The 71690-nt window shown below is 32.1% G+C and overlaps 8 protein-coding genes across 21 annotated transcripts in view; 6 read left to right on the forward strand and 2 right to left on the reverse strand.

Annotated features, from left to right (window-relative positions):
- Window positions 1-6664: 6664 nt before the first annotated feature.
- On the forward strand, window positions 6665-7911 carry LOC116337550 (regucalcin-like). Of its 2 annotated transcripts, none has more exons than XM_031762207.1 (3): window positions 6665-6721; window positions 6788-7515; window positions 7586-7911. In XM_031762207.1, the coding sequence occupies exons 1-3, from the start codon at window positions 6674-6676 to the stop codon at window positions 7809-7811; spliced, it is 1002 nt and encodes a 333-aa protein (XP_031618067.1). In that variant the 5' UTR covers window positions 6665-6673; the 3' UTR covers window positions 7812-7911. The 2 variants fall into 2 exon arrangements, with proteins under 2 accessions (XP_031618067.1, XP_031618069.1); XM_031762209.1 differs by having other exon boundaries at window positions 7555-7709.
- A 6582-nt stretch (window positions 7912-14493) lies between these two features.
- LOC116337554 lies at window positions 14494-28966 on the forward strand. Of its 2 annotated transcripts, none has more exons than XM_031762216.1 (8): window positions 14494-14878; window positions 25348-25471; window positions 26061-26146; window positions 27212-27307; window positions 27403-27465; window positions 28121-28207; window positions 28286-28412; window positions 28664-28966. In XM_031762216.1, exons 1-8 carry the CDS (start codon window positions 14804-14806, stop codon window positions 28849-28851), a joined length of 846 nt encoding a protein of 281 aa, XP_031618076.1. In that variant the 5' UTR covers window positions 14494-14803; the 3' UTR covers window positions 28852-28966. The 2 variants fall into 2 exon arrangements, with proteins under 2 accessions (XP_031618076.1, XP_031618077.1); XM_031762217.1 differs by lacking the exon at window positions 14494-14878 and adding an exon at window positions 18745-18814.
- Window positions 28967-29843: 877 nt separating this feature from the next.
- LOC116337527 (xenotropic and polytropic retrovirus receptor 1) lies at window positions 29844-33867 on the forward strand. Of its 2 annotated transcripts, XM_031762168.1 has the most exons (8): window positions 29844-30141; window positions 30495-30648; window positions 30727-31359; window positions 31437-31838; window positions 31929-32120; window positions 32223-32383; window positions 33329-33571; window positions 33677-33867. In XM_031762168.1, the coding sequence occupies exons 1-8, from the start codon at window positions 30073-30075 to the stop codon at window positions 33803-33805; spliced, it is 1983 nt and encodes a 660-aa protein (XP_031618028.1). In that variant the 5' UTR covers window positions 29844-30072; the 3' UTR covers window positions 33806-33867. The 2 variants fall into 2 exon arrangements, with proteins under 2 accessions (XP_031618028.1, XP_031618029.1); XM_031762169.1 differs by lacking the exons at window positions 33329-33571; window positions 33677-33867 and adding an exon at window positions 32521-33301.
- A 1000-nt stretch (window positions 33868-34867) lies between these two features.
- Window positions 34868-44166, forward strand: LOC116337531 (motile sperm domain-containing protein 2-like). The gene is made up of 10 exons (XM_031762176.1): window positions 34868-35549; window positions 36959-37105; window positions 37250-37427; window positions 37494-37657; window positions 37717-37979; window positions 42493-42574; window positions 42642-42754; window positions 42824-43024; window positions 43093-43272; window positions 43342-44166. The coding sequence occupies exons 1-10, from the start codon at window positions 35447-35449 to the stop codon at window positions 43522-43524; spliced, it is 1614 nt and encodes a 537-aa protein (XP_031618036.1). The 5' UTR covers window positions 34868-35446; the 3' UTR covers window positions 43525-44166.
- Window positions 44167-44575: 409 nt separating this feature from the next.
- On the forward strand, window positions 44576-48222 carry LOC116337528 (transcriptional repressor CTCF-like). Of its 3 annotated transcripts, none has more exons than XM_031762171.1 (5): window positions 44576-44731; window positions 45479-46652; window positions 46758-46912; window positions 47013-47705; window positions 47785-48222. In XM_031762171.1, exons 2-5 carry the CDS (start codon window positions 45641-45643, stop codon window positions 47851-47853), a joined length of 1929 nt encoding a protein of 642 aa, XP_031618031.1. In that variant the 5' UTR covers window positions 44576-44731; window positions 45479-45640; the 3' UTR covers window positions 47854-48222. The 3 variants fall into 3 exon arrangements, with proteins under 3 accessions (XP_031618031.1, XP_031618033.1, XP_031618032.1); XM_031762173.1 differs by lacking the exon at window positions 44576-44731 and adding an exon at window positions 44821-44839; XM_031762172.1 differs by lacking the exon at window positions 44576-44731 and adding an exon at window positions 45099-45388.
- Window positions 48223-52832: 4610 nt separating this feature from the next.
- Window positions 52833-60813, forward strand: LOC116337549 (alpha-tocopherol transfer protein). Its single transcript, XM_031762206.1, has 3 exons — window positions 52833-53118; window positions 59269-59748; window positions 59844-60813. The coding sequence occupies exons 2-3, from the start codon at window positions 59322-59324 to the stop codon at window positions 60440-60442; spliced, it is 1026 nt and encodes a 341-aa protein (XP_031618066.1). The 5' UTR covers window positions 52833-53118; window positions 59269-59321; the 3' UTR covers window positions 60443-60813.
- Window positions 60814-60858: 45 nt separating this feature from the next.
- LOC116337553 (peptidoglycan-recognition protein 1-like) lies at window positions 60859-63888 on the reverse strand. Of its 4 annotated transcripts, none has more exons than XM_031762213.1 (8): window positions 63701-63888; window positions 63091-63458; window positions 62238-62337; window positions 61833-61996; window positions 61606-61767; window positions 61497-61522; window positions 61265-61412; window positions 60859-61179 (listed from the first exon to the last, which is right to left on the reverse strand). In XM_031762213.1, exons 2-8 carry the CDS (start codon window positions 63155-63157, stop codon window positions 60950-60952), a joined length of 897 nt encoding a protein of 298 aa, XP_031618073.1. In that variant the 5' UTR covers window positions 63158-63458; window positions 63701-63888; the 3' UTR covers window positions 60859-60949. The 4 variants fall into 4 exon arrangements, with proteins under 4 accessions (XP_031618073.1, XP_031618074.1, XP_031618072.1 ...); XM_031762214.1 differs by lacking the exon at window positions 63701-63888 and adding an exon at window positions 63549-63694 and having other exon boundaries at window positions 61833-61969; XM_031762212.1 differs by lacking the exon at window positions 63701-63888 and adding an exon at window positions 63549-63694.
- A 5564-nt stretch (window positions 63889-69452) lies between these two features.
- LOC116337521 (CREB-regulated transcription coactivator 1) overlaps window positions 69453-71690 on the reverse strand; it is an 18856-nt gene continuing 16618 nt past the window's right edge. For all 6 annotated transcript variants that reach the window (XM_031762155.1, XM_031762159.1, XM_031762157.1 and 3 more), the window contains one exon: window positions 69453-71619. In XM_031762155.1, coding sequence (XP_031618015.1) covers window positions 71486-71619 — 134 coding nt within the window. In that variant the 3' untranslated portion in view covers window positions 69453-71485. The remainder of the gene's footprint in view (window positions 71620-71690) is intronic.

Here is a 71690-nt window from a genome sequence, read left to right on the forward strand (position 1 = left end):
ATTTTAATTCAAATACAAAACAAAACGGTGTGATTGTACACATTTTGCAATGAACACATACTGAAGGCATTAAAAGCGCGCGAGGCACAGAGAGTCCCAGAGGGAGAGAGAGAGAGAGAGAGAGAGAGAGAGAGAGAGGAGAAAAAAATGTTACATATCGACAATGATTTGAATATGAATTTAATAATTAACTTCTTTCCGCTAAACAATATTGCATGAGAAAATTGCCAACCGCCATCAATAAACTGACAACCATTTTTCCAAAAAGTCGTTAAATATCTCGCATATATTCAATATGCATTTAAATGCATCAAAACGTGATTTTTGCCTCATGCCATGTAATACATATAATAATAATCAATTGGATTTAAAATGCGTTTCGCGCGAAGGAAATCTCTTTAAAACGCGTTTATGATAAACATATATATTTATATATTCGTCGGATGCCGCGACCATCAATGTCTCAAACAAAAGCGCTGATATATTCCGTCATTACTAATATACAACAGTTTGTAAGTGAAGAGAAATATATATATATTTCTCTCATTCGGCGACGACGACGAGATGTTGACGACGACGACGAACAAATCATAAATTACAAATGCTTCATTGCTCGCAAAAGTCGAGTGTGATGCACAGCAAATCGAATCGTATCCAAGGTGAAGCGCCCATGTAGACAATTCACTTATATTAATTAAGATTGCGGCAATAACAATGTGGGCATGACTTGGAATAAATTAATAAATAAAGTAAAATTATTGGATGAGCTGATTGGCGGTGCTCGCTTTGATAACCATTTCTCCCATTTTTCATTTCAGTTACTCAAACATCGTGTATTTGCTTGAATGTAGTCTCTCTCTCCCTCTTTCTAAATGTGTGTGTGTGGCTCTTTGCACATACTCTGTTGCTATCGCATTTATATTACTGTTGTTGCCGTAAAGTGTGTTGCTTTTTGGATACATACATTGTTGTATGTACCTTTTCACATTTTCATCGCTTCCATTTTCTGGTTGTCGATTTTTAGCCGAAGAGAATTCTTCATTTTTATTTTTATATTTTGTATTTATGATTTACCAATAATTTAATATCGAAATGCCGACTTAAATGCCAGTTCGAAAACTATGGTTTGAAGATCATATATTAAATTACAATGGCCAATAAACACTACGAAGATTATTTCGTTTTTTTTTTCGTTTTTTTTTTTGATAATACATAATTTGATTTTGAGATTCCTCTTCGACGGCATTCCGTCAGCATACATTTTTATTGGCAGTTTGACGAGCGAGAGTGTATGTTGGGTTAATATTATATCGCACAATATTCGGTTGCCTTTCATGTGGAGAATACATAACAGAGAAATAAGAATAAAACGAAACAAAAGTTCGCTGAACAAGCTTCTTTTCATTCTTTTCCCACACTTTTGATTGATTGGTTTGCGTCGAAATAGGTTAAAGAGATGTTTTGCTCAAAATCGTTACAGAAAAGTTCCAATTTTCGATAATCGTGCTTTTGTCAATATATGACATTATGTAAAAAAAACACAATGGACGTCATAAAAATATCATAAGTGTGTGTTTAGGTAATTCTTGTTTATTTCTGTTTGATCATTTGTTATTTTCTCGCGTAGAATATAAATTCGAAACTATGTAATCGTTTACAATGATTTCTTCATTCGATCATTCATTTTATAGGGCAATTCGCCAATTATTTATTCTAGTATTTATTATAGCAAAGCGATGATTTCGATGTATGTTTTTATTTCGATTACTCTCTCTTTCGATCTGTGTCTCTATCTTTTTTTTTAAATTAAAACCAGTTGAACAAATTTGTGCAATTTTCAACTATAATAAAATTTCGATCTATTTTCAAAAATGTACTCTTTGTAGATTGCGAGGAATTGTAAATGCCCTTAAAAATTCATTGCTTTTGTTTCATCATTTGTATGAAATGGATTTTGGTTGAATGTGCACAGGGTGATTAGAAACTCGGCAAACAGCCACATATTCCTCGTTGGGAGAGAAAAGGATGGCGACGAGAAAGTCAAAGTTGTAGCCACCATCGTCCTTACTAACCCCAACAGCAGATAACATGGATAACAGGGGTGAGTAACTTATCACGCCATATGTGAATCCACAGACGATATGAGGTCGAAGTTTGAAACCTTTTAGAAGACTTTATTTAATTATTACTAGCTTTAGGCGGTTTTTTGTGTTTACTCAAATCAAAGTGATTTTTGTCCAACTTTACAAGCTACCATGGCATTGAAAGTGTCAAATAGACAAATTATGTTCGTTTGTAAGTCCAACTTTTAAAGTCGCACATTTGGCAAGTTTATGAACTCTTAAAATATTTATACATTGTTAATAATCACCCGGTGTTTGTCCTATTATCCATGCAAGACATCCGTATGCAGTAGCAAAACCGAAATTTCATTTTGGAAACACGATCAATGTTCGTGTCGTAAAAGCTAAATAAATAAAATAATTAGTTGGTTTTATTGCTGACACAAGCCCAACCATTCCCACGATACAATCGCCAAAATAACGCTTTCGATAAATATGCTACATTGAAATGGTTGTGTGAAATTCAACATAAAACATTTGTTTAGAAATTTGCCAAAATAGCAAAATATCAATGTACTTGTGTATCATGGATTGCCAGTGGAAATCATCTATGTGCCATTAGAATGTGTACATCAATAAGATAACGGTGTGTTATATCTATTAACGTGTAACTATTCAGTACAACTTTTCTTTGGGTCGTAAACATTTCTCATTCGTCTTTGTTATCACAGTCTCCCCTCTCACTCAAAAAAGGAAATCATTCAATACAAATTAGAAATGGTTCAGGGGTTATTATTGTTCGTAAGATTGGGGGAGAATTAATCACTAGCGGTCACACCGAATGCAGCTGAACCATTCAACTAATACGCAAGAAAAAGGCGGACTCAATTGAAAGAAGCATTGAGCAAAAAGACACCACAAACAAATCAATTAAGATACACACAACATTAATTTATTGCCACAACAACGGTGAATTACACACTCATTCGATGACTACTTTTAACGCCTAATTATTGCTATTTTCATCTCGATTAAAATAACACTACCCCTTCTTTGTACACATAGCACAATAAAATTTACTTTTTGAAACGAAATGACTCGACCACCACAGCCCATTTAACGTAACAGCTGCATTTTAATTGGATAAAAACTATCTCAATTATCTATTTAAAGGCAGAGCTCCAAATGTTCTCAGGAACATTTTTTATCAAATTTAGTAGACAAAATACGTATGTATTTTTAAAATACGTACGCATTTATGGAAAAGCTTCATTATTGTAAAAAATATATCGCGCTGCTTTATTCCAAAATAGTTTGGGCTTTTTTTCATATGACCAAGATGTTTGTTTTATTCGGGCGATTCAATCAAATTTATTACCGTTAACTACGAAACCACATGTTTATTTAATATAATTCATAAAAACAGATTGAGAATTGAAATGAGATGAAATCGGATGAAACTCAATGTCGATATTCCGCAATATGGCCTATTGGATCATAGAAGTTTTTTCTTTTTTTTTTTTTCAAATTTGTTTAATTTCTCGTCTTACTGGAAACACATTGTTGGATAGAGTTTTATGCATAGAAGCTTAAAATTTAAGCTGAGTGAGTATATTCTCGTCAAGAGATGGCATCACAAATCGTAATTCTGTTGCTTCTATTTCATTCATTTGTGTTATCGAGATGCAGAAAAATGAAATTAAAAATCTTTCATTATGAGCCAATCTAAATACAAAATCTTGAAATACTATGTCGCAATAAATTGTTTCTTTTTGAATATAAACGTGATAAAGATATGTGACTTTCAAACATCGGTTGCATTATGTATGGATCTGTATCTCGAATAATTTAATCATTGACCATTAAATTTCTGTTCATATATTTCTTTACAAACAAATAAAAATTGCGCATTAAATATTAAGTGAAAGGAAAATAAAATAAATATAAATATGAACTAAAAACAAATGTTGAATGCTTAAAGTCTTTACTTGTTTTTCAAAGCAGTTGATTTGCGAAAGTTTCCGATTTGAGAACTTTTTTCATGAAGCTGACAAAAGATGGCACTTGCTCTGTAAAAGGTCGCTATTAACTTTAAAAAATATAAATGATTCTCTAATAAATCAAATGTTACGGGTTTTAAAAGGGTTCTGACCATTTATTTGTTGAGAAAAAAGAATTACTCTCAGATTTGATGATTTTTTACCGGTTTTATTATTTTATTTGCTGTTAAAATGAAGTAAAGTGGATAACAAATATTGGAAATGCTTATTTTATAGAATATTCATAATTTGGCTGCGTATTCACAATTTTGCAAAATTAATTCTACTGTAGTTTTGTATTTCATTCAGTAGGTTTTAATTAAATGTAGAGAAAGTGTACGTAAGTGTACAACATTTTGTTTGAAAGTGTACCTGCAAAAATGTATTGTTGTTTCGCAAAATTATTAGAATTTTTTTTCAAAATGAATGTTTGTAAATATATGTAAACTATGATGACATAATAATCGAAGTGTCGACTCGAACGCCACACAATTTTCAACTACCAAAAGTACTCAAATTCAGTGATTACTCTACGATGAGTTCATCAAGCTAACTGAGATTATCAGATAATTCGCATGCGTGCTCTATGAGATAATATATCGCTTGTGTTACACGTACCATGTGAGGAAATAGATATTGACAATAAAAAATAATAATAATAATAATATTTATTCACCGCCAAAACTGGTTTGAGTGTGTACATAGTTTTTTATACATGTATGGTGGGAAAAAGGTTTGAATCACATCTGATCACCGTTAAAAACCACATCTTTTCAAAATTTAATAATTAAATATCATTTCCAAATTGAATTTGGAGAGAGTTTGATAAATATATAAATAAATAAATAAATAAATAAATAGTTAAATAGTTGATATTTATATTGCACTGAGTACAATGAGTCAAAAAAAATACGTAAAATATCACATTAAATCGTTTACGAAAACAGTATTATGATTCGACACTAATGACAAGTTAGAAAAGTGTCCATCGCTTAGGGCTACTAGTTGGTTTTTGAATGTTGATCTTTTTGTTTGAGTTGAGAAAAGTTCGTGGACTTTGTTTGACATTTTGCACATTTGATTGAGTGGAACCGATGGATTGATTCTCAATAATTTATCGTTGATTTTGAAAAACTCAACATTTCTCAGGTTACGTTCGTTTTGATTACGTGCAATTTCAGTCTTCAGTGATGGGCAATGGACGTTGTTGTGTAGCAATCGAATATAAATAAAATTGATGCATTTATACGGCGCCTTTGAAGTGACTGCAAATTAAGTTTGTTTAGACGAGTGCTGTATGATGAGATTTTGAAATCGTTTGTAATATTTGGGTATTCTTTGAGTGCGAACATTGTGAATTGACGCAGGCATGATTCAATTTTGTTTTTATGAATACCATGGTACGGAAGCCAAACTAAACTGCCATATTCCAAAATCGATTGTACAAGAGCACAGTAAAGAGATTTAAGCGTACGGACATCAGGGATATCGTAGCAGAATCTTTTCACGAATCCAAGTGCAGATGTCGCTTTGGCCACAATTGAATCGATGTGTTTGACAAAGTTGAGTTTACTGTCAAAGATGATTCCTAAGTCTCTTTGTTCGTTCACTCTTTTAAAAATGTGATTGTCATAAGAGTACGAATTGATAATTTGGTCTCTTTTTTTCGATATTGACATGACTGAGCATTTATCAAGATTCAAATGTAGTTTGTTCGTTTTGCACCAAATTTGTAATTTGTCGATCGCTGATTGTAATTTGATTGTGTCATTGATGTTTCTGATAGATGTTGCCAGTTTTAAGTCGTCAGCAAAGAGAGAGATGAAAAAGTCGTCGTCTTTGATGGCACTTATAATGTCGTTTATGAACAATAGAAATAGCGTGGGGCCCAAATGGCTACCTTGTGGTACTCCAGAGTTAACGACAAACTCACTTGATTCCATATTCCCATACTTGACAACTTGGCTGCGATTTGACAGATAAGACTTGATCCATTCGGTTAAATTCGGTGGGAGATTGAATGTGGTTAATTTTGAAATCAAAAGACCAACTTTTTCCATTAAAAAATCGAAGCAAATATTAATTGTATAATTTGAAAAATCATAATGGATTAAAAACAACAGAAGTGATTATTATAGTGATTGTAACGATAAAAGACGAAAATTCAATTTCATTTGATTTGAAAATGTCTCAAATTTGTTTAAATAAAACGACTACCAAAAGAGGGCACTTCCACGGCAAAATGAAGAGAATTTCTTATAAAAGTGAGCAACGAGTTGCAATCAAGTTTTTTATAAAATGCCACATACTTGATATGAAAACCGTATACTGAGTCAAAGCAAGTATTTTATTTGTGTGTTCCCAGGTGGCCAAAACTAATGCGGTATATGCGTGAATCGTTTTTGATTTTTTAAATACAGTTGTTTTCAATGTTAAAAAAATAAATTTGCAACTGTCCAAACAATATAAAATATTGGTCACGACAAACATAACGAATTGACACACATTTCTTCAAAGTATTTAAAAACATGCACAGCATTTTTGAATTTCATTAAACATCTCGCTACAAAAATGCATAAACCGTTTATCATTTTCATTTTCGTTTTCATAAACTGTGTGGTAAGTTGAAATATAACTTGAAATATATTCGATCCGGGTGCTAGTTTCAATTTAATTCCCATTTAGATTTGCAATGAGATCACTCCAATTTCTCCGAAAAATTGGGCAAAGCCATACTCACCGTTCTATGATGCAGCATGCAATAGACTTCTCATGGTTGATTTTGCAAATGGTACGCTTATCAATTATAATCTTAAGAGTCAAATCATTTACGAAAGTCGAATACCTGGAATATCCAATCCATCATTCATGATACCAATTAAATGTCGAAAAAATAAGTTTTTGGTAAGCAACGGTCTATCAACGGCAATCATTAAATGGAATGGCGTTGAACCAGAAGCTCAAGTAGTCGAAACACTATTTTCAGTTGAAACATCGCAAGAATTTATAAATAATAATTGGAATCAAGCCTCCGTTTCGCCACAATTTCGATTTTATGGTGGAACCTATAGAAGAGGTATGTGCGGAGATATGCCACCAACCACAGGAGCTGTTTATCGTTATGATAAGTGTAAAAGTGTAAAAAAAATCATACCAAATGTAAAAGTTACAGGCGGCATTGAATGGAATGCAAAAGGTGACACCATGTATTTCGTGGATCCATGCCAGAAAGTTATTTGGGCTTATGATTATATTAAAAACACCGGAACCATTAAAAATGGTCGCATTGTGTTTGTTTATCAAGGCGGATTCGGAGATGCAAACACAATTCCGCTTGGATTGGCTATTGATAGAAAAGAATACTTATATGTGACGCTGTATGGCGGTGGTGCTGTTCTGAAGGTTGATCCAAGGTAAATACTATCGATAGACAAAAATTACATTGTTTACAGATATGTTTTTTTGCTTTTTCGTTTCATTCAGAACTGGACAAATAGTTGACGTAATTTATGTTCCAGCTGAAATTGTCAGTGATGTAACTTTTGGCGGCGATAATTACGATATTTTGTTTATTACTACATTTAATAGCGCACGCAACATTCAAACAGGAGAAAATTCCAATAAAACATTTTCACCACACAGTGGTCAAGTGTTCATGAAAATGGGCATGAACGCAAAAGGTATTCGAAGTAGATCTGTTCGACTTTAAATTCTCAGGAAATGATTCATATTAAAATATTTCATTATTAATATTTTTACATTTTTCCTTAATTAAATTTTGTTATCAACAATAAATATCTGAAAAATTTTGTTAAAAGTTTTTTATTTACGTACGATTTCTATGCTGACAGACAAATTTCGAACAGTGTCAAAAAATCAAATTTTTTTTACAGTAAATTCAAGTGATTTCAAATAAGTAATTATCACACCTGGATAAATCCACTATCGTAACTGCATCGTGTTCTACCCTAGGGGCAGAGCAGTACACATGAAACGTCATTACACTGCTGTTAGAAGTTACGTAAGTGTGTATTATGGATTAATATGGATTACTACTCACAACATAGAATTACTTTAAACAAAAATGATGATTGTAGTACTGCTCTGCCCCTAGATTCTACCACAAAATCGATTTCCCCCAGACAACTCTGCTGTAAAGATGACAATGACAAATTTGTCAAAAATACATGCATTATCTATGTTCACAGTGTATTTGAAACATATAAAGATTCAACGATCTCAATACTAGAAGTGGTTTTAGCAAAACATAAGCGCACGAATAAAAAGAAAACCACGACTCAATATATACATGTATCTTTACAGAATTTGTGGTTAACCTTAAATTTAGTACGAGGTTTTCCTTCAGGCAATTTCGCAGTGGTGTAGCATCGCTTTAGGTGCGTGTTCACATTTTCCAAACCTGAAAACTCAATAGTAATTAAATTTAGAAAAATTACTAGATTGTCATGGTTGCTTCGCAGCGATTTAGAAAAATCTTTATTTGCACAAATTTCATTTCTTCACTTTCAATTCTATGTTTCTGAAGCAGAATATTGTGAAAAATATGATTGGAGACATTAACTATATATAACAAACACTTTAGTACATTTATATGGCTTTGAGTTCTTCCTGTCTACATTTCGCGATTATTTGTTCTTTTTCAAAACGTCAAAAGAGTTATAGCAATTGACACAATATCTTTGAATCACATTTCCAATAAATGAATCACATTTTATTTGAACAGAGGAAAGGGAAAATTGATATTGTAAATCTAGCAATTTTGCCACGTTCCATTTTCATTAAATATGTAATGCCTGATTTGTCTTTGACTCGTAGTCATTGGATTTTAGAATTGACAGACTTTAAAGTGGCTCGAAATGAATTTTGGCTTCCGTCATCATGGCGAATGTATATAAACTTAATTCTATGCTCATGTGTGGGTTTGCAACACTCTTGAAAATTGTAACATACGCTTTCATAAAAGTTAATTGAAAAATATTTGATGATTGCATGCGTCATATAGTCGACACATTCGTGTTTTTGCTAGTAAAGTTACATGAAACGAATTGTCGTATTTTCACCCTTATTCCATCTTCTCTGCCAGTCATCCGACTTTTCACATCGTTTCGAAACTACAATGTATGCTACTGTTAAAACTATATTTATGTAAATTGCTCGAAAGCATTCATTTAACAGGTTACTCAATTGTAAGAGAGTAAATAGTAAAGCATTCTCACCAATGTTTACAATCATAAATAAGTCTATTCTACGTACTTTATCAACATACTGAGGTTTCTTGATTTGAGTTGCATTGTTTTGGACTCATGGTAAATTTGTGACAACACCTATTCCCATTTGTTGACTTACTGCAACATTTTATAAAACGGAAACGGCTTAGTGGACGGCTTTAATGATAATCTTCAGTAACATCAAAGGATGAATGTGATTTTATAGTTTATGGTGGTCAAATCAACAATGTTGGTATACATATGTATAAATGTTTTCATTGCAACTATTTTGTTAGCATTGATGCGAAATCGTTCTGATTTTCGTATAGAGTTTACTGCCCTCACAAGTTCAAATGTGGCTAGTATGAATGAATGTCCACTAAGTGGACACAATGTTGATTAAAAACTTCAACCATCGAACGCAAAATAACACAATCCAAAGAGTGTACAAAAAAAGAGTCATACAAAGTGTAACTTTCGCTGTATTGACTCAATGAACCCAACGGAAATTAGATTTTCTTTGTTGTTGTTATTTTGGCCATTCTGGACGTAAGCTAAAACGTTTGAACAACAAAACAATCTCAGACAACATAATATTCAAGTGAACATGCATTGTTATTACAGTCGAAATACTTATTTCGTAACAACAACAAATGCGTATACAACATTTCCGTTTGACACATTCTTATTTATAGCTGACATCGACAATCGAAATCACGATGATTCTCACTCGAAGTTGATCGTCAATGCAAGGACTTTTCGGTAATCTGCAACAAAGTAGATACAAAATAATTGTAATCAATAATGGTATTTGCGACGGAGCGTTAGATTTCTCCTCTTTTTTTTGCATTCATCAAACATGGCATAAATAACAGTAAATCACTTGAATCATTTTCATTCACGATTTTTGGTAATTTTTTGGTTTTGTTGCTGCAGCGAATAGTATCTGATGATACTGTTGACAATGGATTCGTTGGGTATAGTGGCCAAATTACAGGATCACATTTCCAACGGGTTTTCATTTTTCCTCGCATTGCAATTTTCCGCCATTAACAAAATAACGAATCCATTAATTCTGCTCAATCAAGAAGTGATAAAATGATACGATATCCTTTGCTAGACACCGAACTCCCTCATTTAGAAGAAAAAAAAAACGAAACCGAACACACGAAAAAATAAATAAACCACGTCAGAGAAGAGTGCAACGTGACAAATAATCAAAATAGTAAAGAAAAACGGACAATTATGTTGTTTTTGATATTTGTGCAATGTAGCCATTGATGTCGAATTTGATTAGGCAAAATGACCATCACTTGGGATTGAACACATGTTCAACTGCACGGAAATGTTGATAATTGAAACAAATGCAAACGCAACATGTTTGCTACCAAGTTATCTAAAAGCACAATTTGAAGCCAACACAGTCAAGCATACATAAAACAGCGCAATGCCCTTTGGTGCACTTGCACACTCTTTATATGTCATCATTTTTCGTTTTTACAAAGCATAAAGCTAAAAATAAAAAAGAAGTGGATATTAGAAGGGGTGAGAGTGTGAGATATTATAGAGATATAGAGAAATAGAAAGTGAAACGATATAACAACAACAAACGACAAATAAGCTCTTTGTCAGTTTCTTTATAAAATCATTTTGGTTCCTTTTATTTTCTTCGTTTCCATTTAATGTATATAATTTATCTTGTTTCGCAATGCATCTAATGTTTTCTAAGGTTAAAGCCACCGCCAAACTATTTCAAGGATTTTTTCCCCCTGAAATTACATTCTTTATAATTTATAATATCAATCAAGAATAAATGAACAATTTCACGAACTTGGTCGAAATCTTGTATCCACATCGAAAATCTAACATTTAAAAAATGATAAACAAAGTTGCAATGAATCGAAATAGAGGGTGTTCGTAAGAGAGATGAACATACTGACACCAATTCATGGTAAAGAGAAAAAAAACTGAACTAGTTTTATCCATTTGAAATGAGAGTGCAACCGGAATATGTGTGTCATGTCAAATATATTGATAAAATAAAAGTGTACTATACATATATATATATTTCAAACATTTATCTCATCAATTCATACTAATTTCACATCAAAAGTTTGTTATTTAGGTAAAATGCATAGAAATCAACGTCCTGTTCGCATGATTTCAACCAATATTGAGTGAAATGTGCAACAAGCGTAAATGCACTTCTAGTGATGCGAACTGAAAATAAAAACGCAAAACTCGGTTCGCGTTTCTTTTTTTTTTTTGCTTAGCTCGAAGATGGAATTGAAATATGCTAAAGCACAACACTCGTAAAGTGCTCATTCACCTACATACAATGTTGTTTTACATTTTCTAGCACGTGATTTTAGATTTGAATTCTCCGGTGAACATTTTTGTGTCATAAATCCATTAATCCCCCTCATATTTGTACTTGTATTGTGTCCCTGTTCGCAATTCAACAAACATTTCCGAAAAAAATACAAAACTTTGCTCAATTTATCCTTGCGATATAAGCTTGACACATTTTCATCACTTCTACATTATTTTTCGTTTTCTATTCAATACTAGATGATCTTACATTCATTTTTTGTACGAATTTTGTTGTTTCATTTTGGATAATGTGTAACTATCATTTTGTTTACGTGAATTTAATCAATTTGTTTATTGATAAAAAAGAGTAAAATAAAGCTTATACACTTGAAGCGTATCGGAAAGTTTCTGTATCAATTGGTCGTGATCATCTTCAATGAAGCTGTATTTAATTTCTATGATAATATTTGATGATACTTATCGCTTTTGTATAAAGACCTGCATGCAATAAATCCTCTATATTTATTAGTTGTATGTGTTATAATGTTTTGAATGCATAAATTACATATATTACTAATAAGTTATTCGTATCGAAACACAATTGCATTCACTACAATTCAAAATAATAAATCAAATAAAACTCTCGGTTCTTAATTTGCATTTATATTAGATTTTATTATTGGAGCCAGTAACAAAATACCTAAACAGTTGGTACAAGTATTAAAACATAATCAAAATTTTCAATAAAAAAGACCGACAAGTAAAAACGAAATCGGTTCTTGTTGGTATTTTTTCGGTACTTTTTTGAACATTTTATAAATACTTTGATGATTTCTCAAATTCATTATTTCGATAACATTTTAAACGAATAAAAGTGAATTTATTTTGTTAAAAAGTTTTTATAAAATTAAGCAAAATTAAGAAATGCATTTCGATGCAGTTGTTTTTTTTTTTTTTTTTTTTTTGAATTTCATGTCGCTCATAAAAAACACATTTATTTATGATGGTACTTTTATTGTTTGAGTTCTGATTCGTCCATTTTTTGGATGCAAAATAGTTTTTGTTCTAGATTCCACGAACTAAATAATTAAAGGAGCGATAAGATTACTGCCTAAAAAGATAAAGAATAAAATCCACATATAGTTGGCGCCACATTCTATGTAATAAGCGTATACTTTCCACTTAGTCCGTTGCAACGGAAAACAAGTTTGCATAGAATGCAGCGCCAACTATATGTGAATTTTATTTTTTATCGTTTTAGGCAATAAATCTATGGTTTTCTTATGGCTTCTTTGAAGTATTGCATATGCAAAGTGAAAACTTTTCCTGGAAATGAAAAAACCAGGGAAAAAAAACCTTTGTTTTTATTTAAGTAAACATATATTCGAATACAATCAACTCTCGATAGATTGAAGCCGTTGGTAGCACGAGATTCGTTCAAATTACCGAGAGATTCGAATTACCGAAAGTGATTTCGAATTATGCGAGAGTCTGTATTAGCAAAGATGTTACACTTTTATTTATGTTGCATGATAAAAGCATTTTGAGTTGACATTTTTTTTCCTTCAAGTGCAATCACATGAATCATATCAAGTCCTACACATGTTTGTCATTCAGGTGACAAAAGGTGAAATTAATTTAAAAGCCATCAATCGTCACAAAATGTAAACAAGTGCAAAATGTCAACTCATGTGCATGAAGAAAAGAAAATTCCATTCAAAATGTTTTTGTTCATTTGTTCAGTTTGATTTTTTTCTTGGAATTTTTCCCATATAGAATGATTCTCAGTTTCTAGCAACGTAATTTTCTCTCATGATACTCAGTGGCTTGGCTTATGCTCTTTTATGCTCTTTAAAAGTAATTTCGTTTGCACATTACGTTTCACTTGTATTTATTATATATTATATTCTGTTCTAATCAAAGCATTGCATGTGCACAATATGTACTCAACACAACGACTATGGTTTACTTTGAACACTTATCATAAGATGGAACATTTCAAGGAAAGGTGAAAGTTCATTTCAGTATAAAAGTGTGTGGTTGGTTCTTATCATACACAATTCATGCAATCATAAAATTGTTGTAGCATGCATTACTACACCGGAAAAATGTTGATTTTGAATGGTAGTAATAATTAAAAAATTAATAACACAAATAAACTTTAATTAACTGTGAACATTGTATTTTCCTTATTAAATTATAATCTATTGAAAAAAATTCAATTGCTTAGTAGAAAAAATTCATTAGATTCTACATAGGTATTTAAGGAGGTAAATGACGAGAATATGGACAACAACTTGATGTTGAATTTTCACTTCAAGAAATGTGTGAAATATCAAAGAAATTTGATGTGAATATTTGAAAAAGATTTCTTTGAATTAATAAAAGAAGCCGTTTTTATAAATTCCAACGATGTGTTCTTTTTTTTCCGCTGAAAACAAAATCACAAAAAAGCGCTACGCGTGTAAACTCTCATGTTTTTCTCTTCTCTTTAATAGATTAAATAAAGAGGAAAAATAAAAAGTGCTGTACAATACACCTTAAATTTCATTTTTTTTTATAATTTGAAGGTCTGTAGTCATTCCATGGAATATGAGAATCTAAAAAGCAATTGCTGAGTGCGTTTGTAGCGCAACGACTGTTCTGCTAACAATAATACAGAGTGTGAATTGGATGCCGAACATGGATGCGACACAACGTTTTACAAGATGATTCATAAAAGTATATTTTCCATGTGCTGACTTGAATACCGCTCAGTTCCTTGTTGTTATTCAATGCAAGCAGGTCATTCGACGCTCGTTACTCCTACAATATTCTATTATCGTAATACGACTGTGAATACACACAAACCGCATGTAACGTTTTTGAAAAATATTCCTCAATTTCATTCAATTGATGTTCGAATTTATGAGAAAAATTCAAGTGTATCAAAAGTGTGTTTCCGCCATCGCATGGAAAATGGAACGAATTATTCATAAAAAATTTTTTGCAATCTTCAAAATGTCAATTAGTTACCGACTTAATTGAAATTATCAAGTTAAATGTTTAAACAAAGTGACCGCTTGTATTTCAATAAAGACACATCCAGTGAATGTAATAGACGTAAATTTAAAGCAAAATCTATAAGCCGGTTATAAAAAAAAAAAAAACATATTTTCAAATGGCCATACTACAATCGTGCTGTTTCTGGAAATCATTACGAAAAGGAGCGTACGCCAGTGCGATTTATACATTTGTATGTATTTAGTGATTGTTTTTATTTGACGTACAAATAGCACGATATAACTATTTATCTAGAATTAATTAAGCTTTGTTCCGCTTCTGTAATATTACCAATTATCCAATTAAATTGGAAAATAACCAAAGCATAGAGAACAGTTTAGCAAGTGACTGCAACACATTCAATTTGGTTTTTATTCATTTTGATTTCGTTTTATTTGCTGATATTCAATTCGATTGTTTCTTGGGAACATTGCCAAAAAAAATAAATATTTCCATTCATAGACAATATTTCGATTCTTCTATTTGCTGGTAATTTTTTTTTTGTTTCGTTGTTCATGTGTTATCATTGATAGTATGGTATTTTGGTGGAAATTTATTGGTGTTTTTGGAATGTTAAATGTCTGCAGCGCAACAAAATAGTATTATTGCTTCGGTGCATGTACTATCAACCACATAGCTGAATTCACAGACAGCCTTTGTTTTTATTCTTTTTCCATTCCTTTTTTCTTCTCGTTCTTAGCATCCAGACAAATAGATTCAATTTTTGTCAAGTCTGTGACTTGGAAGAATGAACTTCGCCAAAATGAAATCAAATATATATATATATATATGTGTGTGTGTGTGTGTGTGTGTTATACATGCATTCTCCAATAATACAAAAAATATATATTATACCGAAACGACAAAAAAGAGAGAATTACCAAAAAATGTGTTTACATAAATTCAAGCTGGTACATTCGTACTTCCATTTTCGATAAATAATCGATGTTATTCAATTGCATTGCATGTATTTGAGACTTGATCCAATGTAACTGACATTTTATTGGAAAATATTCCATTGATTTTGGGTACTGTTTGGTCACATTCAATCGACCATGCTCACAACTGCTATTTATGACAGTTTTCGAGCTTATGGTGTCGCGTTATCGTCTTGTTATTCCACAATAAACATTGCAACAACTTCTGTTAATGATGTTAATGTGCAATGAATCGCGACGATAAGTTGATTGCATTCTCTAATTGGTTAAAAGAAGAAAAATATTTAATTAGCTACAAACGATGGCATTTGAGATTGAGACTAAATTTATTATATAGATCGGACAAACCAAATACATATGACTTACATGAGATTTCATTTATGAAAAAATGCTTACTTCAAAGTCTGATTGAATAATAAATTGGCGAACACCTTACTATAGCGTGGACTTGAATCATGATATGTTTGTAACTTCGAATATTAGTTTAAAAAATAGGCTTTATACGCTTTTAACCGTTTGTAGTATTCTTTGCATCTTACCTAATTCCATTAATATCAATGAAACGGACCATTCTGTCAAATATCAGAGAAAGCATTATTCATCATTTACAGGGATTGACTATTTTCGTCAAATGTCACACAATCATGCATTATTTGCACGTCACATAGTACTGATGATCTAAAATAATTGATTCCAATAAATTTTCAACCACCAATAATAACCAAATGGGACGTCATCGAAACTATCAAACTCTGTTATTTTTGCATATTTTGTGGTTTTCGATTCCACTCCAAATATTTTCTATCACAAAACAGCCAAAAATCCTCAAATAAGCGAAATAAATTATCACCAACCACTATACATCGAAATTTGTCCAATATCTCTTATTTTCTCATTCATAATTCACGTCCATGAAATCAACCATTTAAATAACTGGTATTCTCCGAACGAATCAATAGAAAAACAAATTCACTGCGATTCTGCTAAAAACAAAAATGTGCATTTTTCAACACATACCACTCGAAATGTACGTAAATCAATCTTATGTTCAATGTGAGCGAAGATATTTTTGCATTATAGCATTTCATAGTCTTGGACATTTTCATAAAAGTCCTCTAGCAAAAATCGCCTACCCAACAACATCAACATCGTTCGAAGTGTATGAAAACGTCTGTAACATTTTGTAATTTATTTAAACCAATTTTGTCCATTTCACAAGCTCGCAAATAAATGCAAACGCTAAGTAAGCTGTTGAAGCCGCTCGTAAAATCAATGTCGCAAAATGATTGGAATTAGAACAATTTCGTCGATTCTCTTTCACACTTGAATGTAGCACAGTTAAAACTTAAAATGCGGTTGGGCGATACATGAGAGAAAATTGAAGATAAAAAAACTACAAAATTGGTCATAACATTCAATGAATTTTTTTTCTGTCGTATTGCTATTCATTCAAAATGTTAAATGTCAAATAGGATTAAATGAATGGCGAAAATGTAATTTTTATTGAGTCCTTTGCCACTGAATGATTTGCATCCCGTACCATTGAGCTATAGCTATGCATTATGCTTTTAGCATGTTGCTGAAACGATAAAATGAAATTGTGTATTCGAGAGTCAATAAATCTAATGATGATGACAATTTATTTTATATCTTTTCTCCTTCTGAAACGGCTTAATATATGTATACATTCTATATGGTATTTCGAAAAATTGGAATCGGAGTGCGAGTAGTGGGCGCAAGTATGCTTGAAAACTTTTTTAGTATATACATCTAGTATCTGTTTGTAATCAATAGGCGAACAAATAAAATCATATAAATACGACGAGCTAACATGTAAGCTAAATATAATGGTCATGGACAACGAACGGTAATTATTGGAAATTTCAGACAACGTTCGTCGCGATTTAGATTTATTGGCATTATTTGTGACTGTATGTTTTGACTTCGATTCAACTTTAAAAGCTTTTTCCATTCGCTCATTTATAATCGTCAAACTCAACATTTTGTCAACATGTTGTTCTATTGTCCGACGAAAAAATCCGTACGCACCCTTACAATAAATGTTTCACATCAAAATTGCAAAGAAACGTAAAGTCCATTCAAAAGCTGTTGAGAGTACCCCATTGAAAATACTCATTTCAAGTTTGAGACCCCAAAAAACCACACGTGTCGTCACATATATTCATGTGTGCAGCACAATAAGAGGGAAAAACATATCTGAATAATAATATAAATTATAGAATGGTTAAAAATATGCCAATTGGTCAACTCTTATTATTATTTTTTTCAATTTCATGCATTGAATACGTAAATTAAATGAGATTTAGTTTATTATTTCTATCAAAACTCCCCCAACAAAACAGTGAGAAATGTGAGGCACTATCCAACGGCATCATGGTTGATTCATGGTATGTTGTTATAAAATTTGAAAAAAGAAAAAAAAATGATGAGAAAAATGATCGAACATTGAAAACTTTTAAAACAAATTTTAATTTATTTTCGCTTACGTAAATTGTCATGCCCAGATTTGTTCAGATGAAATTGTAACAATGGACCTATTGTTCATTGTGGGATTTCTTTATGAACACAAACTAGTTCAACAATATTAATTTTTTTTTCTCATTTCAATGCAAATTGAATATAATGAACCGAATTCGTAGATATGTTTGATATTGTAGTTGCGTAGAAATGTTGCCAAAAATAAAATAATCAATCGATGAATTTATGTCAGGCGATGTTTCATCGAATAAATGTTGTGCAAAGTTCTTCCAATACTTGGATTGTTTTTACGTGACTTGGCATGTGATATAAAAAGGAAATGCTTCAACTATAAATCACGAATAATCAAAAAGTATGTTGATGTTAGATGGAAAGAATTGGACAGAAAACATACTTTGAAGCTCCGATTTTTCATTTTTGTTAAAGAAGCGTTAAGCATTTTGCTTTGCATGGCTGTCCATGTTGAATTCCGTCTGTTTCTAGTCGGCATCTAAATTGCGTGTGTCAACATATATAAAGCTCTTACCGGTTTCGAGCGTCTTTGTTGGAACTTTTGTAAATTATGCAAATATATGCGATTCGTAAAGAATGCATTCAAAGTCAGACGATCAAGTATTGCGACCAGAATGGATACGATTAACCATCATCACAATACAATACAAAAAAAAAAACGGAAAAATTCAAAGAATTTCGTAAGCAAATTTGGAATAAAAAGCTAAATTTTACATGAAATAAATGCATCCTTGCTATGATTCAGAGATGTTATCTATATAATATGGACGATAGACAGAAAACACCACAAAACCTTGCTATTAATTTCATGACGACCACAGTAAACTTATTGTGGTGAAAAATATAAATAAGCAGCCAATTATATTGATATGCATATGGAAAACCACAACCCGAATCTATCAGTAGGCACAAAATCACAATATTTTGGTTACAATATGTGAATATTATGAAAATGACAATTTCTTCGCATTATGAGAAAATAGATATTTTATGACGAAATAGTGTTGTAGACTTATTGTAAAGTTAATTTGAATGGTATACACATACTCAAGATGTTTGTAAAATGTACACATAATTTGAACTTTTTGGATATCCTTCATAGGCGTTGGATATCTGCTTAGGAGATGAGCAGTGTTTTCTACTTCTCTACCTCTCTGCATAGTCTGCAGTCTGGGTCATCTCTATGGCGTGAATTTCTTAGATTATATTTAACCCTGGCATGTTCTGTTAAATGACCGACAGCTACTCGAAGATCACCCTTATGGAGTCTCAGAAATTTTATTGTAAGCTTGTATGGACGTGGGGCTCGTACAAAATATTTTTTCTGTTCGCATCTGAAGTTGATGTAACATTTAATAACACATCACAATGGTGTTGTTGAAAAAACTATTCTGTTGAATTCAACGAAAATAAATTTATATGGAATGGTTTATGAATGGAAAACCATTCACGATGTTTTTGAGTCGAAAAAAACAAAGATAAAATTTTCACATATTGTTTTGAAAAATATCTATAAAGAAATGAATGACAATAGCTGCGTAGCTATTCTGGTTGCAATAAACGTTGCAAAAACAATATTTTTTGTTGCAAATCACAAAAATTTAACCAGTTTGGGCCCAAGAAAAAAGGCATGAGTCTCTTAAAATCCGCCACTAATCAATAGTAAACAGGAATGTATGGTCGTTTGCATGACTAATTTTCTATTCTTGCAAATTGAAATGCAAAATTTTATAATCCAATTATATTGAATAGAATCAACCAAGTGATTTGTGGAGAATTAATTTCAATATATCTCACTGAATAATTCCAAAATATATATTCGTCTTTGATCTAAAATTTGAAAAGTACTAATGATTAAATCCAAATAGAAACTACGTAAAGTAATATTTGTAACTTTTGTTATTATTAAATGATATTAAATAGAAATTTTGAAGATATACGGCTTTTCAATGAACATATTTAAATACCACTTGATTTCCCAATTTATTAGTTCGAAAAGATTCACTTCAGACAAAAGACTCATGGCTCAATCACCGTGCTATCAATTATTTTCGCTTGAAGACCTTTTTTCCTCACCTACACTTTGAAGAAGTGACAGAAAGCTCTATTTCAACATTATCGAGCAAAAACATTCCATTCCCATAATTTTACAGCGGATGAGGGTTTTATGTACGCTTCAGGCATATCTTCCCTCTATATCAACAAAAAAAAATCTCGCATTAAATTATCCATAAAACCATTGTATAAATAACACAAGTTTTGGAGATTTAATTTTTTTTTGTGAAAAAAAGACGGTTTAAATAATAAACAAGCAGAATAGGTTTTCGTTGTAGAGCGTGTCGCCGAATCGATTTGGGACCGTGCCTTTCGGTTCGCACAAATGTTAGGCGGTATCACGTGCATATATATCTGGAATATAGGTCCCATCCATTTTATGGATTATAATTTAAAGCCCATTTTCATGCATTTTTATGAGATGGATTTCAATTGAATTTTATAGCTGGCTGACAGAGTGTCTGGTTCGTTGTTACTTCACGACTTACATGCTTTTCATCTTCCCCTCCCTCGCTCAATTAATTTCGCAATGGTGGCCAGATAGCAATTTATACAATGGGAATATAATTTATGTGCAGATCGATGACACTCAGGTTATTCAAATCAAGTCTTCAACATTCGAAGTCAAACGAACAATAAAGCAAACGCATTTTCTTATCATCGTAAATTATAAATTGAGTTGCCATCATTGAAAATAACATAGAATTGCATCACGTATTTCGAGCAAAACAAAACAAAACAAAATTTAATAATCTCTTGTCCATTTTCTGTTTTCTTCACTTAATGGAAGGGTGAGTGTTTTCACACAAATTGTTTGACTTGAACTTCAACTTCAATGTCCGCTACATAGACATATGTATTTCACGATCTAATTATATTGTCTGCATTGTAAATTAGTACCCAATTTTTTTTTTTGTCATCACCATTTATTCTGATGGGAATTGAAAGAAACACTTGAGAAACGCACCATTGTCTGCGACACTTTGAAAAGCCCCTTGGCTGACTGCCAATGTCAGTTCCACAATTTCGTTTCAATTCAGCCAAATTGTATTTCAATCATAAATACTAACAAATTATCAGGATTTTGTTTGGATTTTTTCCGTCTGCTGGATGCAATCAATGTGCGTACGATGTTTTTATCATGCTCGTGCTGAAATGAATTTTTAGTGGATTTTGTCAATTTTTTGTGCATATTTCGACCAATTGACGTGCGCATTTTGACCCACGTTGAATATGCACATTTTGATTCCTCATTGGGTGGACAGTGGTTTTGTATATGAAAGGTTCAATAATATTTAAAAAAAAAATACATGTACTTTTTACAATGATTGTGTTGATTTTTGCTTTTCATTCGAGAAAAATGTCGTACATACGAACATGTTCAAACAATGAATGAAAAACTGTGTCCCATCAAAATATACTGTGACAAGTCTTGTAAAATATCATTTGACGATGATATAAAACATTCAATGTTCATCCTTGCGTGTATTTAATGTCAAAGTTATTTTTATATACACAGAGATGGTATTCAAGGTGATAGTAAAACCGTCACATGCAACAAACATGCCGAAGATTTGTTATGATACAAAACCGGCCGTTTCAATTTCATTCTTCGTTTTATTACAACTATTATTGAGTTTATTCAACTTCTTATATAATGGAATTATATATGTATGTTACGTATTGCGGAAATGTAACCGAGTTAGAACGTGTTTCATATCTAAAAGCCAATGTTGTTTCTACCCAGTCTGAATTTATTATGTGCTCATAGATTTTCGTATTTTTTCAATCCTTCTAAGGCGTTGAGCTTAGTTAACAGTCTTCGAATTCGCAAAGTTTGTAAACGATAAGGTAAAATGTATTCGAAAAACGATCAACCCAGCCATATCAGTATATTCATCGGTCTGTTGAATTTAAGGCAGATGATAATATAAAACCGTGGGACGTACGTTGTATCATGGTATAGACATTTTGCGAGACCAGAAAAATACAACAGAACTTGTTATGAAATGAATTGATCATTTCGAAAGCATCTAGTGGGATGCATTTTCTAGCTAAGACATTAATTTTTCAATTCTCATTACTAATTAATCCGTCGACATATTTCGTTATAACTCTTATGAAATTGAAACATCCATCTACGTCTGTTTGCTACAAAACGGTGTCAAACGATTCTCCGCACATCATGATGTTCAATTAGTTAAATAGGTTTTCCATGAAAAGATGAATCGCATGGAGCAAAGCACAGACTTCATATAATCAAAACCAGCAAAAGAGTGGTCGAAATCCAACGCACAGGTTCACATTGTATTTTAAACAGTTCGTATATGTAAATTAGATATTTTCCGCGAAGGAATTTTGCTCAATTAGTTTAAAAGCAGTTGATTTAATTTTAAACTGGTTTGGGGAAGAAGTAATACGCAGTATTTTTACGCGACAAAAATATTTTTCCGACGCATTGTGATAATTTGAAACGGAACAAAAAAAATTGGAGAATTATGTTTTTATACTTGCTGGTTTTTATGTTTGACGAATGCCGTATCGTACATTTCTTTTTTTAAGCGCCAAATATAATGCCATTTCATCGGGAAACCTTATGTGCGGACATAGCACGTATTTCAATTTATTAATTCAAATATTTACTCATTTCACAATCTAGATATTACGTGCGCTTTTATCACCGTACTTGTATACCGTGTATTTTTTTTACGGTATGTAATTTTTAATGAGTTATTACTCAATTATTCGTGTTCATATGCAAAAATGCGTGAAAGTTTTTGCCGATATTGATAATGTGGAAAAATACACTGCCAATTCATTTGGAAAAAAAGCTACTTTTGCTGTTCTAGAGATATTCTTTATAAGGACAATCGAGTATTCTGGCTTTGATCAAAGAGAAAAAAATCAGATTTTGAATTACAAAGAATTCAACGATGACTAACTGAACATGAGTGTTTTTCTCATGACACATTGTCAAATGTAATTACCAAAATAATATGTTTAATATATACGCAAAATCCTTAATGCACCCATAATGGTTTGGGATAACTTGACTCCATTTTAATAGACAAAATGAAAGTAAAATAAGACATATTTGAGATATCAATTGAAAGCGAATTGGTTATTTTGAAAGTTATACCATTATAAATGTATACATTCGCATACTATGCTGAGTTGATTTGCTTTTGATTTACACCATATCGTGGCGAGACAAGACATTCAATTGCCAAGTCTTGCCTTAAATGTATACGCCAAATGAAATATATGTCTAACGCATCGACATTATAATCGTTCAACATGAAAACTAGTCGATAAACGCGAGTCAGCAGACAAGAAAGCGTTTTCAAAATGAAATAGACGAAAGAATATGTCTATTTAAAGGTTTGCCATTGTGATTTCGTTTTTCTTCCATTGTTTTTGAATTTGTCGATTTTTAGTTGATTTTAGCACCAGTAAAAATGTTCGAAATAATAACCATTGCGTTGCTATAATACCCATACATTAAGAACAAATGGCTCTATTAGAGATACGACGATAAAAAAATGCCAAGTGAATAGAATTTGAACAATTGAAACGCGTAATATGAGCATATCGAGTATGCCATTCAAGTTCATTTTCTCGAAAGCGCGAATAATAGCTGGTGCATGCATTTCTTCTGAATTTCAGAACCAATTTAAATGTTCAAAGCATCAGTAACATTAACCTTTAATAAGTAGCTATCGCCGTTTATCGTACTCAATTCATTTCTTTTTCTGCACTTGTCTTAAATTTTTATCGATACGTATTTGCGTGCGTCTTATATTCGCTCTGTAGCACATTCGATAGATTGAAATCGATGATTTCAAATAAGACAAGCAAAAACAAACAAAAAATTGCTGATGTGCTTAAGTAAATGGATTTTTTGACATCAAAGTTTCTATTGAATGGCATAATAATTTTTTGAAAACTACTTCGATATGCTTGCATTTCACTAAATAATCGAGTCATATTTGTAAGTAAGCTAAAAAAAAGCGGACACATAAATTCCGTATACATTTGACACGCGCTAAGTGCTCAATTTCACTTGATGACATACTTAATTTTCATGTTGTGAACATTCAATAGTTCACCTTGTCAAAGTTGGGATTGAGGTTTTCTTTACATATAAAAAGGGTACTTACGCTTTTAATGATTCGAAAGCTTTTGGTTTTCTACCTCTATAAATTAAGTTAAACAGTCTCTTAAAAAAGTTTAAAATTACATTTTTATTTTCTCATAACAAGAAAAGTGTTCCCAGTGTTTTTATATAAAGCAAATTTTTCTTTGTCGAAAAAAAAATAATATGGTGACAATGAACCAAGTTTAAAGACGTTTTTTTCCGCTGAAAATAACAAGGAGTGTTCATTTCCAGAATTCCAATCAATGTTTCATGGAAAATTTACACAATGCATTTCATACTCTAATTAGTATCATTAGAGATAATTAAAAGCTTAAATTTTGCCTGAACATGAATGTACAACTATGGACGATTTTACTTCTTGAATGGAATAATTCAAGTGAATAGAAATCGATTTCAAAACTTTGTTTGGGTAAATTTTGAAGTTTGCAACAAGTTTCACCAACTATACTGACATTGAAATATGTTTGAATTTCTCTTCTAATCCCTAATATTGAGGTGATAAAGGTACACTGTGAAATTGAAAGTAGAATTATTTTTCGATGGCAAAGTTTTGTTGTTGAAAAGCGGTTGATTTTAAGGTAAACGAGTAATTAAGACACAGCTGCAATCAACGATACACATGCAAAAGACTCAATTTTAATTATATGCGATTTAATGAACGGATTTGTTTTTGATGTAAGGTATTGCTGTTTAGTAGACTTCGAATTTATATTAATCTTATTTCGTCATAAAATGTCCGAAAATCGATATAAAATAAAATTGATATAATAAAAAATGTGTTCAATTGTGTTATCGGCTTAATCTTATTATAGATTCGGCTTACTCTTTGTAAGCTTTCTCTTTTAATTGGCCATGAAAAAAAAGATTACTTTCAAGAATTTATTTTCAATTTGAAACTGAATCCATAGGTTGCAAACTTATTCAATAGAAAAAGAAATTTATCCACTTACGCGCTACAGCGTGGTAATAACGTTTATGTTTTTTTGTACATATTTTTAGTTTTACTACGGTGGGATATTCATAATGCAAGGTGATTATTTGTATAAGGAATGGGACTTCATCGCTGGAAATGTGGATACGCCCAAAGGAGAAAGTTTTTTAGAACGCAAACAAATTTCTTACTGTAAGCTATTTTTTTATTAATTTTTCAAATTGGCAACTATTCCATACGAATCAAAATGATATCATACGGCCAATATCGGCTTTGTGTTGAATTTTTTTCATCATTTTACCAAGAAATTGTGAAATAAGCATATTGATTTTTTTTAATAAAAAAAAAAACAATAAAAATTATTCTAGTAAATGTCACCGAATCGATGTGTTTTTACTGTTAAAAATTTCACTCATACAAAAATCAAATTAAAATGTCTCAAAATAGACAAATGACTTAACAGTGAATTAATTAAGAATTTTTATAAAATAATACAGACATTATTCTTTTTTGACAACAAACCAATTTATCAAACATCTTACAGTATACTACAGAAGTAATATATACATTTGCGGTTTCTGAGTTTTTCGCCAGATTCCAATTTTGTTTTCGTATGGAATAGCCGGTATTCGCTATTCATTTTCAATTTTCCTAATAACTGTTTGGAAATATTGTTTAGGCTTCAAACATATTATTTTAGTAATTTCATAAAACCTAACCGGATCATTTTGCCAGAATTTAATCCGATTATTTGTTCTTCCGTATTTTTTTTTTCTTTCAGCATCTGTGATATTTAGTATTCTTCTATTTTTCTGCTCAGCATGTGGTGTAATTGCTTGTATTCTTGTATTTTATGGTTTGACTATGGTAAGTATTACTTGGAATTTTCTCAATTTGTTTTTCCATGCGACGTTTTGGGGGGTTTGAACATTCTTTTGGTGATTTTGGTGTATTTGATAATCAGTATTTTGTGTGTGTACACAAAGGAAATTTTACTGACTCGTGCATTGTGCGCTAAAAAACACATTAAAGATCAACAGTTTCTGACGTTGAGATTTTGAAAATTGCAGAAAAACGGGCAGCCGATGAAAAAAGTCTATGTTGATGTCAAATTGAGACAGCCATTGATTTTTTTTTCGAAATTGAATGTCAATGATTTTGATGCTGAAAATGCTGTCGTTTATTGCATATTTTGTTGGCGTTGACATATTCAAACTCAAAAATGTCATATTAGAGCTCCAGATTCGCATGATTAGAGCTCCAAAGGATTCGATGCGAATTTAAGAAAAAAAAATCAATTGTTTGCTTGCATATTTCAAAGACAAAACACCAACGATAACATGTTTACCAATAAATTCCCATTCGCTTACGCCAACGCATAACCGAACGGAGTCAGCCTCACATGTTACCATTTGAAGTGAAATCAAAATGTGAATGTAACTCGGCTGATACAACTATCAAATATATGTTTAGCGCATTATTACCCGTAACAATGAATCTGGAAAAATTCATAACATTATCGAATTCTTTTTAGCCCGTACTGAGTTCAATTCAATCTATTGCATATAAATGGTTCATTTACAACAAAAACAAATGTGTCGATGCATACGCTTATCATGCAATTTGAGCAAGAATTTTTCTTTCATTTTTATTGTTGTCAAATGAAAACAGAAGTGATAAAAGAAATCGACAAGTCTTTGAAAACAATATGCAAACTTCTTGTCTCCAATTTGATGCAATGACAACAAAGGACGTATGCAAATGCGAGAGAAAAAAAACAACAACCAAACGATCATACTTGAATATGAATGTGCCCCCACTATAATTTTGGGTCGTCATGATGATGGTGCTCATCAATCAACTATCATCATAGAAAATCAAAAAGTGAACATTTCACAACAAAACAAATGAAATATGTTTCTTATATCACAGGACAAACGTGCATTCCTTGTCCCATGGATTATGGCGATGGTTATTCATATTTTGCTTGATATCGCACATTTTATATATCTCCTAGTTATAGATTCGGTGAGTGATATTTTTTTTCCTTCGCACAGATGATGGAAATTCCAATAAAAATCTTGAATTACAACTTATGTTTGTTTTGGTTTGCTTGATTTCAGCTGGAATTCGAACCGATTACAGCCGTGATGTACGTGATTAATTTTTTTCTATTATCACTCAATGTAAGTATTAAATGTTTTCTTCACAATAATGCCAATGACACACATTTGTTTTGTATGTTTTGATGACAATTAAAAGAGCTGGATAAAATTACGTTTATTTTTATGTTTCATATCAAATTACGCAGTTACATAAGTCACAAACTGACGTATGTATGCACAGCAAAATAATATTGGTAGTTTGTAATAATTTCTCGAACACATTTCGAAAACCACCGTGTGCAGTGCTATTTTTTTCTTTGAAGTACTGACCATTTTTCCAATATCGAAAATAATTTAAAAGCACTTTAGATAAAGTTTGAACAAAGTTTTTTGAGAAAAGTATCGCGTAACATGTAGCTTTGGGGTATGTGACAGTGTTCGAAGGATGACCATAATATGTTAAGTGGTAATCATACAACAACAGTAGAATGAAATCAACAAGCCAAAAACTTTTTGATTGGTCGGGGTCCGAATTGTTGAGTCGAAATGCGTTCATAGTTTGTTCATGCGGCCAGACGGAATAAATTTCGAAAACAAAATATCCAACAACAAAAATGTCTCTCATTTAAATCCATTTAATTCACATCAAGCCATTTTCACACCGTCTAGCCCATTATTATTATTATTTCTTAAAAACAATTTAATAAATTTTCCAATGTTTCTCTTTACATTTCAGATATACTGTTTACTTTGCATAATATCACAATATCAAGTTTTTAAAGGAAGTCGTCGTGCGAAATATAATGTTGAAACCGAACTAAAAGTAATTAATACAATGTCTATTACATTTCTTCAGCAATTTCTTGTTTCGAATAAATTCTGGTTTCACTTCTATTTGCAGACACTACCTCAAACAATAAAACTCAATTATCAGAATCAGCCCCACAACAACAATGACAAATTGATATCGAAAAGTCAAGCGCTGGCCAAATCAATTTTCTATACCAAATCGACCAATAAAAAATCAAGTAAGTTCGTAATACGATTATGAGAATCCATGTGGAAGAAAATTTTTTTCCATTAAATTTTTTTCGGAACATGCTTTGGGGATGTTATAAAATATGCAATTACATAATATGATCTTCGTATTGTATAAGAAAATATACCGAACCCCTCTTTATTTGCAAATATTACTTTCACATGTTTTTCCATCTTGATATTTACAAAATATAAATTGAAGACAGTCTGAGTAATATGAATGTTGTTTGGTATTGAAAAGGTCCTGTTTCAAATACATCACCGATTGGACGACGACATTCATCCAACATGCTAAAGAAACACGTTCAATTCCCGGAGGATTTCAAATGTTTTGAAGAGGAAGATGAAGTCTTGTGTATTAACGATTCCAATGGAAATCCCGATCCAGATGACTCTCCACCGTCTATAGCCACACTGCAATACCAATAAATATCTAAATAATTCAATCCATTTCCGTTCAACGACAACATTCTCAAGCATCGATTGGGCGATAGAAACTATCATTTCTCAACGCACTGATCGAATTTATCAGTGAAAATATTAAACTAGTTTTGATTTATCAACTAATTCATCGTTTGATTTTTTTTCTCTTTCGTCAAAATAAGAAAATCAAACCACCAACATCAATTTCATATAGAATTTCTTTTTATAAATTAATGTTAACAATGTTTGTAACGTATTTTTTTTTTTTTTTAATTTTTTTTTCGGAAAGAGAGTGAATTGTTTGACTGAAAAAAATAGGCTTTTCACAATTTTATTTTCTTACTTTTTTCATCACAATTACTTTATACGAACAGAAAAAAAAACACAATAATAAAGAAAATATCATTCATAGAAAAATAAATTTGTCAATTTATTTGATTTTTTTTTAGCGGAATGAATTTTTCGTAGAAAATATTTTCCGACGCTTTATAGAATGTCATTAAAGATACCATACATGTTTGGCCAGATCTAAAAACACTAACAAAAGCTAATAACAATAACTGAATTCAAAACAAAAATGAACCGCAAGGGAGAAAGACAAAAATACAGGAAGAGGAGAGAAGAAGTATGAATGCAAAATTAGAAATAAATCGAATAATAAAATATTTCATTTGTTTGACCCAGAAACAGTATGAGTGTATGCTTTCTTTTTTTAATTTCAACAACAAGGTAATAATAATAATAATATTCACGTTTACAACTACAACTGTCAATAAGTTGAACGCAGCAAACTATTCGACGTTGAGATAGAATAAGGAGTAATCTATTTTTAGGAGAACAAAATACACACCGAACATACACGCTGAGTTCAAAATGTCTTTAATAATACGCTGTATGCGTCGGTTATCGTGTAGCGTCGTGCCGTTGATGTGAAATGCCTGTTTATCAAATCAGATGGAAAATGTTTGCTTTTAGTTAGTTAGAGCGATGCGGTCGTCACGAGAACATCGCATTTTCCACCATCACCATTTCAATTGGTCTATATAAATATGTTGTTTTTCATTTGAGTGTATTATATATCGGATAAAGAGCAAAATAAAAAAGGAAATATTTAAAAGAAAAAATCGCTCATATTGATTCACAAAATAAACGAATCAAGTGTTTTTCGTTTTTCATTTTCTTTATTCTTTTGATTAAACCTGTTGTAGCAAATACAATAAGCAAACCATGAAGTTTGCAGAACATCTATCAGCGCATATAACGCCCGAATGGAGGGCAGCATACATCAACTATGAGGTAAAAACAAAACAGTCACTTCGATTCTTTTAATATAAACATCGAAAAAAGAATAACAAATAATTAAGGAAATTTAATTAATATCAAATGTTTGCTGATGAAATGCATGGATGTCAGTATAAAAAGTTTTATGAGTGTCATTTATAATTATAAAAAATGGGAAAGGCGCATGCGCGACGCTCATATGTTTTTTGTTATGATGACATCACAGAAATCGCGCGGCAAAATCAAATTATCCATAACACATTCATCGCTTTGTCTTCTTAAAAAGCATATTTTTAGTCCATTTGGCGAGAGTTTCTATAATTGTGTTTATTTTTTTATTTTTATCTGATTAAAAAAAATCTTTATAGGAAATGAAAACAATGCTGTACAATGCCATAGAACAGTCTCCATCTGCTGAATTAGTTGAACCGGACTTTTTAACGCGATATTTTGCAACATTCGACGAACAATTTTTCCATTATTGCGATAAGGAATTGGCAAAAATCAACACATTTTATTCAGGTTTATTTTGAAAAATGTCATTGACATAATTTCTCAACACAAAACTAACAACAATTTAATTATCATTGTTAATTATAGAGAAATTAGCCGAAGCAACGCGAAAATTTGCCAATCTACGAACCGAAGTGAGTGTAGCATTAGAAGATGGTTATGATACAAAAAAGGCTTTGTCACGATCAAAAAAATTGCTGCGCAAGAAAACAAAACCGGCACGTAAAGTACAAGATTTGAAGTTGGCATTTAGTGAATTTTACTTGGGATTGATTTTATTACAAAACTATCAAACATTAAATTTTACCGGTTTTCGGAAAATTTTAAAAAAACATGATAAACTGTTGAGTGTTGATTTGGGTGCCAAATGGCGAATGGATCATGTGGAAGTGGCACATTTTCATGTGAACAAAGACATTGATCGACTTATTCATGATACGGAATCAATTGTTACGCAAGACATTGAAGGAGGTGATCGACAAAAAGCGATGAAACGATTACGAGTGCCACCATTAAATGAACACCAAAGTCCATGGATCACATTCAAAGTTGGAATATTTTCGGGTGCCTTTATTGTATTAATGGTGACCGTCATGTTAACGGCCATATATCATAGGAATAAAGACTGGGAAATTGGAATTCGATTGTTTCGTGGACCTTTATTGATAATTGGATTTTTATTTTTGTGGGGACTTAATGTATATGGATGGAGATCAGCAGGTTTGAAATCTTTACATTTTTTTTTTTGTTTTGCTCTTGAATTGTAATCATTGTGACATCATTTTGGTTCATTGCAGGCGTAAATCATGTTCTTATATTCGAAATCAATCCTAGAAATCATTTATCCGAGCAACATATAATGGAGTTTGGTGCATGTTTTGGTGTCATTTGGACTATATGTGTATTAAGTTTCCAATATAGTGACGCACTTTCAATTCCAACATACGCAAGTCCATTAACGTTGTATATTTTAATGGCACTATTTCTATTTAATCCAACGAAAACATTTCGGCATGAGGCACGTTTCTGGACAATTCGAGTATTGTGGCGAATATTTTTGGCGCCATTTTACTACGTCAGCTTTGCCGACTTCTTTGTTGCCGATCAATTGAACAGTATTGTACCCGCCTTTTTAGATCTACAATTTTTAATATGTTTCTATTACAATAATCCAATATGGAAAACTGCGTCGCCCAAAGGTAAATGACTCATGAAAAAATAACCGTTTAATGACTTAATAATGACTTCTAAAAATATATACCGTTTGGGTTTTTATCAATTATTTTTAGACGTTGAATCATGTGTCGAAGGTTCATATTTGATTCGACCGATGGTGGCCATGTTACCGGCTTGGTTTCGTTTTGCACAATGCATACGTCGTTATCGTGATACGCGTGAGGCATTTCCGCATTTGGCAAACGCACTCAAATATTCAACATCATTTTTTGTCGTCATTTTTTCATCGCTATCATTTGTTACCGGTTTGTTTGTTTACCAATTAATTTGTTTCAGCGGTGTAATCATATCAAAAATAAAATTGTACACGTATGTAGACTAATTGCTGGAATTTCCCTATTATACAGGTTCGCATTTGGGCAGCACAAATAATCCATACTTTTATCTCTGGATAATTGCGTCGATTGTTTCATCTTGTTATGCGTATGCGTGGGACATTAAAATGGATTGGGGTTTACTTGAAATTAAACACAATTTTCTACGCGAGGAAACGGTGTATTCGTCAAATGTAGGTCATGCTTTTCATTACAGTTTCCATATTTTTAATATACATCGGACACTTAAATCGGCAATGTATTTTTTTGAGATAAACTATACTTCTTTTTATTATTCGAATTACCGAGTAAATTTGTTTTTTTTTTTTAGTTTTGCAACAATACGAAAATGCTGCTAGTTCAGAAAAATACAAGTTCAGCATGATTCATTAAAATTTATGGACAATTCGAATGTATCGGAAATGCGAATGAAATCGATCCAATTCAAAATTCAATTATTTATGTGGAGTTCGTCTTTAAATAACCTGGTAACGTTGGTGGGTACGCCAAGAGATTTTAGGGGAGGATAACGACAAACATCTAGCAAAAGTCGATTCTATCTAGCGTCAACCTTAATGTCCAAAAAATTTATATGGGATTTTTGATTCCACTCGCAGCAAAATTGATTAATAACAAAATCGAAAGAATTTTTATTGCCAAAAACATCAGCAGTTGAATTCAATTTTATGAGCGGGTAACTTGGGACCGCGGAAACTGGATCCTCACCTATAAAAATAGAACGTTATATTATTAAATAGAACAGACGCGTACTTAAAATAAGCTTTGAAACAATGTTCGAAAAGGAATTTTTGAAAAATTCTTCATAGATTTTATATTAAATAAAATCTATGTTGCTTTTTTCACAAACCACTTTTATGATTTGTCAAATAGTATTAGTCAAAGTACGATTCAGTATTTGCACTTTTATTTTCACCAACCTAAAATTAAATACAAGCTCCGCATAATTGGTGAAAACTCGGATAATTTTGAATCGTTTCGTTAAACCGCTATCCAATATTCTAATAGATATTGATGATATTCATTGTCCATAAATTTTCCATCAGCGCACTTATGTTTTTTCTGTAAAACCAGCATGGAAAAATCCACTGTACTAATTAACATTCCTTGTCAATTTCTAGTTATTTTACTATTTCGGTATGGCTGAAGACTTAATATTACGATTTGGCTGGACGTTATCTATGTCGCTTGTAAAAGCTGGTGTCGTTGAAGGCGAATTAATGATGACAATTTTAAGTCCATTTGAGGTGTTTCGACGTTTCATGTGGAATTATTTTCGATTAGAAAATGAGCATCTGAATAATTGTGGAAAATTCCGAGCCGTAAGAGATATTTCTGTGGCACCAATGGATTGCTCAGATCAGGTATGTTTTTTGTATTTGTCATGCAATAGTTTGAATGTGCTAACAATTTATGTCAATTCAATAAAATAAACATTTTTTTCTTTAATAAAAATGAAAATGTTTTAGATAACAATATTACGAATGATGGATGAAGATCATGGCGTTACGCATCGACGCACCAAAACCAAATTGGCAAAAAAGAAAAGTGAACTGAAGATCCTGTTTCAGGGCGATTCGATCGATGAGATTGAATGATAATAGTCATTTGACAAAAATAAAATTATACCAAATAAAAAAAAACTGTGAATATAATGAAATAAATGATTATTTTCCAATAAGAATAAATGCATGAGAAAAATTCTTCATGCACTGATCGCATGATTGAATAGTTGCAAACAATTTATCATATATGCTGAAGAAGAAAAAAACGTTACATTTATTCAGCATTGAAATCAAAAGTGTTCCAGTTCCATTGTACAAGCACATACATATATTGAACTGTAATCAATTTGTGTAAAATTGAAAACATGTTTTTTTACCACAACGGAATTCATCGTATAGGAAAGAGAAAAAAATGCGAAACATATGAAACAAAACAAACAAAACTAGCACATGTTTGATTGGGAGTACAGTTCAACTTATCATTCTCGTAACACACATTAATTCAAATTATTCCACTGACTCAAACTAGCTATGTCAAATTAACAGCAACAACAATTGCAGTAGTAGTAGTAGTGGCAATAGTAGCAGTAGCAATAAAGATCCGACCGATTGTAGTTTGCAGTTTAGTTTGGCTGCATTAAAAAAAACTACAACAATCGAACGATCAAATTGACTACAACCAATACTTACAATTGATATTAACACAGCCTACATCGAAAATTGTCAAAAGATTATCTAATTCAACTGTAAACAGCTGCGAACACGACAAAAGAAGACAGACAGACAGACAACAACAAAAAAAAACTCTGTCAACATTTTTGGATGTATTTCGTTTTGGTCGTGAATGTATCTAGTAAATTTGTACGACCACACCAATACAAATGCCGCTTTGACTAGCATCATGTAATATGGAATGAGAAGAGCAACCTCAGCACAAGTGATATTGTGCGTTGCAATGAGACCAACCAACGAAAACACAAACGAATGTGAGAAGAAGAAAGACGATGTTTTAAAACACCGTTTAGATTGAGGTATAAAATCACACTGCACAGTTGTACATTACGCCTCACTGCTGTTGTAGTAGTATTTGTACGAAGAAAAAAAAAACTAATTTGTTGTTGTTTTATTTCCGAATGATTTATTGTGTTCAAAGTCAGTATTACAGCGACTATTTACCGCAATAGTACATTCAGTTCATATATAAGTACATCTCGAAGCGTTTTGCACTATCCTTCATTGATGTCAAATGCAACGAATTTTTGCTGTAACTTGTAAACATTCTTGCAACTAACACCAATGATATTGGGTACAATTCTTGTGTTTTGTGGCAATTATTTTTCAATTTTAAATTTGGCTGCAGTGAATAAAGACGTTTCGTATTGAAAACAAGTGGTGAACTGTTCTATTTGTCTGACTGATCATTTATTCGTTCGATCAAATTTGATTCCAATATATTAAGAAATAGAATACGACAATCAAATTGAAAAAACGAAAACAAAAACGGTAAATTTGTTGTGCTATCGTCACAGTTGAAGTTTTATTGTGATTTTGTTTTGTGGTTTCTATACGGTTTTACTTTCGTTTTCTGTGTATGTTTTGTTCTTTACACATTTAAAACGTTCTTTACGTATTACAATAATTAAATCGAATTAAAAGTTCAGTTAATAACTCTGACGCAAACATCAACAAATTGTTGTAATTTAAAGACGGAAAATAAAATCATTAGATAAAATCATGCCATCGAAAGCGATCTTTCTAACACCGACAATCACACAAATCGAGGAATTGCGAACAAATTTCTTTGAGCGGCTGGAACGTGAAGGAGCTCCATGTGAAGGTATTTATTTTCAACTATAAATCGCATACTTATTTGAATTCACATTGAAATTGTCTACAGTTATTAAGTCAGTTTGAAATTGCTTCGATTCCCCCCCGTGAAACATTCAAAACAACGTGCGAATTACACTTTCGAACCAAACGGTGCGACCACACTTCATTGTGTGTAACGCATGTTGTAATCGCGTTTCTTATGGATGAATTCATATAGCCAAAGTGTTTGCAACTTGAAACATGATCGCAACTTGGCATTTATTTTCATTGAATTCAAGGTCGTTGTGATGGTGATGATGCTTTGGCGTTTTTTATGCAAACTTTTTGTTTTATTTGTCTGTTTTTTTTCATTATTGTTGTCATTTATACTTTACAGAAAACAAAAATCATGCTTACAAGTCATTTTCGTGTGATCATAACAGAAAAAAAGTATTACAATTTTGACTGAATGAAACATGTTTTTTTGTTGTTATTTGGTCATTTTGTGTGTTCTTATCGCAATTTCAATCATATTGCACTCGATCATAGATATAGTTTCCCCCTTTTTTTTCAAAATTAATCAAATACACAAAAGCACTTGACTTTTGGTTACTGATAAGCACTATTAGTCGTTTATATAAGAGTACCGTTTGAAAATGTTTGAAGAATAACACCAAGACCTTAATACCGTACACACCATGTCCGACCGAATCGAATCGTGTTCATTGTACTCAAAATATGAATACTTGTTCGGCACATGATGCCCAACATATTAACAAGGACTCACCGTAGAACATGTTTTTTTTTTGTTTCCACAGACATCATTTTCATTCATCGTCAGTGCAAACTGGTTTCAAACTGTATTCACTTGAATCTTGAATTTACATTCATTGCAACCGGAATAATGACCATGTGCTTGGCTTTTGTTCCGAATTCATTGTAGTTCATTGCAATGCATGCATCGCTTATTCATTGACTTGACTCTTCGTTTCCTTTTACATGGCATTCATAAAGGAATCATTGACACTTTCAAGGTTTTTAAATTGTGTGTCGATTGGGAAAAAGAAAATAGCCAGCCGAATAACCCAAAAAAATACCCACCATTGATGGCGTTTAAAATGATTGAATGAGTAATTTGATGTTTGTACGAAATGCAAAATGACCAATTATCGTGAGTAAGCACAAACAACAAATCTCACGTCATTTCATATTTTTGTTCTGATCGTGAATCATAAACAAAATTCTATTGACTTTTATCACAAACAAAAGAAACAGACACTAATGAAATGCAATTATTTTTGTTTAATTTATCCGACAAACAATTTAATAACAAACAGACAATGTCAACAAAATAGGAAACAAGAGTTATTTCGAACTAAAAGTTAGAAACATATATTGAATGGCTAATAAAAGATCTTTTGTGCTTTGTTCAAACAGGCGGATTTCATCCAAAAGATATTGACCGAATAAAATCCACCAATATTTGGTTGCAGAAATTTCTCGAGCAACATGACTTGGATATGAAAGAAGCATTAAAAATGCTCTGGGATACATGCGAATGGCGGAAAAACTACGGAGCAAATGGTATGTGTGAAATATTTGAGAGAATGTTTGAGTTTGTTTTTAGCTAGATATAATATGAGCTTTGTCAATTTATTTGACTCCAGATACTTCGAACAAAATTTTCCAATTTAATTCTATTTTCTATGCAAATTGTTTTTTTTAAAGATATTTCAGAGAAAAATATCAACATGGATTACATCCATGAGGGATTAATGTTTCCACGAAATCGTGATATTGACGGAAAAGTTGTGCTGGTACTTAAATCAAAACAACACGTGCGTGGTCTTCGAGATACGGAACAATTGTTACGAAATTTCATCTACTGGATAGAAAGATTGAATAAGTAAGCATCCTCATTTGGCGTGAACGTGAGATTTTTCTTAAAATTTGTATTTTATTTTATATACAGGGAAGAAAATTATGATACGATATCGGTATTTTTCGATTTGGCCGGCACCGGACTAAAAAACTTGGATTTAGATTATACAAAACAATTTGTACATCTTTTAAAATACTACTATCCAAACAATTTAAACTATATCTTTGTATATGAGCTACCATGGATTTTAAATGGTATTTACATAAACAAAATATTTTTGATATATCGTATTATGTTCATTTAATTTTTCCAGCCGCTTTTAATATAATAAAAGCATTGTTACCGGCAAAAGCGGTTGCTTCGTTGCGTTTCGTTAATTCGAAGAATTTAGGCGAATACATGACCGAAGAGAATATGTTGACATGTTGGGGTGGCAAAGATGATTATCATTTCAAATTTGAACCTTCAAAGTTGACGCACGCAAACGAATTTGATAGCAATATGAATGGTCAAAAGGGAATAATTATACCAAAAGACGAAAATGATAACACTACTGTCATCAACCATGAAAAAAAGGTTTGTAAATCATCTTTTTTTGTTGTTCATCGCATCCGCTTATAAAAATGTTTACGTTTGCTAATCAACACATTATACATATATATACATGTTAATTATACACAAATCTGCATTCATCTGCGTGTAATTATCAATAATCTTTTTAATCGCTTCTTTTCAATGACTGCATGTACAAACAGTTTCATTTAATTTCGATTCCAAATGAAATATGAAAGCAAGAAACAACAATTTTCAACACATTCGTATATAGAATATGTGAATAAAGTTTTAATTAAATGCAACATTGTAAATGAAAGAAAAAAAATTGGAATCGACATAAATATTAACGATTCAATTTGTGCCATTTGTTTTAATTTTAAATGTGCGTTCTTTTTCACCTCGTCATCGTAACTCCAAATTAACAACGTACATTGAGATTGGTAATTTGTTATGATTAGCATATTTGCTGCACACAAAATGCCATGGTAAATGCACACAGTTGTTTGTCGGCTGGCGTGAAGAATACTCAAATCGTTTTCTGCTATGGTTATCGTGCAGACATTTATTTGTTGCTCATTCATTACCGGTTTCTTTTTTTCCTGTCTTCATTTCGTTTTTATTTTTAATCAAAAATCGAATGTCCACACCATGAGGCGCAATTTATTGGTCGTTATCGTTTTGGATTGAATCGTACGCATTTTTCGCGACTAAAATCACATTAAAATCCAATTACTAATGTATAGACTATAGAGTGTAATTGAAACCGAATGAAATGAGTGCGTAAGTGAATGGAGAATGAATGCGTGAGTGAGACAACGAGGTAGAAGCCACAGTGAATCTAATATTTTTAAATGGTATGGTGTGCATATGTTTTTTTTTCGATTTGAAATTGGATTATATGTCAATTTGCACTATCATCGATGATTGACGTCAATAATGTATTGTCGCTTTCGTTTACATCAAATAAATACGCACCTATTCCTTGACCTTAAAGTACAGTGTGCGTGAACGCGTGCGTCCGTTGAGTTTTTGAATTTTCTAATAATATCGAGCTGGTTAAGTGTGTATTATTGGGGTGTGCCGATTATGGCTGTGCGTGTCAACCAAAATCACAACAATTTTGAATACGTCTTTGTATATTTTTTTTTTGCAAACTTTGAAGTAGATAACGATTTTCGATTTTGTTTGTATTGAATACAAGAACTTTTTTCCCGGTGCAAAAACATTAGTTGCGTGAGCTATGTACGTAAAGAGTTAAGCCCCCCAACGAAAAAACGATTCAATTATGTTTCACATTAATTAATAATTATGTGCGTGCTAATAAAAGCAACATTTATAGTGTCGCTAATATGTGGCGATTTAAAACGTTCGGGCTGTCGTTATTAAAATGTGTTTGGCACTTTAATATCCGCTGTCACTATACCTAAGCGCCGACACAATAGCATTTGACTGATGTGAAACTAATAGAGCAGCCGTACAAAGAACACATATAGACTAACATTTAGCTAAAAGGGACCGATTTTTTTTTATTTTTGTTATATAGTGAAATATGCTTTTGCATTTACTTTGTCTCGAAGCAAATTTGACGAGAATGCTTTGGTTTGCGTAATCAATTAATGTGATCGTTTATTGAGCTCAAATAGAGTTTTAGCAGTCGTTTGCAAAGTGCACCACAGTATTACAAAGACGTTAAATCGGTCAACAGTTTATTGGCGATTTGTAACCGTCATATAATACGTTTGTAAACATTTTCAGCTTATAACTTACACAACATATAAATACTGTTCACGCAAAATGTACACATGAATAGTATTCAGAAGATTCAAGATAAAACAAACGGTTTTGGTCGCATCGCGTGGATTTTTTTTTTTCGATATTGAATTTTTCAATTCATGCTACTTGAAGTCAACAGTATTGTATATACGTTGTGTGTGATTTGTTATCAACATTCACTTCAAGTACAATTTATTATATTATAGTTCTATTTTGTTAATCAGTGAATGATTCAGTGTAAATGTAAAATACATTCGACCGAAAACAATTCGAAGTTGAATCATTTTTGAAATTTCAATTTTAAAACTTGTGATTGAATTGGACATTTTTGTGCAGTGGAAATTTAAATTTTCGAAAATAATATCGGCGCTATTGATTTGTGGAAGTGAATCGATTTGTTCATTCGATTTAAATATGACTAAAGTATGTATATCGTAGGTTTTTAACTCTTTTGCCGGAAAATCTTTAACAAAAACAAAAAGAAGGAATTGTTTTATTTGTGCATTTCAATAAATTTTTGCTATGGATTGGCTTTTCGAACAGATGCGATGATTGATGAAAACTTGTGGGAGATAAAACTATAAAATACATTACTTTCACCTACACAGTGTGCCGGATATGTTAGTTAAATTGGTGACATCCATTTGGATATGATAAACGATTTGCTTCATTTAGCTTTGAACGAGATTTTATTTACATTAAATCAAAGAAATGGTCAGGAACTGATAACAAATATTATGTTGTTTTTTGTATGGGTAGTCAAATTCCGGTCGATTTCAAAAAATCGTACAATTTTGTACAACAATTCCCATGAATATGTACCAATATTTTTTTTTTTTTTTCAAAATATGACTTTTTTGAATATAAAAATATCAAAACTCGGAAAATCTTTACCCGAAATTCGTACACCACCAAAGTGAATCTCATTAAAATGTACAAAATATGTACAATTCAAATCAACCATCAGATGTGAAAACCCTTTTTTCAAAATAAAGTACTTGGTTCTAAAACGAATGGATGTGCATTCAAAAAATATACGATTTCTAGTGTATTTTTTAAAAATCATTCTGTTCAAATGTCAATATCTAAATAAATCACGTGTTCATTCACCTTTTTGGTGGCGTGCGCGTTTTTATTGTTTTTTTAATTTGTTCATTTCGTATCCGAACTCAAATTCCAAACGTTCACTTTCAAATGTATAGTACCCACATCTTCCATAATAATGGGAGAGAATACAAAGATCTTTTGCTTTACAAACAGATACACACACGAGCATACAAGCCAACCAATAACTCGTACGAAAAAAAAAAATGCAAAACGGCAAATACAGCAAGCATCTTTGTTCCCTTCAATCGAACCTCAATATTTACGACAAAGCAAACAGTGACACCGACGTGAAAAAGGTAGAAAGAGAGAGAAAGAAAATAAATAGTAGTCACATTCGAAACAACGCTCACATATACACTTACACATATATTCGCACATTTCAATGTATGCATACGCTCTCCTATTGAATGTATCCCAACAGAAACATCGTCAATGCATAAGCTAAAGTCAAGCGGGCATTTGCGTTTGTTTCACATTTTTTCTGTTTGTAGTTGACGATTTGGTGCTCTCTCTTTCGTATCGCGTATACGGTTGAATTCTTTGTGCAGATTCATTTTGTTTTTACTCGAAAAGGTACGAATATAAACATTCAATTGATTTTAATTTTGAAAAATTGTGAGCAGTTTCATAACGATATAGAAAAGGATATTTATCCAATATCGAACAACAACCGCTTCGCATCTATTGCACACTCGTCTATTTTTTGTTATTGTTTCGCGTGTTTGTGAGTAATTTTTTCTTGTTCGGTTCGTGTGACGTACAAGTGAATTGATTCATTGACCATAAAAAAGTAGAAGAATAATAAAAGAAACTTGTAATCATTTTAACCGATTATCCGGTCAAGATGAAAAATTATCATTTTTTTTACGTTCATCCGAAAAAATTGTCAAAATCGAAAGATTTTTCTATTTTTTTGGTACTTCCTATTTCTATTCGAACATTGATTAACTTTTCCCTGGAGAAAGCAGATAAATAAAATAGCCGAAAATATTATCAAAATAACGAGTATTACTTGTATCGTTATTTAAAAAAAAGCTTGATGGTGACTGGGTTTTCGGACAATCACTAAAAATTCAAACTTAATAGTAATGAAAGTAATTCAGAGAAAAATATATAGTAATGATAGTAATTCTCCACTCAGAGAGAGAGAGAGAGTGTGTGAGAGAGAAGGCGACACTGTGAAAAATAAACGGCCGGATATTATTTAGCATTAGCATGTCTATGTGTGAAACTAATGAGATTATTTAGCCGATAATGTGTACCGCAAAACTGATTCGTCACATTATGGCAACTGCTCACGACATTTTTAAAGACTGCTAAGATATATATCGGTCAAAAAATCGATCTTTTTTATCTCGCTATTCCTCGATTTTGTGTGATGAATTGATGTGTCTGTGTGTGTTTATGTCATTTTACGGTCAAGGTCATGCTTTTCTTGCACACAAGTTCATCGATACACAAATTGTGGCATCCGTTTTCAAACAAATCTCATTTTCACACATTTCTTAAATAACTCAAAGCCATGTCATCTTAAATAACAATCCACACACACACACACATCATAAAAATAATGAGTGTTTGAAAAATTAAAAATAAATTTGTTGTCATATTAATTGAAGTTGAACACAAATTTGGTTTATCTTGTTGCATCTAGGTAACCTTTGCGAAAACAAGTTCAGTTAGCGAAATTCCAATGTCGGATCAATCATTTGGTAGAAATACAGAGAACGGCGGTGGTAAGCACATCAATAATTATCCATATCGATGTTTATGTTAACGTTGTTGTTTGATTTTCTGATATAGGAAATATGTTGAAAATAGCACCAGCCGAAATCATTACATTCTCAAAAGTGGGCACCGAGCTAATTGGATCTGTTGACATATTCAACATTGTTAAATACCCGATCACCTACAAGGTAATGTTCTCTCTTTTTTTAAAATAATATTCGCAATTTTCATTGAATGCATATTTCATGTATAAATAGATAAAAACAACATCTCCTGAAAAGTTCCGTGTACGACCGAGCACTGGAATACTTACGCCTGGTTCGGCTGTAAACATTAGCGTTGTTCTACAATCTGGACCAAATGTAACTTTATTGCTGAATAAAGATAAATTTTTGGTCATGTGCATGGAGATCAATGATTTGAATGCATCGCAGCAAGACATTGCCGATATATGGAAGGTATGTTTTGGATGAATCGAACGTTTCTTCTTACGTTTAAACTGAATATATTATATTTTTTGTAACAGAATACACAAAACAATAGCCTGTCTGTTGAACAGCACCGATTGAAATGCAGTCTTGGTCCGAATGTTAATCTAAATGCTAGCAATACCATTGTGGGTGACATGTCGAAAAATAGCAGCATGTTCTTAAATAATGGGGGCGTTATCGATACTGATCGTCAATGGTTGCACGTTTCGAATTCGGTAAGAAATATGAATGAAATGTGTTGCATCTTTTCAAATTCATTTAATCAATTATGAATATCGTTGCAGGTATCGCAATTGGTTGAAACAACACGCCGATTGGAAACACGAATCAAATTCAATCAGAAACTTCAATGGATCACCGTATTTGTGTTCCTGCTACTATCAATAGCAATTGTTTACATACTCAAAATTGAAATCAATAATAACAGCTCCGAATACTGTATGAAATCGACGCGTGGCTACAAGTGACAACCAACCAGATATTAAGTCGTGCGGAGTGATTACATGACTATCAATAGGTTATAATTCGAATCAGTGACATTCTTTTTTTTTTGTTTTGAAAGGAAAAGCGTAATTCAGAATATTTTTCGTTTCTGTTTCGTACAAATTAATCGCTTCATTCAAATCCATGATGAATGATTGTCCCCCCTTTAGAAATACATCCAAACGACATTTTCTACTAGTGAATTCAAAATTATTTATTTTCAATATTAGTTTGGTTTGTTCGAAATTTTTCTTTATGCATTTTCGTTTTGAATATGAAAAATGAAGCATTTGAATTTAAAAGAAAATGAGATGGAAATATTTGTTTGTTATCATTGTAACAAGTTTATCTTTGTCGTTTCCATTTGCTTCGGTACCAATTTGGAAAGATTTTGTAGCTGATTCATTGTCAGGTTTTTTTTTGTGGTAATTTCGTTTTATTTACTTATAATTAAATAAAATTAAGAAAAAGTGTGTGTTTATCTGATTGCCACTATTGCCACTAACTTTAATTCATAATTTTGATGAATTTGTAAGTATAGATTGTATAAGATTAAAAAATATGGAAAGAGAAATGTAAATCTGTATATCAATAAATCGAATTCACAGTAAGTGAATTGAATCTTATTTTACTTTGTATATTTTTCCCCCTTTAATATGCTAAAGCAAAACTAAATTATTCATTTTGCAATTTCCGATTACATGATAAATTATAATTTACGTTCATTTTTTTTTTCGTAATTATGATAAATACATGAAATCAAACGAATTTCAAAATTCGTTTGAGTTGTTTTGATTTTTGATGATGTAAACCGGACTTAATGCCATAATTATGTATGATTCTTGCCAGTATACGATATACAGTCACACATACATATGTATTCATAATTGACATACTATGATTTGTTGTTAGTGCATACACACACACGGACGCTCAGTCGTTAGCAACTACATACACAGAGTTGTGTCAAATTTCTGTGCATCTATATACTTTATTCGTTTTATACACTCGGTATTGACGCCATCTCTTGTGAACTGAAAAGCAGTTGGTGTAATAAAGTCGAGAAGAGAGTACGTATATATTATACACAACGCCCTTTACGGCCATCATTCGAAGTTCATCCGAATAATTTCAAGCAAAAAAAAAAATTTTTTTTTTCAAAACATTTCAATCCAAATCCACTCGACTTGCGTAAGTGAAATTTTTGAAGATTTTTATCTCAAAATAATGTAGATTTGTTGGTTGAATAAATTGTAAATTGGCTTGTTTAACAAAAATGTGACGCTAAAAATGAATTATGTGCGTAAATTAATTTGAATTTATCGAAGAGCGGTAACAAAAGTGTGTATCTGTTTGAAAAAATGCTTTTTTACTGTCAGCCATTTTTCTTGTCGCGCACCAACAGCGCCGATGGTGATAATTTACAAGAATTGAACAGTGATTTCGGCCACCTAGTTTTGAAATCTAAAATCAATTTCATTCTAATAAATTTATTTGTGTGTCAGACGATTTGTTTTGGAAAATTTTTGTAAAAAAATTCACATCGATATTTGATGATGGTGTGAAAATTCAATGAATTGAGGTTGTTTCGTAGAATTTTTTGAAAGTCTTTTTTGTAACATAATCAAAATGGCTGACGCGATGTACGACGAAATATTCGTATGTGTATATTACTACTGGGTACATTCGAAATCGTATTTTCGCATTAACAGCAGCTGAATGTATACAGAAGACAGTCGTTTTTTTTTATTTGACAGTTGACAGTATGCTATGGCATTTGGATTAAGGCAGCATTTTTGTGTTATTAGTGCATTATTTTCAATTAAGTCGAATTTCGGTGAAAATGTTGTATGTTAAAATATAATTTTACTCAAACAATTAAATGCTTTGATTAATGTGGATTTTTTATGAACATTTCTATTTTCGTTGTTGATTTAGGCTTAGAATAAGTGCGTTTGGGTTGCATTGAGACATTTTACGACGACGCGGCTTTGTGAAGTAAAATTGGAGGGAAACAAATAACAATCAAATTTGGAATTTTTTTGAAGAAAAACTTTACGGAGATTAAAACTTTACGGAGAAACAAGTGATATCGATACAATGGAAGATACAGATGAAGGCACCTATTTTGTCGATGAAAGTGGTAATTATTATTACCAAGCGACAAAAGATTCCGAACCAGTGCTAACCGAACCGCCCGATGGTGACAATATTCAATTTATTGTTGAAGAAGACGATGAAGGCGATGATAATTTAGAAAGCGTAATTGAACAAGCAACCATATCTTCGAAAACGCGTAAACAAAATATAATCACGACCAAAGTTGAAGAAAACGATTATGAAACAGTAGCATTCGATGGAAATGATGGTGACAATGCCGATGGTGAAGTTAGCTATGTGTATATTATGGATGATAAAGGATCAGCTGTCGATGATGGAACAAATGAAGAGTTAGCCGATGATGGTGTTGAAGAGAAAGTATATGAATTTGAAGAAGATGAAGAACTATCCGAAGAGGAGAGTAGCCCGAAAAAGGATAAACGAAAAGCGGCCGGTTCAACCGCAACATCGTCCACAGCAAAATCAGGAAAGAAATCACAAGTTTCATTGGCTATGCATATGTGTAACTATTGCAATTACACAAGCCCAAAACGATATTTGTTGTCACGGCACATGAAATCACATTCAGAGGAAAGACCATATAAGTGTTCGGTGTGCGAGCGCGGATTCAAAACATTGGCTTCATTACAAAATCATGTGAACACACATACAGGTACAAAGCCTCATATGTGTAAATATTGTGACAGTTGCTTCACAACATCGGGCGAACTAGTGAGACACGTTCGTTATAGACACACACATGAAAAACCACACAAGTGCCACGAATGTGATTATGCCAGTGTTGAATTGAGCAAATTGAAACGTCATATTCGTTGTCACACGGGCGAAAGACCATATCAATGTCCTCACTGCACATATGCATCACCGGATACATTCAAATTGAAACGTCATTTACGTATACATACCGGAGAGAAACCGTATGAATGTGATGTTTGCCAAGCACGATTCACTCAATCCAATTCATTGAAGGCACATAAATTAATTCATAGTGGTAAGGACTTTAACATAATTTTCGAGAATGAGTTTATTTTTTAAATCAAACTTCTTTAAATGCAAAATTATTTAAATGAATGGCATTTTCTCTTTATTTCTGTAGTTGGTGACAAGCCGGTGTTCCAGTGTGAACTGTGTCCAACGACTTGTGGACGAAAGACTGATTTACGTATCCACGTACAAAAGCTTCATACAGCAGAAAAACCACTCAAATGCAAACGATGCGGGAATTCATTCCCTGATCGCTATAGCTATAAGGTAAGCTTAAATGTCATTTTCCAAATCAATCGGATACCGACGGATAGATGAAATAGACAAAACATTACTGACGGAAAAATAACCAATTCCATTATTTCAGATTCATACAAAAACGCACGAAGGTGAAAAATGTTATAAATGCGAGCTATGTTTGTATGCATCAATATCAGCTAGACATTTGGAATCGCATATGTTAGTTCATACAGACCAAAAACCATTTCAATGCACGCAATGCGATCAAGCCTTTCGTCAAAAGCAACTACTCAAACGCCACATTAATTTATATCATGATCCCGACTATGTACCGCCAACACCGAAGGAAAAAACCCATGTTTGTCCATCTTGCGATCGCCAATTCCGTCACAAAGGCAATTTGATAAGACACATGTCATTGCATGATCCTGATTCATCGGTGCGAGAGCACGCAATGGCTTTAAAACAGGGACGCAAAAAACGTGTTCAAATTGTAAACGGTCAACAGGTAGAATACATTGGCTTCGAAGGCGAAGAAGAGTATGAAGGCGAAGAAGACTATGAGCTGGATGGTGAGGATGAGACATCTATTGAACAAGATATGCCAACAAAAAAAGAAACTATAATGGCCGTTGGAGAAGATGGACAACGTTACATGGTGGTCGAAGTTATCAATATGGAGGAGGATGAAAACAGTCAGATTCAATTGCAAGACAAAGATGAGAATATGGAAATTGCAGAACTTTATCTAGACGATGAAGATCCATTACAAGATAAAGGCCAGGGTGATCGAGATATGTCAACTTGCTTTGGATTTGTGGTAAGTGTCAATTGAATTTCGTTTCGGTTGTTGCACATTTTCTAATCATGGTTTTATTTTATTTTTGTGTAATTCATAGGAGGACGATGGTGGCGATGAAGAAGAAGTGGATAAATCATCAATTCAACTGCTTGACTATGTCGAATAGTGAAACTCTTTTGTGTTTTTTTTTAGTTATGGCTTAGATATTTTGTTTTTCGATTGTATACCATATATAATAGGGAAAAATTAATGAACAATCACTTTTCACATTTACATTTTCACCATAAACAAATAAATGAATTATCCTTCAGATTTTCAGTTCAAAAGTCCATTTAAAATATTATCGAAGTTAATTCGACACATATTGTCGTTGTATCTATGCTATCTCGACTCGAGAGTCATTTTTTTTTTTCATTTGAAATTCAATTTTGAGGAATGATGGTATCGATAAATCACATTAATTAACGAATAATTTTAAGTTTAAAATACGAATGATATGCGTATGTTTCCAAATAAAATAAATTGTAGAAACTCATTTTTCTATCTGTTTTTTTTTTCTTCAAAATAATAACTTACTGAACTAATCCGCTATATTAGCGACAACACTATTTGAAAATTTGAATATCGGCTCAATTCATGTACACATAAAAATGACTTTTACTAACATAATGTCAACACAACATTAAGGCGCGATCACTTCTCTTCACTTCATTACTTTTGAAGTCTTTAACAGAAAAAAATGGTTGTCAATAGTTTCAACGAACTAAAAGCATTTGATTCATCGTTTTGTCGGATTTTCTTCAAAAATATTCCAAAAAATTGAAGGTGAGTTGGCAAGCTATATCTGTTGTTTTCGACGACATTACCGTATGTTGGACTGCAACAAAATTCCTGACTTCAAATATTGAATTTGTTTGTAAAAAGAACAAAGAAAATGCTCGATAGTTTTGTACTGGGATCCGGATGGCCATACTTAAAATTTCATGATCACACATTTTTTGATCAATCCCGCTAACCCCTAAAGTGTACACTTTCCTGTACAACATTTTTGCGAAAGTGTACAAGGCAAAAACAAAATTATCGAAAGGTAAAAAAATGTTATTCGGGTGAAATTTGGGTGTACTTAAAATTTTGATTTTGATGCGATCACAAATGAATGATGAAATGAACATTTATTATGATTTTGAATGTCCCAATGAACATTTATTCTCTCTACGTTTGGAAAAAGTGTACGCCGTGTGTGACACAAAACCACCAACAGAAAATATGAAATGTTAATGCACCAGTAGATGATCATCAAGAGGAACGACAAATGTTTTCAATTTTTGGAAAATGTCTATTCGAAAAGTCCCATAGAAGGAATTGAAGATACTCACATTTTAAGCAAGCATGAAACTAATTGAAAATAATTGAACTTTATGTGTACAACACTATTTTGGCAATTGTACTATTGTACACTACCTTTCCAATGATATAGTCACGTTATGACCCCATACTCGGGCCATTTGGAGAGGCCTCTACTTTGAAAACTTAAAATTAAGTGTAGGACAGGTTTGTAAAAGTGTATTGTGTTGATTCAAGACTCTTGAAAAAAATAAAGTATGCCAAATTTCAAGTGTTCCAACCACGAAAAAATTATTCAAATTTTTCTGGAAGTTATTTTTTAACGAATTTATAAATGTTGTACACAGGTTTATTGATAAAAGAAATGAGGTTACGAAATTTTGAGTACGCATCCTTGTACTGTTACTTTGAATGTTTTCTTACTTTCTCACAGAAGATGGCCGAAGAAAGAGAACATTTGGCGAAAAAATGTCAACGAGAAAATGACCAGGAACCAACGCATGCACAAATTGAAGGTGATGAAGATATCGCAGCCGAATTGCAGTTGACTGATCTCGCCAAAGATCTTCTGGAGCCCAAACTGAAGATAGCTGCAGACATGGCATCTAATGGCAAATTTGGCAAAACGGACTTTCCTGTTCTGCGTTATTTTGGAGATTTGATCACTAAGACAGCTAAAAGAACTTCTGATGAATTTTTGTAACAAACGGTGATTGTGATGACTTTTATAAAGTAAATCACAATTTGTAATCATTTTATCTTCAAAATTCTACAATACAAACATTTCATGAAGTTAACGATCAGCAACATTAAGTTTAAGAATTTATACGAATTTATTTTCAACAAATCACTTTTTATTACTTTTTATTTGCTAAATTTACCAACTAAAGTCCAGGGGGTCATGGTGGCACTATTCGCTTACGGAGTTATTGTGCATTAATACGTGCGCAGTTTTGAGTCAAATTAGATAGCGTACCTTCGAGAATGCATCGGCTACGACACAATACATATCAGCATGCAAAAATAATTGGTTCTGTATAAAACACTAAAATAGCAGTTTCTGTCGTTTTTCGAACGCTTATCATATAAAATTTGCTTAAGCAACAGGAAAAAATATTATCCAAACATTGAATTAATGCATTGATATCAATAAAAATACAGACAAATTCATTCTGATTTTCATTTGCCCAACATTGAATGTTAGTTATTTTACTTTATTTAAAAAAAAAAAAGAAAATTTTAATCCAAATTTAATTTTGGAGATTATTTGGTTTTGGCGCAAAGCTCCTTGTCAATTCTAAAACTGAACAATTTTCTCCATTTCCAAATGATGACGTATAGCGACAAAACTGCAGCTTCGAAAGTGCGATTTATATATTTAAGTGTGCACAAAAACGTAGCAATTACACCAATATACATTGCCCATCAATAATTCGCCGCTAGCTAACTCATTTTTATTTGTCTCCGCCCTATTTGACTATATAAAGCGTAAATTTGGAATCAATTTTTAGCTCGGGAAATCATAATAATGTTCACATATACGCTTGGATGTCGAATTGCGTAAAATTACCACAAACGCAATCGTGAATACGAAAAAGCGATGGGGTGCACATTACATTGATTTCGAAATATATTGAAACGGTAATCAATGCCATCAACCGAATGGATGAATAGCCAAGCATTGCTCGCCCATCGCCATTTTATGAATGAAATGAAAAACGAGCGCAAAAAGATTTCAACACATTTTTAATTAACTCTCACATCATCAATACGATAACATTTTGCACATTATAATTATTTCAATAATTGTTGTTGTTATAAATCTGTTAATTGTCTCTGGTGTTGAATAGAAATGATATCGATCTTGTTAATAACACCCGTTGTTATTAAAAGAAACGACTTTTGTTCGTTCAATTGTTAAGCACTCATAAATATGAGATGTCATCGTTCAGAACATATAATCGACAGCCAATCGAATGTATTGCGTAAAAAAATGTTCATGCATTCAATCCAGCAAAAACTCATTACGATGGAATTTAAAAATTGTAATTTCTCTTATGTGTATGATATGAATAATACTGCAGTATGTGCCTGTTGCTATTCGATGTTGATATCACGGAAATTTATCGATAAATCTAGATATTTAAATTGAGTCACTGAAATTACATGAAAATTAGCCGTATTACGACTATTAAATTGTTCTACAACGATTGATTTATTCAAGGAAAAAACCGCGGTGATCATTTGTCTTGATATATTCAGTTGCGTCAGACTTTAAGACAAGTAAGCATGCAAATTGCGCATTTTTATGGTCAAATCGTTCCATTCGATATATTTTTGAACAAAACTTAGAAAAATGGTTGATCGCCTGCTCCATATATGTAGTTGTATGAAGGTTATAAATTGAAGAATACAATGAAATACCGTATGAGCAATATTTTAGCCGTTTTGCTTACAAAACCCCATTTATTTCCTTAAACATATCAACGAGATACTTTCGAATTCAATTAAGTCTTTGTGTTGGACACATGTGATAAAATGAGATGAATTCGCAATAAAGATCATGCATAAAACAAACGACCAGAGAAATATTGTGTTTGCGTGAATTTATCATGTGCAGTATGCAAAACAAAAAAGAAGAAAAACCAAAACAATATGTGCAGACATCAGTAGCTCGTTATAAGCGGCAGGTATGTCATACTTTCTAGTATGTGCATTGCGCATACAAGCATGAAATTCATCTAAAATTACGCATAATCAAAAAGGGAGAGGGCACTCAATCTCATAAGAAACGGCTATTTTTTCTCTTCGTCGCTTTGTTTTTGTTTACATTTATTGTCACAATGTATGTGTATGTAATGATGACAGGATTTTATAGCGTCCCGGCTATTGAACATTCTCACATCGACTCGCGAATCAAATCTCGTGGCTGCACACATGTTAATTGGTGCAATTCATATCGTGTAATCGCTTATTATTGGAAAAGTATAATTTTTATTACATCAGAACAACTGAGTGTGTGCTGTATGTGTGATGAAAATATGCGCGCGCGTATCGCATGATATTTGTTATGTCATGCATTCGTTTCGATAAAGTGTTTGTATGTAGACAGGCAGACAGGCACTTGCAAATAATTTTTCGATTGCATAAGGAAAACTAAAGGAGACATGCAATTTATACCTTATTTGACACACATTCACCATGGAATGCAGGTGGAATGAACATTTTCGAATTTAAACGTACAATCGTTTCAAACTGATGACTGGAGGATCTAATAAATATCGAAAACAAATACAATCAAATCGATTTGCAGTCAGATGGCGTCAAAATGTTTGGCCCGTTTGCATCCCATCACAGTTGAAATGAACTTAGTCAACTGAAATTTAACTCTTGTGTTGACCAGTTCCCATGACATTCGAATAGAGTCAAATTATGCTGCTTGATTTGTACGGCGTAAATAATTATAAAAAATAAAATGAACACATAAAGAAGAAAAAAAAACAACAAGACTACATAACACCGCTAACACATTCACATTTGATTTCTTCCTTCGTTTTTGTTTTTCGAACGAAGAAGGGGAAGCACAACATATGAAATTGAACGCTAAATGTACTGCAGCACAAAAACAACACGCGCTACCGATGAAAACAATTCAATGAGCCACTATGCGAAAGCTGCGCCAATGGTGGGATGCCATACGTAACATTTCATGATTATAATTGTCGACGTCGTCATCGTCGTCGTCACCGTTGTTGTTGTTATTTATTCAAATTCATCGATTTATTTTTTCGAGAATAGGCGAAGTAGCGGCTCACTTTGCCAATCCAAAAACGTTCGGAGCCACGATCAGTTCACAATTCCACAACCAATTCATAACGAGATCATAAACTAAATAGTGCGGTTGACTTTTTTTTCTCTTTTCGTGAAGTTTCATTTTCAAGTGACCGTTGTGAGAACATTTTTTGTTTACGTTATAAGAGAGTGTAGGACGCGCTATTTATTTTCGTAATTTTCATAAAAAATTATCATTACCACAAATTTAACACGCTGGAATTACCGTTATCATTTTTTGTTGTAAAAATACAAGGTACTTATTATAATCAAAAGAAGAAATTTTTTTTGGAGTGTTAAGAATGTTTTTTTTCTCGGTGGTCGATTAAAATTGTATAAAAGAACAAGAAAAAAAAAAACAAATCACATCAATATTATTAGATGAAAAGCTCATATATGTTTGGATACTTTCAAATTGAAGATGGCATGGACCATCATCGTAATCAGATTCTTGAAATGGAAATATAGCAGTTGTGTTGCTTGAATTAAGTGTGGAAAGTAATTTTTGTATTTCATATAATGCAATATTAGCGCGACCGTTTTAAAAGTGATGCCATATTCGAGTGCGAGCTGTTGAAACATCAACATGATAAAATAAATTTGATTATATTCCTTTTGCTGAATAAAAATGCTAATTACACAACCAGACAATACAACTTTGTTTTGGTAAAACATTGGTCTTCACATTTTACCGATTCATTTTGTATGGCAGACGCTGGGCTTTGTTATTCGTTTGTTTTATTCGGTATAAAAGTATTGCAAAAGTGTAACTTTGTTGCAAGCGACATACACACTTTGCCATCAATTTGTTTCGGTGAAAATAATTTGAACAATAATTACTTGATGGATTTTCGATGACCGCAAAGGAATAAAACATTGAACGCGTTCAACTGAACATTCATTTTTTTCAAACAGTGAAACAGTTTTATGATTTTAGTTCACATAAGCTTCATTTCAGTTGATATTCCAACATCCCAAAAAAATCCACCTGTGTGATTCATCTTTGGTTAATCGAAGAATACTTTAACACATTAAATATCCACTATCATCATATTTAATTTCATCATCGTCCAACAATAATATTAATCGTATTGATCGATTGAGATAAATGTAAAACCACCGCCACAATAGCACGAACAGAAGTTGAGTTGATCGCGGCACTTTATTCACTGCATGTATTAAATCTATAAATCAAACTATGATTTAATAAGTTACATAAAATGGCACCAACCCGTGTTGATAGAGAGAAATATTGTACAGTTAGCAAAAAAAAATCGGTGCATAATATTATGGGTATTATCGCAAAAAAAAACACACACACACACACACATATTATGCTTTGGTACGAAAATATCCAAAAATGAAGCATTCCCGATGACCTTGAATGCGTAGTAGTGTCTCCACCGCATTTTGATATAAAATCCTAAACGTTTGCATACATAATTCGGCTGATATAATTTTTGTTTTCTTAATTACTATGCTCTATTTCTTTCATCAACATGTGTGCAAACATCGTTTTTCGCCACGTGAGCTCCGATGAAATTCATAAAACGCCTCTTTAATATATTAACGATATGCACAAACATACATAATATACGATTTAATTACTAAGGCGCGATTCAATCGAATTTTTCATTGGAATCTCGGAAGCAATATTTCAACATTTCACCAGATTTGCATATTTATTTAACAATCGATGTGTAAAATATTCAAACAAAAACGGTGATGATTGTAATTACCAAAGCGCATATTTAGTAAAATGAATTGATCATTTCCTTGTGCAATGCAAACGCTTTTGGTTTTCGTTTTTTTGTTGTTCTAGAAAATGGTTACTGTCACAATACAGCCGATTCATATATTTCCTCTCTCATTGAGAAAGTTCGCTAAACTATCGTGTAAATATAAAAGAAAGTGGCTGCAAATTGATTCTCAATATTTATTTGAAAATTAGAAGTTAATGCCATTTGTATATACATAGTTGAATAATGCTGTAATGTTAAATTATTAGTCGATAAATCTCAAAGTTTCAGTGTTGACCCAAAAAAAGAAAATCATAATAATTTTTATTACACCGATAGTATGAATAATAACGGCATTCATTTCAATAATTTGACGTATGCGTTGATTCGTATAGGTATTTTGAAGCATTTAAAAAATCACTTTTAAAACTCGCTATAAAACAATTGCCCAGCCAAAAAAAATGAATTGTCTTAGCAATAATGGTTTACGGATGATGAAATGACGGATGATCAAACGGTGGACAAGTAGATCACGTATGATTTTTACAACAGCGGTTCATAAACAAGACATTAGACATAAAATATGTGCCTTTTGTCCGTGAACTGCTTTAGCATTACCTGTGATGCGTTTTGTATAATTTTGGACTTTGCAAGAGCGGATCCAAGTTGTTTTTGTTTTTTTTTTTCGTCATTATTAACTCGATTTATGCAATCTATGGTAAATTTTGCTTCAATGGTCAATTCAAGCTCAAACACACTCACCATCGATTTTTGGTTTTTCGTTCAAAAATCATCGTAAGATTAAATTTGTCTTTAAAAAAATCAACAAACTAATTGTACGTTTTAACGGAAGTCCATAGTTATCGATTCACAACATAATCGGTACCTAACATATCTATATGTATATATGAATTCTTTAAATGTACAAATATGGTGAATTAACGTCACGAATTCTAAACTGATCGTAAAAAGCCAATTTCCAAACGATTTCAATGTTCATTGATCACCAACTGCCCACATATTCCAAACAATTTTTATTGAAATAGCTGACTTCCTTTTGGAGAGGGAATAAAACGACTTCTAATAATTAATCTGGTCACCATTTTTGAAATAAATCATTGAACATTGGTTTATCGAACAATGACATTTGTGTGTTGAGAACGGCCAATTTTTAAGTTCATGATTTTAAATTTTCATTTGCGTGTATCGCCATCACTTTATGTTCCAATCAGTGTATAATATCTTAAGCGAATGTTATGCAATCGCATATTTGGTATACACACATCGTCAAATTTATTCAGTTTACATAGCTAAGTCGTATATTGTGTACGCTCATATGTTGCTGTACCATTGTCATCTCCAATATCATAAATTTTTTTTTACAACTCACCATCGCGAAAGACTTTACTCGTCGTGAAAGAGAAGAAAAAAACAGAGTCATTTTAGGTTGTCGTAACTCATTTCACGTTTGTAAATTATGTCTTTTTTTCCTTTTTTTATTTTCATATTTTTTTGTGAATTAAGCGAAAATGATTTTCTTGTTTCTTGCTCGCCTTTTGGTCGATTTATATATACTTTTCTAGTCGCGATACATGAACAGAAAACCATTTTCGAAAGAGGGAGAGAGAGAGAGAGAGAGAGAGAGAGAGAGAGAGAAGAAATCCAGTTGAATATTTAACTGTCAGTGCACACACAACGAACATAGTTTGATAATGTGTCGCGTACTTTCCATCTCTTTTTCCGAATGGAGCCAACATAAAATTGGACATGTATTTGTGCATGATCATATGATAGTATAATAGTTTTCATTATGCAATAATCGACTCGATTTTTCATTACGATCATTTTCATTAAATTATAACAACTTGACAATGTATGAGTGCATGTCGTCGATTTATGCGATGCAAAAAGAAAATTTACATGTTTTTTTTGAAAAACATTTGTGTATGAATATCTTTGTATCGTGTATTGAAAGGCAATTTCTGCATACATTGTGCATTTATCTCAAGTTCATTTCCCTTTAAACAAGGTGATTTTATACATTTGGAAAACTTCACACATTTTATGTATTTTTGATTTTTGTTGAATCAGTATGACATTTTGAACAATGAACATTTTTGCTTTTTTGTGGTTCTTTAAAAGAAATTGAAGTTCATCCAAAAAATTGGGAGGACGTATTTGAATTCATCTGAAATAGATATGCAAATGACACGGTCATTTTTATCAAGAACAACGTAATTTCCAACACCGTCATCATGATTGAATATCATCATAAAATATAGACGAAAACAATTATGCAAATAAGTTATTGAATTATAGAAGGTTTTATTCGTCGAATCATTTTATCTAAAAAAACCTAGAATCACATTGAATCATCAACAAAATGTTAAGAATGCAATACAAAATCGAGATTGATTGGACATTCGAATATGCTAAGGAAATAAAAAGTCCATCCAAAAAAAAAACAATGGTTTTGAACAATAACGATGTTTTACTTTCCATTCAAATCAAAGTAAAAGCCATGAAAAAACATTGATCGCGATTCATCTTGGATCACCTTAATACATCATGCAAAAAAAAATCCTATTGACATTAACCTTACATTGACAAAATTTGAGATAAAACAACACTTTCGCATAATATTAACCCAAATTCATGTGCTGAACGTGCGCGCGAGCGCGATTGGCCACAAGTGCGGCACGCATCAAATTATGTAATCTATGCAAACCAACAATTTTTTCGGCGCGTCATGATTTGGATATTTTTTTTTCTTATTTCGGCTATATAAATTCCTTTGGTTGTACGATATTTGTTTCAAAATCCACCACATACCTTTCTGTCTGAATCCAATTGCTTTCTCTCTAGCCGCAAGGCGTCTAAAAATCCATTATTGATATGTCAATAATTATCTCATACAAAATAAAAAGTAAAGAATTGCCACAATGTATTGAACTATTTCTTTTTTTTTTATTCCGAAATGAATATATATTTGAAGAAATAAAAAAAGGTGTTGATCTCTAGTCATTGTATTGACAAATAATAGCCAGCATTATTACTTTATTGGTCTTTATGTGCCAACGGCATTCTGGTTTTTTATTACTATGTGAAATTCCTGCTATAAAAAATTGTGTGTATTAGCTTTCCCAATCTGGTCATATATTCGAAAGAAGAAAAAAAATTACACAAAACAAAATTGTTGCGCGACGTAATATGTTTTCATGTTAAGAATTTTCATTGCTAAGTCATCAGCAATTGCTGGGACACCAAAAAAATACCTAAATTTACGCAATGTCATTCCGTTATTAATCATTTGTAATTGTTGCCTGGTTGTTGGTACTTTCTCATTTTTCAAATACGATTTCTCTTTCATTTAGCTTCAATTGATCGAAACAGTTTAGTACGACCGATATTTTTTCCGGTATGCAGTGCACCGGCTTCTTTTCTTCTTTTGCTCGATTTGCTTCATCGTTTTTTTTTTCTTTTCGTGTGCGTTCGATGCTAAATGAGAAAAATATGATCGCGAGATGCGTGCACGAGCGCAAAATTCATGAGAGCAAAAGTGTATTAAACCCGTCCAAGTATTTCTCAAATGAAAAGCAACTTTCGTTTTCTTTTCGACTTTTTTTTCGGGGGTTTTGGTAAATCTGTATATTTTACTCATTTGTTTGTTGACTCGGTCGCTTGTTCGCTCATTTATTTAGTTTTGATCAGTTGATTTATGTACAAATGATCGTAGAAAAGTATGTCGAACAAATATTATCTCTTTCTGTTCCGCAGCCGTTTTTTTTCGTCGTTTTTTGTTGTTGTTGTTGTTATGTTGATTGCGACGATTAGGCATTCCGACGTTATTTAATATACCATTATTGGATACACAGATTCATCATCGAATGGCGATCATTATCTGCCAATTTGTTTTAGTTGATTGATGACATTTTATAATTCGGCTCTGCATGCAATTTGTTCAGAGGCCATTTTTTTTGTTGAATTAAAACTAAGAAGAAAAGTCAGAATCGATAGTGAGAGATGCAATTTCCAGCTTGAATTTTGTTTGGAACATAAGATTGTGCTGCGACAAACCGATTGTCATGCGTTTTTTCACTGTGTATTGTCAAATAATCACAAGATCAAGTTAAGTTTCTTATGAGCTCTTACACCCGCCCATAGATCTTGGGAGTCAAGGTTATAATTTGCGTTCAGACAATGTTCAAAGTCTACATGGTGTTTATTTGGTATTTAGCTATTTTTGTTTGAAACATTGTCACATGACGTAAATCAGATACTGGACAATATGATGATACGAATCTAAATTTAATAAAAATATAACTGATAATATAACATTTAAATAAATTTTTGGAGAATAGAATCGCATTTATATTAGAATCAAGTTTTCGTTGAAAAAAAAAAAACTTCGTACATCCCACCCTGTCTGCTCGAACATCTGTTGTGTATGCATATTTGTATTTATTTATTTATATGTTTGATGATTTTTGCGCACCTCTTTATTAATCCCAGAATGCTCAATTTGTTTTATGGTCTTACTACAGACAGCCCAATACATATACTTTTTTTCTCTTCCAAGTTTAAAATTTAACTATTCAAACCCAAAATGGCATTCTAATCTCAATCGCATTCTCAATATGGTTATATCTATTATTTTTATATTTCAGTGTTCCGAATTTGTGCGTGCTAAAAACTAAATTGGGGAAAAAGGGAATAAAAAATGGCAGCCGATATTTTAAAGAATACCTGGCGAAGTACAAAAATAGACGTTAAAGATAAATCGGACAAAGAGCTTGAGTTGAGTGATTTGGCATTAAAAACCGCTCGCAAGGAATTACGTGAAGATCGTAGTGCCCGTGAACAGTGTTTGGAACAGCTATTAAATTGGCTAAATAAAAATGAAGATATTGAAAATGTACGCACTGATGATCGTTTCCTATTGCGATTTTTGCGTGCAAAAAAATTCAGCGTACCAATGGCACAACAGATTATTTTAAAATATTTGAATTTGAAACGTGTCTTCCCACAAATGACTGCCAATTTGGACTATAAGAGCAAATCTGTACATGAAATTTTGACCAATGGATATTTAACAGTATCACCAGTTCGCGATCAACATGGACGTCGTGTTATCATCGTTCGTGCATGTAAGTCTTCGATTAGAATCGTTTTCATTTTCTTTTTTTATTGAACCCAATCTTCTCATCAGTCAATTAATAAATTATGCAATTTTCATTTATAGCTTGTTTCAATCCAAAACTCTATACCAGCTATGATATGGCAAAGGCACATTTTGTTGCGCTCGAAACATTACTTGAAGATCCCGAAAATCAAGTGCTTGGCTTCACACATATATGCGATATCACGGGAATAACAGCCGCTCATATTACCAATTGGAGTCCGAGCGATTTTTCGCGCATTCTCAACTGGGGCGAACAATCGGTGCCAGCTCGTCATAAAGCCGTTCATTTGATTAACGTACCGCATGCTGTAAAATTTGTTCTCGACTTTGCCAAATCAAAAGTTAGTGCCAAAATGAAGGATCGCTTCCAAGTGCACACAAACATGTATGAATTGCATAAAAAGGTCGATAAATCATGTTTACCAGTTGAATTAGGTGGTAATATTCCCATGAATGAAATGATTGAATATTGGACATCGGAAATGGAAGCGAAACGTGACGTTTTAGTAGCTTTAGATCAAATGATCTTGCACACCGATCGTGGCATTGTACGGCGTCATGATAAAAACAACAATAACACGAACAAAAATAGTATGAATTCGATGCAAGCCAATTTTGATTCACTTTCAGGCTCTTTTCGAAAATTGGAAGTCGATTAGTTTTGTGCGCACACATGTCTAGATAGACGGTTACGTTTTAGCGGCAAAAAAATATGCCAAATTGTATTAATTTGTATGTGTATATTTAAATAAATTTTAAAATTAATGAAGATCAACATTTATTTTCAAAACTTTTTAAGAAATGTGTGTAATGCATTAGAAATGTGACACACCAAAAATTACATGATTGACTTTAAAATAGCAAAATATGAATAAAATCATTAATTTTGACGTATAAGACACTATTAATTAGCACCGCGTGAGATTTAACTCACATTTGACCATTCTGTTCAACAAACAACAATCCTGTTCATCTAAATATTTTGGCATTGACTTAAGTTTTCAAGAAGTTTTTAGGTTCTAAATGTGGATATAAAAATAATTTCTTTTTTAATAAAAAATAAAAACAATAAAAATCTGTATTTTAGTCGTGGTTTATTTTACAGTATGAAAAACCAAATCTCTAAAAAAATGTATGTTTATGAATAAAATTGTCATGATTTTGGTCTAATAAACGCTATAAACTTCGTCCCAACACTCCCATTTAGATGTTTGTCGAGTTAAAAACATTGAAAATTCTCGGAATAAAGCAGCGCCGTCATGATGTGCTCGTTTGTGTTCACTTACGCCTACGATATGACAATTCCTGGATATTTTCTTTTGAAACTTTAGCTCCAACAATAAAGCCCATACCGCATTGAGTTGTTTTACAGATGGAACTGTTTCGGTGAAATTCCCTACAAATCATAAATAAATTTCAGTTAAATACAGCATCTTTTGTGTCATTGCAATGACATGCGAAAATGAAAAATATACACTCACCGATAAGAGCAATCGACAAACTGGTATTTCGGTGAATAGGCGAATGATCACTTTCAAAAGACCATCCTCTCACTTCATATGCTCGACCATCACCGCCAATCAAATAATTAAACGGAATATCGATGTTTTCTTTGTGGTGCCACATTTTCTGAAGTACGTAACAATATTAAATAAATAAATAAGCAAACGATATTCTCGCAATGAATGATTATTATTTACCAAATGGATTTACCTGATAATTGTGCAGAAACATTATACCTATGGTAAATCACATAGAAATTAATCAATAAGTAATGAAAGTTATGGAAATAATAGAAAAATAATCGAAAGGAAATGTTTACACTTTGATAAATCCCAGCAATTCTCAGTGGATGTGTGATGTAGAAGTACATGCGATACATTATTGCTTGAAAGACGACGACCAGTAGGAAGTTCACTTCCCCAATCTTCGCGAGTCACCAAATCAAGCCATACGCCCGCAGTAGTCATTGGCCATGGACGATCTAATACAAATTCAGATGTTAATACAACATTTAAGTCAATATAAAATGATTAACGAACAATTTACCTTGTTGACGAAGCAAATAAGTGCCAACTGTTATGCCACCAATAAATAATACACCAAGTGAAAACACTCGGGCATCTATGCAATTTGGTCGCAAACGATGCGGCCTATTCAGCAAAGGAGTTCGATCATCAACATCTCTAATTAAATGGTGAGTTATAAACGATCTAAATTAAGATTGTTAACGTTTATATGACATGAATTTCGTATGTGAACAACAACGACTGTAAAATTTTCGCTTTACAAACTTAGCTCATTCATGCCGAGATTGTGTCTACGTATACTTTAAAATGTCTGACTCATACACACAAACTCAGTATTGCATGCTAAGCACAATGTTATCAGTGTCTGTTTGGCAATAAATTTACAGTCTCTTTTGGTAATATATCTGATACTTTGCAATTTTACCTTTGCCCAAAAAATCCAACATTTGTTGATTCATAATTACTGCTATCGTAATATCCACTTTCCAAGTCCAAGTCCTCATATCCCAATTTGGATGGAAATTCTTTGAAAAAATAAAACAAATAAACAACATTATCATGACAACATAAACAAACTTTCATGTGAATCGAAACATTTTAAAAGTACTTAAGCGGTACCGTCTTTATTTTGAGTCGAAGTTTTATTTTAAAAAAAGCACGATAAAAACGCCATCTTTGTTATAACCATTTAATTTAAAGAGCCAAAAAAAAAGTTTCAAACAGTTGGAGTTTTAATCTTGGAAATAGTTAGTTAAGGCGTTTTTTCAAACAAAAATCGAATCCAATGGAATTGCATCTTTTTGCATCAATTGCCAAAAACAAAAGATGTGTACGTAATGTAGTGAAAATAAATAAAATAAATGGATTTGTTTTTTTGGAGCGACAATGTCTGATTGATAAGAAAACCTTATCAAAATTGTTTGCATGTCTCATATTTTTTTTTCCTTCATATTTACAATCAATCATTGGCTTTCTTTTTCTACTTCGTGAATGCTATTCTCAATTAGCATTTTATCAACGTTTAACACAAGTACTCCAATAAAAATCTATTCATTGTGTGATTCTAGCGATAAGACAAACAATAAGGACGTGATCAAATGTGTGTTACATTGGCGTAAATAATAAGGGCGTAACATCGAATCTAGAGAAAATATATTTCTGTTAAGAGTTATAGATTATCTTTTTTGGTTTTAAAATTTGTATTATGAGCTGGTAACCGATAGTGTTCAACTGTATGATAGAGGTAAAATGTAAATAATGAAATGATCGAAAATTACCATTGTCGTTCTTCATCATGAACTGATTCTGGTGAAAAAAATGTACAAATTTGTTTGATCGCTCCATACGAAGTCGAAAAGAGTTGATGGAAACGTTGATTAACCCATATAGAGGTGTGTTGTTGGGACGAGAGCGCTTGTTTTTGTTGTTGTTTAAAAGAAACGGCTTACATTTGTGTCAATTTAAAAAAAAAAATCCGAACGGTATTTATACGTTTTGTTTTTCTGCCCTTAGTCGATCAATTGTTGAATATGTTGGAATTTTCCGTAATTTTCGTCCGGCACCACTAACAAAAATGCGTTTTCCATGCTCAGGTTGCACATAAAGTGATTTTTTTCCTCCGCTTCACAACAAGCTGCTTTTTTTACTGTCAGTCAAACAATTTTCAAAGGAAGAAATTTACAAAAAAAATCACACTATATTTGTTGTTTTTTTTTTAGTTAAACGATATATTTACTTTGAACTTGGACTTCGGTATTTTCAAGTTTTTAATGGGCACTTGAACGCTCATTCAATTCCAAACTGAACTGACTGTCACCGATTTATGATTTTGTGTATTTGACCGGCAATGTATATCGGAACAAATGATAAGACATTTTGATAACTTACATGTTCAATATACGTGATGATGTTTTTTTTATCTTAGTAACAGATTTTAGTCAAGCGAATAAAAAAATGAAAATAAATAATATATTCAAAAATAACCGAACAAATAAATTTTATAAAAAAATAATGTTTTATCAACTTTTCGTTTAACGTCTCGTCATTGACATTAATTGCAGCAACGAATGTGTTAACCTAGTCTTAAAGTGACAGTTGGCCGCACATCATACCAATTGATTACAATTCGGTTTCAAACATCTCGGTTATGTGAATGTCATCAATGTTTGAAATTCATTGGTAGATAAACTTTGTGATATATATTTGAAAGTGTGAAAAATGTCACCGGCGATACCAATTTGAATTTGTTTATAAACAACTACGTCAACGCACATGACGTTTTGATGTGCTTTTTGTTACCCGATTTTGTTGAATTACATGCATAACAAGTCATAATAAACCATTCAACGGGAATCAAAGTGTTTTATTGCTATCAGTTAATTGAAATACTTACCATGTATTGCTAAAATCTTTAATTCTTTCTTTCAAAGACATTTATATGTTTATTTATTATTACATCTTGAAAACGATTTCCATAAAAAAAATTTGTCGTTTTAAAAGTTTTTTTATGCATACGAATTTCAAATATCAGTTCATACTACTACTTGTCATAGCTTACTCCCATTAAGCCACGAAATCTTACTCGCATGTCCAACTGAAAAAAGCTAAAGAATAAATTGGCGGAGTGAATTAATACAACTGACTTGATAAACAAAAAAATCAAATTCGTTCGTATAATTGATCGTTTCCATTCGAAAAATGTGTATCTCAATTTATGACATTCTTCATGTACAGAATTATCGTGTCGTTTCAAGCATTCGCGAGGAAACATCCCTTCCTAAAAAATCAATTGAACATTTTTTACGTAGGTTGCTCCATAATTTTTTTTAAAATGGTACTTATAGTGTTGCCCGATGTAAACCATTGTCATATTCGTAAAGTTTGATGTTTTGGTATGTATTCGTGCCCTGAACCTTTTGTCGTACGAACGCTATTTGTATTGTTTACAGTGACTGGTAAACTGCGACTCAACAAAAAAATGAATTTTACACGTGAAGATTTTCGTAAAATGATTTACTACGATTTTCGAAGTAAATTATCTCAACAACAGTGTTTCGATCGACTTCATTTGGCCTTTGGCAATGAAGCACCAACCCTTCAGACAATTTATAACTGGTACCGAGAATTCCGTTGCGGTCGTAGTTCGCTCAAAGACGAGTTTCATACAGGTCGTCCAAAATCGGCTGTTGTGCCACAAAACATCGATGCTGTCAGAAAACTGATTATGGAAGATCGTCATGTGACCTACCGTGAGATTGAGGCATCTTTGGGCATTTCATCCCACAGCATACATACAATTTTGCATGAACATTTAGCCGTAAAAAAGATTTGCTCTCGTTGGATCCCACATAAATTGACCGATGAACAAAAAATGGCTCGTGTGAGTTGGTGTAAAGAAATGCTCAAGAAATTCAATCGTGGTGCTTCAAAAGACGTTAATAAAATCGTCACTGGTGACGAATCGTGGATATATGCCTATGAGCCCGAAACGAAACAGCAGTCGACTGTATGGGTCTTCCAAAATGAAGATAACCCAACGAAAGTTGTTCGAGCAAGAAGCACTTCGAAGCGAATGGTCGCCTGTTTTTTCGGGAGAAGTGGTCATGTGGCAACCGTTCCACTAGAGGATCGTAAGACCGTCAATTCTGATTGGTATACCACCATTTGTTTGCCCGAAGTGTTTGGTGAAATAAGAAAAAACAACCACCGTCGCAAAATAATTCTTCATCACGATAATGCGAGCTCTCACACATCTTTTCAAACTACTCGATTTTTGACCGGTCAAAACATCGAACTGATGGGTCATCCACCGTACAGTCCTGACCTGGCACCCAATGACTTTTTTTTGTTCCCAAGCGTGAAGAAAAAACTACGTGGTCAACGATTTTCGACACCAGAAGAAGCAGTTGAAGCGTTCAAAACACACGTTTTGGAGATATCAGTTTCGGAGTGGCACGAATGCTATGACAAATGGTTTCATCGAATGCAAAAGTGTATCGATCATCTCGGGGAATATTTTGAAAAACCATAAAACCATTTTCGACAAAAAACAACTGTGTTATATATGTTTTTAAAAAAAATTATGGAGCAACCCTCGTATAAGTCCCCTTACTTAGACGAATTGGTGGAATGATAAAATAAGCATCGGCAATTTACTTTTTTACAACAGTCACCATTTCAATCGAGCTCGAAGTTCTGCACACGGTGATTTATCGGCTAGATTTTGTTAAGTTAAAATGGATTGTGAAACCGAAAATCGCCTTATATTTTAATTGACAAAATGTTGTAGTGTGATTGTGAAATCAGCTCCATAGGCGAAATGTCGGAGCGCTCTTGTCAAAAGAACAATGACATTGAAGTTTGGTGACATTTGGTGGTTTCCCAAGCATCATCTACTATTTATTGTCGATTTTTGTGCGTTTTCTTTTGAATGTGTATTATCGTTTTTGTTCTGAAAAATTTTGAACTGTCCAAATATACGTTTCGAGAGCATGCAGTGGAAGTAACTTAAGTAAGACACTCGATGCGAGCGCCCTCAGTTCCAAAGGGCACATCAATGCAATTTAATAATTCAAATCGAAACTAAGGAGCGCGCCAAATTTTAAATTTAGTGTTATTTTCACTGCATGTTCGAGAGCAATTTTCATTTGGAGCATGTTATTAAAGAACGGCATTAAGTTTGTTTTGTTTATGGAATACTCTGGCCAATCCCCTTTTTGGGTTATATACGGTCATCTATATCTTTTAAACGACGCAAAATATTCGAATACTTTCTTCGGCAAAGTAATAGCCCTTGAAGAGACAAAAAAATTTATCACCAAAGGAAGGATCAATGACCTCTCCTTGGGGGTGACAAATGACCCCAGAAATAATCCATGACCAAAATGGGGTCAAAACCAAATCCCAAAATTGACCCCAACCATACCCTCTGAACCCTCAGAGCACCCCTTGTACCCTGAAATCGGGTCCAACTGTGAAAAAAAAATCCAATTTTTCAATCCGATTTTTAAGGTTTGTTTATGTTTCAGCAACGATGTATGTATCGGAAATGATTTTTTTATTTATCTAATTGAAAGCATTCGAACTACATGAAAATCGCCAAGCTTTCATATGTATTTGTTTGTTTCATCTTACTCGTGCAACATAATATTGAAATCAGTTTGAAACGAATAAAAAAAGACTCAACATATAATTTGGATAAATTTTATTTATACTCTTTCCCTCAATTTGAAAACAAATGATCATAATACGATTACAACGATTGACAATAAAAATAAATGTATCTAATAGTTTTCTTTCTTTTGTTTTTTTAATCAAAGATTTACAACATACGCTGTTTATTAAACAGTAAAAAGTAAGTTGACATTTTAAATGTAAAAATTGTTTAAATCCGAAGTCAAAATATCCATTGTCTGTACAGTAACAGTACAACAAATTCTACCGAGTTATCACTAGCTTCTACTGTAAGTATCTGAACGTACACTGTCCTATACTTAAACGCTGTCTTCGTCAGTGTTTATATTCTCAATCTATTTTGAACTTTTTAATAAATAATCAGGAAATGTGAATAAATTCAGCTTATTTTGTGCTGTTGGTGTTTCGAACATGTAACCATTATTCGTTCGGTTTATGTTTGTTTGTATTTTCTTCTCGTAATTTTGGATAATTGAGACAAAAAAGCTGATATGAAGATATGATTATCCACATAATCATTCAAATGACTTAAAGATTGTTGTGATCGGTGAAGATTAATAAAATAATTTGTAAACATTTGCGTATTCAATTGAAAAAAGACAACAGTGAAAAAGATGAAAGCAATTTTTGTGCTATTTGCTATTTGAATTATGTGGTGCGATTCAAAATCTATAAATTCAATAATTTAACATGACATTTTGGTGTTCATGCTATTTGTTGAACATTTGAATTTGAGATGAGACGAACACTGAAATCAGATATTCAGTATGACATTTTTTTCATTTTTTTTTCTTATTGTTGGTATTATTAGGAGTATATATGTGAAAATGTCTGAAAATGTGAATTCGTTGAGGGTGGCCAATTTTTTCTTGCTTACTGTTTGCAATTTGGTTTTTAAATTTGAAATGGAGCCATGTAATTGCCGGTGTGTATTGTAATTTTTTTTTTGCCATTTTTGGGTAAATTTTCTTCAATAAATGTTGCATCATTATAAATTCAATCATTTTGTTTAGCAAATGTACGCGTGCATCATTTGTACAATATTTTATCGTTCTCCATGTACATTAACATATTTTTGTGCTAATAACAGAATAATGTTATTTCTAGAAAAGTTCACTCGTTCAACCACTTCATTTGTGCTGATCTTTCTCTCTCTCTTTCTCTGGCATTTATAAGTTCTTACTTACACTGCAGTCTGAAAATTCGTTCACACAATTTCACACAAATTGACCATTTTTCGAAGCATTATTTTAAATATTTTCTGTTCTGTCTATGGATACTAAAGCAGCGAAGTTTCACAATAAAATATCTATGAGTTTCAAAAATACATTCGCTTGATTTTTGAATGTATGAAAAACGACAGAATGTATTTTTGAAGCTCGTAGATATATTTTTGTAAAATTGCGCTGGTTGAGTCTCCATAGACAGAACAATAAATGTGCAAACAAGGGTCTTACTATTTCCGGAATATATAAAATAATGCTCCCAAAAAATGGTCAATTTGTATAAAATTGTATGAACATAAATGGATGGTCTTAAAATTTCTGACGGCAGTGCATTAAGACATTGTTTGTTAATTATTTTTTCAACATTCTTTTTTTTTAGTTTTGCATGTTTGTTAACTTTTAAATGCCAGAGGATATGGTGCCTTTTCTATCAATTGTTTTGCACATGAGAATTAATAACAATTGTTTGACGATTGATTGAAAAAAATGTTTTTAACAGAGTTTCGTTGAAGTCAGCACACTGCGAAAATACGTTGGAGATTCCATTCAAAGGCAGCAACAGAATTGATTGACGAATGGTTTATGTTCAAATAGAAATTCAGAATCATTTTCTGAATACTAATGAAATGCACACTTGTATGATCACATTAAAGAGAGATGAATTCGATTTCCATCGGAAGATTTTTTTTTTTCGTTTTCTTCTTAATTTTCATGACATCGATATATCCAACATTTAAACAATGAACAAGTATAACATCTGTTTTTACTTAAATAAGACACGTTTAGCACATTTCCAAGGCATAGTTATCTTACACGCGCACATTTAAAACAAAATGAATGAATTGATTGCCCGAGAATGAAAGCGAGACTTCTACAAAATATGCTGACAGTCAGCACTTTTTTTATGGCGATGTTAAATTTCAATAAGTTGTGAATAGAAGTCTCGCTTTCATTCTCGGACATTCAATTGTACTTTATAAAAAATACAAAGCATTTCTCACCAATGTGCTTACCAACAAATATTTAAAGAAAAGCGATTTTCTTAAATTTTGGACGCCTAATGTGATGCCACTTTTCAGTGTGCATATGCAGTTCTATTGGTAAATTTCCCTTAAAAAAGCCAACGAAATTATGTTCACAAGAATAATTTAAAATGAAACAAGTAGCAATACAGGCGACTGTATTGATTAGGTAAAATTAAAGAAAGTGTATGGCATGTGTGTGAGTTTTGACACTTGTTATATTTGTAATGTGATGTGTTTTTGGTTTTGTATATACGGTCACTTGCAGTCGAAAGCGTACCTTTTCATTTTGCTCTCGTTAAATATTTATTTGTAAATATTTTGTCCACTTTCCATTATTACATAAACAAATTTTTTTTTTGTGCAGAATGTTATAAAATTTGTGTGTGATTGACATTTATACACAACTTTTCACTATTACTATCGTAATTATAAATTATTCTTTTTTCTTTAGAAAAAAAAGAGAGAATTGAATCAAATTGGTTGTTTCATGCACATTTTTTGTGGTTGATATTTCTATTATTATTAAATTCAGTCTCAGAATGCGAATGAGATTGATAATATAATAGCGTTTGAGACAATTGTTCACTGATATTCAAAAGTTACTTACATTTTTATTGACAACAAAAAAAAAACTTGTTATTTCTTTTTTCTGTGGTCATCGCTATTTGTTTTCTTTTTTTTTTTTTTTGTTACTTTCATAAAGAGTAGAAAGAAAAGATTGGTTCACATCGATCTACATTCATATACGACAATGTATGATTAATATTTTTTGTTTGTTTAACAAGTTCGTCAGCATACGACAATCAACGGCACCACATAATTATCTCTCGACGGTTGCAGTATTGTATTAGTCCATTCACATTTAAGTTCCACATATTTTTTTTGCATACATAAATTTTACGATTATTAAATTTTTTTATCCATGATGAATTACATATTATTTCATTTGACATGATGATATTTCAAAAACAAAGAAAATTTACAGAAATGAAATGTAGTTTGTTTGTTTGTTTCATTAAATACGAAGAGAAATTGGTTGTAAAGTTGGATTTTAATTTGTGTCTTTTTGTTTATTATTTAAAAATTTCTTTTTCACTGAATTCAATGAAATAGTGTTATTCGAAATTGTCCCTAATCCTAATCGAGTCAGAGAATCCATAAGTAATGTGTGCGAATTCAATTATTCGTCCATCGAAAAAGTGTTTTTTTTTTTCCTTAAAATTGAAATATCCTTTTGAATTGACAATAAATTATGATCAAGACCGTTTTTCACTAATTTAAAACCAGAAAAAAAGCAATAATAATGATTTTGACTGAAGTAGAAAAATGAAATCCGCAATGGCCGTTAATAAACACGTTTGTTTTGTTTTTTGTTTGGGGGAGTAAATCATTCACGGAATCAAACGCATTTATTTAAATTATAAAATACGATTTATAATTGGATGTTGGACGGAATTATTCACAATAGTCATTGAAAAATGTAACGCGTTCATATTCACTTAAAAGTGTTTTTTTTTTTCGATTCTTACTTCCGAACGGATCTTTTTCGCACTAATTTATTTTACCTAATTTGTTTGTTCTATGTGTGTGTATTTCTTTTAATTTGCTCTCAAAACGACAATGAAATGTTCTCATTCGTATCGGCGATTATTATTTATTTTTCACTGACTCAAGTGGACGCGGTCAACAAAAACACTTTTATCCGTCGATTTTTTTTTTGTTAAAATTGTATTTACTCATTTTCTATCCAATCGATATAATATATATTTTTTTTTAAATACTGTATATTCTGTATGTCAATTTTCGATTCAAAAATTTTCTCGTTTTCCCTTTATTTACAAACAAAAAAATGTAATAATTTTTTCTTCAAACTTCACATATTCGGTGTGTCGTTTGTGATTTAATAGAATTATTTTTATGATAAATTTTCTTAATTTCTTTGCTTTTCATATATTTTGTTGTTGTTTTTCCTCTCTTTTTCTTCAATTTGTATTTTAACAAAAAAAAAGTCATAACTTATCTACACGGTCAACTTGTGTGTTCGTCAGGAAAAGAAGCTACATCGCAGAGCATTAGGCATGCTATGGAAATGAAACTATATTTATTTTACGTTTATTTAATTTTTTTTTGTTGCACTTTTGAGGTAGATTATTTGTCCCGCCGAACATCACCGGTGCCAGTGAGAACCAAAAACAAAAAAAGAAACATAATGGCATTTCACATTAAACTTAATTTAAATCTCTCCTAAAGCTATCTTCGATAGTTGGATCTGCAATCATTGTTGCATTCGGATCCGATAACATTTGAAATCCAGCGAAATCCATTGCACCTAATTCCAATTCAATTGGTTGATCGAATAAGTCTGAATGCCGCACGAATTGAGTTTTTGCATCGCGGTTGAACGCAAATATTTGATGAAAGATCAAGAAAATA

This window comes from Contarinia nasturtii, unplaced genomic scaffold (genome assembly GCF_009176525.2).
Source record: "Contarinia nasturtii isolate CC-2019 unplaced genomic scaffold, AAFC_CNas_1.1 Cnas_scaffold_285, whole genome shotgun sequence".
Classification (NCBI taxonomy): Eukaryota; Metazoa; Arthropoda; class Insecta; order Diptera; family Cecidomyiidae; genus Contarinia; species Contarinia nasturtii.

Bases quoted from the DNA above. Each gene is read 5' to 3' on its own strand.
- LOC116337550 (XM_031762207.1), top strand. From the start codon at position 6,674: ATGCATAAACCGTTTATCATTTTCATTTTCGTTTTCATAAACTGTGTG. The intron at 6,722-6,787 runs GTAAGTTGAAAT...ATTCCCATTTAG, and splicing joins TCGTTTTCATAAACTGTGTG to ATTTGCAATGAGATCACTCC. The intron at 7,516-7,585 runs GTAAATACTATC...CGTTTCATTCAG, and splicing joins GTTCTGAAGGTTGATCCAAG to AACTGGACAAATAGTTGACG.
- LOC116337554 (XM_031762216.1), top strand. From the start codon at position 14,804: ATGGCCATACTACAATCGTGCTGTTTCTGGAAATCATTACGAAAAGGA. The intron at 14,879-25,347 runs GTATGTATTTAG...ACATATTTTTAG, and splicing joins CCAGTGCGATTTATACATTT to TTTTACTACGGTGGGATATT. The intron at 26,147-27,211 runs GTAAGTATTACT...CTTATATCACAG, and splicing joins TATTTTATGGTTTGACTATG to GACAAACGTGCATTCCTTGT.
- LOC116337527 (XM_031762168.1), top strand. From the start codon at position 30,073: ATGAAGTTTGCAGAACATCTATCAGCGCATATAACGCCCGAATGGAGG. The intron at 31,839-31,928 runs GTAAATGACTCA...AATTATTTTTAG, and splicing joins GAAAACTGCGTCGCCCAAAG to ACGTTGAATCATGTGTCGAA. The intron at 32,384-33,328 runs GTAGGTCATGCT...GTCAATTTCTAG, and splicing joins AAACGGTGTATTCGTCAAAT to TTATTTTACTATTTCGGTAT.
- LOC116337531 (XM_031762176.1), top strand. From the start codon at position 35,447: ATGCCATCGAAAGCGATCTTTCTAACACCGACAATCACACAAATCGAG. The intron at 37,428-37,493 runs GTAAGCATCCTC...TTTTATATACAG, and splicing joins TGGATAGAAAGATTGAATAA to GGAAGAAAATTATGATACGA. The intron at 43,273-43,341 runs GTAAGAAATATG...ATATCGTTGCAG, and splicing joins GGTTGCACGTTTCGAATTCG to GTATCGCAATTGGTTGAAAC.
- LOC116337528 (XM_031762171.1), top strand. From the start codon at position 45,641: ATGGAAGATACAGATGAAGGCACCTATTTTGTCGATGAAAGTGGTAAT. The intron at 46,913-47,012 runs GTAAGCTTAAAT...CCATTATTTCAG, and splicing joins CTGATCGCTATAGCTATAAG to ATTCATACAAAAACGCACGA. The intron at 47,706-47,784 runs GTAAGTGTCAAT...TGTAATTCATAG, and splicing joins CAACTTGCTTTGGATTTGTG to GAGGACGATGGTGGCGATGA.
- LOC116337549 (XM_031762206.1), top strand. From the start codon at position 59,322: ATGGCAGCCGATATTTTAAAGAATACCTGGCGAAGTACAAAAATAGAC. The intron at 59,749-59,843 runs GTAAGTCTTCGA...TTTCATTTATAG, and splicing joins TGTTATCATCGTTCGTGCAT to CTTGTTTCAATCCAAAACTC.
- LOC116337553 (XM_031762213.1), bottom strand. From the start codon at position 63,157: ATGGAGCGATCAAACAAATTTGTACATTTTTTTCACCAGAATCAGTTC. The intron at 62,338-63,090 runs GTAATTTTCGAT...ATTTTTTCAAAG, and splicing joins CATGATGAAGAACGACAATG to AATTTCCATCCAAATTGGGA. The intron at 61,768-61,832 runs GTAAATTGTTCG...AATTTGTATTAG, and splicing joins TTATTTGCTTCGTCAACAAG to ATCGTCCATGGCCAATGACT.